Source organism: Benincasa hispida, chromosome 3, assembly GCF_027475165.1.
Source record: "Benincasa hispida cultivar pf3 chromosome 3, pf3_genome.v1.1, whole genome shotgun sequence".
NCBI lineage: Eukaryota > Viridiplantae > Streptophyta > Magnoliopsida > Cucurbitales > Cucurbitaceae > Benincasa > Benincasa hispida.
This window is the reverse complement of record NC_143480.1, coordinates 37767992-37839065: the sequence shown is the minus strand read 5'-3', so window position 1 is coordinate 37839065 and position 71074 is coordinate 37767992. Positions and strand designations below refer to the sequence as shown.

At 34.4% G+C, this 71074-nt stretch overlaps 5 protein-coding genes across 27 annotated transcripts; 3 read left to right on the top strand and 2 right to left on the bottom strand.

Moving 5' to 3' along the window:
• Window positions 1–2115: 2115 nt before the first annotated feature.
• Window positions 2116–11171, top strand: PRR7 (pseudo-response regulator 7). 15 transcript variants are annotated; one of them, XM_090311576.1, is made up of 10 exons: window positions 2116–2535; window positions 2663–2742; window positions 2987–3611; window positions 5327–5488; window positions 5603–5736; window positions 6166–6330; window positions 7856–8042; window positions 8160–8577; window positions 8675–9491; window positions 10773–11171. In XM_090311576.1, the coding sequence occupies exons 3-10, from the start codon at window positions 3269–3271 to the stop codon at window positions 10878–10880; spliced, it is 2334 nt and encodes a 777-aa protein (XP_090167702.1). In that variant the 5' UTR covers window positions 2116–2535; window positions 2663–2742; window positions 2987–3268; the 3' UTR covers window positions 10881–11171. The 15 variants fall into 15 exon arrangements, with proteins under 15 accessions (XP_090167702.1, XP_038881701.2, XP_038881706.2 ...); XM_039025773.2 differs by having other exon boundaries at window positions 8130–8577; XM_090311575.1 differs by having other exon boundaries at window positions 2241–2535; window positions 2924–3611.
• Window positions 11172–14676: 3505 nt separating this feature from the next.
• On the bottom strand, window positions 14677–19913 carry PDE149 (integral membrane TerC family protein). 4 transcript variants are annotated; one of them, XR_005481031.2, is made up of 16 exons: window positions 19676–19913; window positions 19516–19599; window positions 19282–19364; window positions 19115–19191; window positions 18402–18489; window positions 18197–18277; window positions 18070–18126; window positions 17888–17972; window positions 17385–17434; window positions 17136–17192; window positions 16944–17022; window positions 16531–16589; window positions 16177–16234; window positions 15979–16091; window positions 15498–15635; window positions 14677–15016 (listed from the first exon to the last, which is right to left on the bottom strand). XR_005481031.2 is itself a non-coding variant. In XM_039027852.2 (15 exons), exons 1-14 carry the CDS (start codon window positions 19812–19814, stop codon window positions 16000–16002), a joined length of 1089 nt encoding a protein of 362 aa, XP_038883780.1. In that variant the 5' UTR covers window positions 19815–19913; the 3' UTR covers window positions 15332–15635; window positions 15979–15999. The 4 variants fall into 4 exon arrangements, 2 of the variants coding, with proteins under 2 accessions (XP_038883780.1, XP_038883782.1); XR_016528440.1 differs by having other exon boundaries at window positions 19317–19380; window positions 19676–19908; XM_039027852.2 differs by lacking the exon at window positions 14677–15016 and having other exon boundaries at window positions 15332–15635.
• Window positions 19914–29054: 9141 nt separating this feature from the next.
• Window positions 29055–32811, top strand: MOS11 (Protein MODIFIER OF SNC1 11). Of its 3 annotated transcripts, none has more exons than XR_005480823.2 (6): window positions 29055–29527; window positions 30718–30798; window positions 30907–31032; window positions 31180–31240; window positions 31338–31431; window positions 31565–32811. XR_005480823.2 is itself a non-coding variant. In XM_039026711.2 (6 exons), exons 1-5 carry the CDS (start codon window positions 29220–29222, stop codon window positions 31374–31376), a joined length of 615 nt encoding a protein of 204 aa, XP_038882639.1. In that variant the 5' UTR covers window positions 29083–29219; the 3' UTR covers window positions 31377–31397; window positions 31565–32811. The 3 variants fall into 3 exon arrangements, 2 of the variants coding, with proteins under 2 accessions (XP_038882639.1, XP_090167903.1); XM_039026711.2 differs by having other exon boundaries at window positions 29083–29527; window positions 31338–31397; XM_090311777.1 differs by having other exon boundaries at window positions 29083–29527; window positions 31338–31415.
• Window positions 32812–49025: 16214 nt separating this feature from the next.
• On the bottom strand, window positions 49026–50466 carry LOC120072916 (uncharacterized). Of its 3 annotated transcripts, none has more exons than XM_039025448.2 (5): window positions 50313–50466; window positions 50136–50205; window positions 49928–50048; window positions 49413–49801; window positions 49026–49307 (listed from the first exon to the last, which is right to left on the bottom strand). In XM_039025448.2, exons 2-5 carry the CDS (start codon window positions 50165–50167, stop codon window positions 49082–49084), a joined length of 768 nt encoding a protein of 255 aa, XP_038881376.2. In that variant the 5' UTR covers window positions 50168–50205; window positions 50313–50466; the 3' UTR covers window positions 49026–49081. The 3 variants fall into 3 exon arrangements, with proteins under 3 accessions (XP_038881376.2, XP_090167616.1, XP_038881377.2); XM_090311490.1 differs by having other exon boundaries at window positions 50136–50230; window positions 50313–50349; XM_039025449.2 differs by lacking the exon at window positions 50313–50466 and having other exon boundaries at window positions 50136–50275.
• Window positions 49150–56786, top strand: LOC120072552 (dirigent protein 17-like). Of its 2 annotated transcripts, XM_090311491.1 has the most exons (3): window positions 49150–49270; window positions 54416–54480; window positions 55911–56786. In XM_090311491.1, exon 3 carries the CDS (start codon window positions 55952–55954, stop codon window positions 56465–56467), a length of 516 nt encoding a protein of 171 aa, XP_090167617.1. In that variant the 5' UTR covers window positions 49150–49270; window positions 54416–54480; window positions 55911–55951; the 3' UTR covers window positions 56468–56786. The 2 variants fall into 2 exon arrangements, with proteins under 2 accessions (XP_090167617.1, XP_038880869.1); XM_039024941.2 differs by lacking the exon at window positions 49150–49270 and having other exon boundaries at window positions 54306–54480.
• The last annotated feature ends 14288 nt before the right edge of the window (window positions 56787–71074 follow it).

Here is a 71074-nt window from a genome sequence, read left to right as displayed (position 1 = left end):
TTTACCTGATTACGTGCGACTACAAATGATAGACCAATCAAACGAGAGTTTCGATTGCTCTGTACCACAATCTGGCAAATTTAACGCCGTCAACTTTTGAACCATTTTTTTTAATAAAAAAATTAATTAGTGATTTGAACCTATTTTCACCCTTAATTTATTCTATGATTGTTCTAATATTTAAAATATTTTAGGGAAAAAATCAAGATCTCTCTTTTCTTTTTCTTTTTTCTTTTTTTAATTAAAAAAAAACCAAGATATTAGTGTAAGTATACAAGTTCCAAAATCTTGTAGGATTAATCAATTTAAATCACAAAAATCTAAATTAATAGTTTTATGGATTAAAACTCTCAACATGAATATACGAGAGATAATATATATGTAAAAATAAAGTAAGGCAAGCAACGGATTCAACATTATCCATGAATGAAGTATTCAATCTTAAAGAAGAGGTACGACGAGCGAGCAAATTGACTTAAGAATTATCATAACATTGAATATACTTGAAGAATGTTGAAGATCGTGTTGAAGCTTGAACGTCTGAAACAAAGTGGATATTTTCTATAAGATAACTCTGGCTCGTTTATATGATAATTGTCATGTATTCTTTTCGTGAAATTTAAACTTCAAATTTCTATGCTCCACATATTTACTATACACATATAATAAACTCAATGCAAAATATTTTGTCAATATTATCTATATAATCTATGAGATTTCACATACTCATTATTCTTTTAAAAAAATAAAAACGATTATTTGTTTTTATAATGCTAACAAAAGCTATTCAAAAAATATATTTTGATAAATAGTTGAGTTATTTTGAAATAACTCAACCCTTATAAAATTTATCTTCTCAAGTTTTGTATGATGTATGTATACTTCTTGATTTGATGTGAATTCATAACGTGTTTGTTTTAGTAATATGATACAAAATTGTTTAAAAAGATACCAGAAAATGTATTTATTTTTTTATTAGAAGTTGTAGAGTAGGTGATTATCTTTAAGGATGAAAGTCATGCGAATCCCATTAAATGAAACTCACGTTTCAGCAAGAAAATACATTTGTTAAAAATATGTTTTTATTAAAATTACATTTAATTCATAGATATAAAAAAAAAGTTTTGGGACTTTTTTGTTTTGTTTTTAGAGTAATATTACTACCTAGATATGTTGGGAATGTGATATTATATTTAATTTGAATTTAATATTATCATTAACGTGGCCTATGTGTATTATCTACTATTTTTAATTTTTTTAGTCTTGTAACTTTGGCCTCGGTAATTACCTAATGAGAGAGAGTCGATGCCAAAGTCACCCTTTATGCGAGGGAATGCTAGACAGGCCAGGTTCCATCTAAATCAACCAAATAAAAAAAGTCCCAAGACCGGTAATGCAGCATCTATTCGAGAACTTCTTACATTATAAGAAGTACAAAGGGAATGCACTTATAAAGTGTTGTGAAGACTTGTTACCACTAGATGATCCATTACTCCCCAGAACAACTAGTTCACTCATGGAACACATATGTTATTTTATTGGGTTAATCAAGTGAAATATAATTTTCTAATTAAACACAGTGAGGAGAGATATCTATATAAAGATAAAATTTTAGGTCCCGTTTGGTAACCATTTTATTTTTTATTTTTGATTTTTAAAGATTAAGCATATTTTCTTTCAATTTCTTATAATACTATGGTTGAATTTTGAATTAAATTCTAAAAACAACCCGCAATAAAAATTTTAAACCATTGGTATATCATATAAATGCTAAAGTTGATATGATAACGAGCAAATAAATTCATGTCTCCATGCATTTGTGTGGAAAGTTCAAATAACAAACATTGATAGAATTGTTTAAATTTATAAAATGAAAATTTCGCAATTTTTTTTTATTTCACTACGTAAGTGAGAGAAAGTATAATGCGTTTTGTGTGTATTTTTTTTCTTTCTTTTTTTAATGATTATTCAACCGAAATTGATGAAAATTAGCCGAATACTCGACGTCCGTGAAAACGACGTTATCTTTTCGTAAGTCGACTCTAAAATGACGCCACGTGTCCCGACTAAATCTCCCGGATCCATACAATCTCTTCAGCTCCCGGCTTTAGATTTCGTTCCGCTTCTAAAACCCATGGCCCCAAGTTTTCGGCCACGTTGGAAATATCTTCGTCCTACGTGGAACATTTGGACCATCCCACAGCTTCAATTTGTCCACGTCATCCCCCCGCGTACTCTCTGCAATATCTTCTTCCATATTTTTTTCCTTTAATTTTCTCTTCCAATTAGTTCTGAAGAGAAAAAAAAAAAAAAACTGAAAATTCGGCCATTACCCTCCTTCTTCAACCTCTAGCCTCCTTGTTTCTGTGGCTGGTCAAGCAACTTCATCACTGCAACCGTACTCGCAAACAACAGAGGAGGCGAAATTCAGCGATTTCTGGATTGAAGATAAAGTTAAGCTCTGAGATTTTCCGTTTCTTGAGACCCTTTTTTTGCCTCACCTCCAGCCTCCAGATCGATCTGGAAGCTCTGATGGTGATGTTCTTCATACGCGTTTCTGTTTCTAATACTACTGTTGTTTTAATTCGTAGCTAGTCGTTCTTTTGGTGATTCATACTTGTTGTTTTATTTGCTTTTTCTTTCTTTTCTTTTTCTCTTTCAGTAATAATCAATAAAGATTCTACATCAAGTTTGCATATGAGAAGTCTCTGTTTTTATTGATTAGTTCGTTGATCTTTCTAGGTAATTTGTGGATCCGTCTCTTTAGGTTAATGTCAGGAGATTCTCGGTTTTGCTTCAGTTTAGGGTTTGATATATATATATATATATATTTTCCCTTTTTTAAAAAAATTTGCTTAACGTCTATTGCTGCTGCTGGGAATAGGATTAATTGCTGAACGTCTGCAAACGTTTGTTTTTGCAGTTCGTGTTATTCTTGGTTTTCACGTATAATGGTTAGGCTTTTAAGGTGCGGTGGTTTTTCCAGGGAGCAGGCTACCATTGGATTTTGAGGCTTCTTGTTGGATTTAGAATGCGCACTGAATCTCTCTCCAATCCCCCACCATAGACTGTGGACTTCGTGTTTCACTTTGACAATACCTCTGGTCGTTTCCACTTGTTTAAGTTGGAGGGTGCCTTTGGGTTCTTGAAAACCGCATAGAGTTATGTGCTTTTGTTCCTTTGATTGGAGAGGGATTTTAGATACTGGGAAACTGAGTTTCAAGTACTCAATCTTTCTGATTCTGATTGACGACAAGTGTCAACCCTGATGAGTGCTCATGCCGGCAGGCAGAGGGAGTTAAGAGAAACAAGTCATCACGCACAGGATGGTAATGGAAGCGTGAATAATGGTGTATCTGGCAGGGAACAGAGCCCGGTTGAGGAAAACGAGTTGAAGGTCAATGGATTAACTAGAAATACAGAAGATGGTCGAAAATCCACTGTTCATGCCCATGACATTCTGCAAATACAGCAGCAGCAGCAGCCTCAAGGATCTATGGTCTGCTGGGAGAGATTTCTACATCTTAGGTCCCTGAAGGTTTTGCTTGTTGAAAATGATGACTCCACTCGGCATCTAGTCACTGCACTGCTTCGTAATTGCAGTTATGAAGGTCAGTAAATTGGTCTTTCTGGCACCATTTTCTACACGCATATGATTGGTAATTGATGCATGATCATTTCAGATGTGCACGCGCACCCACGTCTATATATACATATATATGTTTTAATTTCAACAATTTATGGTCTCAAGTTTCCGTTAACATCTGAACTTCTCTGATAAGGTGTAATTTCCGTAGTTAGGAAGTACTAATTTCATCACACAAGCAGTTCCTATTATTTCGGAAGTACTAATTTCATCACACAAGCAGTTCCTATTATTTCGGAAGTACTAATTTCATTACACAAGCAGTTCCTATTATTCCGGAAGCACTAATTTCATTACATGAACTACTGTTGTTGAAGTTGCTGGACAGACTTTAGTTAGCAGTACAAACATAAGGAGAGGGGATAAACCTGGAAGATAAATGGTAAAAGAACTACTATGATAGACTTAAAATATCTAAACCTATAAATTTTAAGTACTTCAACTATGGAGAACAGAAGAGGTAACAATGCTGAAAGAATCCCACTTGATACTACTTGCCACACAGACAGGTTTCATTTCGTAGCTTCCATTATCAAAACAGTTTCATTGATATTATGATGTTACTAAAGGGGAGACCCCATGTGATGTTGCTTCCATTTTTTTGAAAAGGAAACAATGTAGCTTCCGTTTTCAAAAGAAGATCTTTAATATCTGTTTCCATCCTTAGCTTCAAGCTGGAGTATCCTTGTTGAGCTCTTTCTAGACCCGGAGTTACCCCATGAGCTCCTTCTAGAGCTTGGAGTTCCTCAAAATTTCTTTTTGTGCATCTCCCCCACCTCGGTCAAATACAACTTGGCAATTCTATTTGTGTACTCTTCTTGCAAATAGCAATGCACTTAAGATCTTCCTGAAACATGTTGGCCTCTTCAAGTTTTATTCAAAATCATAAAAATATTGTCCAATTCATCAAGAAGAGGTTCCCTATGAGACACTATCTGCAATTCTGATTCAATTAAATGCTTTTTCATTCCGTTTGTATTGTATTTCAAACTAGGAAGAGCACTAGCTGGTGTGATTCATATTCCTGCATGTCATTGGATACAAATACTTTTGTGAAGTACCTAATTTCATTAGCTTACTAATGATTAAAAATACTTTTTTGTCACTGGAAGTATTTCCTTTCCCTGACGAGTCTGCATTTGATTATTGCTGTAACTCCCTATCTAATAGCGCACAATTTGATTCCCTGGTCCCTGCATCCTAGTTTTTGTACTAGAAATCTTACTGTGGTAAGGAAAGTTGGCGTGACTGATTCCTTGTTTGCAACTGACATCATTATCGATACTTTAGGTGGCCTTTGGGGGGTGGGGAGAAGGGGTGTTATTATGTCATCTTCTTATGCGTGCAACACACACATACATGGTTAGAAACCGAACTTTCATTTAGCAAAATGAAAGCATAACTTTTATGTTGTTCATTTTTCTGGTTAGCACATATGGAAAACCTATGGTAGTGAATTTAAGGCATCCTTCTTTTATGAGCTATTCTATTCCTCTAACGTATCTTGGTAGACAAATAGTTATCTGGATCCTATGTCTATGGTTGAGCTTTAAATATCCTTTCATCAATGAGTGCATAATTAAAAGAACTTTCCTGCCCATGATCTGACTTTCAATCGGGTTATGTTTTCTTTTGTCCTTTTCTGGTTTACCACCCTTTCTTGTCTGTCGGCGATGTTAGTTATTGCGGCTGCAAATGGACTGCACGCATGGAAGATGCTAGAAGATCTGACAAATCACATAGATCTTGTGCTAACGGAGGTGGTCATGCCTTGCTTATCTGGCATTGGTCTTTTAAGCAAAATTATGAACCATAAAACGAGGAAGAATATACCTGTAATCAGTAAGTTTCTTGAAGTTTCTAGTTTATCAAGCGTATAGCTTTTAAGTAGTTTGATCTTTCTATGCACGCTAATCTATTGATTTATTTTTTTATTTTGATGTTATATTCGTGCAGTGATGTCTTCTCATGATTCAATGGGTTTAGTATTTAAATGTTTGTCAAAGGGGGCTGTCGATTTTTTAGTGAAGCCCATTCGGAAGAATGAGCTTAAAAACCTTTGGCAACATGTTTGGAGAAGATGCCATAGCGTGAGTACTTTCGCTTCCTGTGTCCCTTTTTGATTGCATTATATTGATTAGCTGACATTACGACTTGTTATAGATGGCTAAATACGAAGAGTGAAGTACTTTCTATTGTCCTTGTAGCTAATTATCTATAATGATTGTCACTCTCTTTTTTTCTCATTTTGTTTTCTCGCATTTTCTCTTTCCTCTTGAATGTAATTGTATTGTTGAGCATTAGCCTCTTTTCATTTTATCAATAAAAAGTTATGTTTCTTTTCTTTTTTTTTTCTAAAAAAAAAGGATTGTCACTCTCCTTTCTGAGATCTGCCTGAATTTATGCCAAGTGCATTCTCATAGACTTTTAGCTCACATTTATCTACTATGTGATGGGGCATTGGACACTTGATATTTTCCTATTAATTATGTCCTACTGATATCTAGTTTTTCTCTTAGTCTAGCGGCAGTGGTAGTGAAAGTGGCACACAGACCCAAAAATCTGTGAAGTCAAAAAGTGTTGAAAAATCAGACAACAACACTGGGAGCAACGATGAAGAAGAAGACAATGAGAGCATTGGTTTCAACATTGGTGATGGAAGTGATGATGGTAGTGGCACACAGGTATTACATATTCTTGTCGAGAGACTAACAAGATCTAGGATTGTTTTATATGCACATTAAAGAGTGTCAAACATATCACGTCAAGGATAGTAGATTTCTCTTGAACTAGTTTTGGCTAACAAATGCTCTTTAAAAGAGTGGCATCATGTTTAAATAGTTGAATTATTTGTAGATGGATTTGTTAGATGCTGATTAGATTGTATTGTCTCGTTTCCCTTGGCTATGTCTTAGTTACAATGCTAGTTACTTATTTGATTGTAGATTTAGATTATTGTAGAAGTGGAGTTATATCTAGCAACTTGCATTGACATGCAATTGTGTGTAACTTGCATTATCCCATGCTTGTTTCTTCTGGTTTACTTTTGTTGCCACTCAATTGTTGAGTACAATGAATTTGAATTGATTTGAAACCTTGGTTTGGCTCTCTATCCCCCAATTCCCTTGATGAGCATTATTGTGAGAGAAATTCCTTTTTTTTTCTTCTCTTATTTTTCAATTGGCCGTGTTGCTGACTCGACATGTTGTCAATTTATCAACAAGCAACCTTATGCTAAGATATATAGTTTTTTAATAGGCTAAAATGACATATATGAAGTGGGTATTAGAGTGAACGAGATCACTATATGATAAGACTAATGTATTTACTTCAACCCTAGTACAATAGTATGTGTTCTGATAAAACAAAGTGGTTACTGGAATCTTTTACTGGCTAAAGCAGCCTGGTGATTGAATCAGGAAACATCGCCTTACTACAGGGTAAGAAATACTTCCTTTTCTTGGAATCAATATCCTTCCCAGCATGTAATTTAATCCATAAGTTATCAACTATTTCAACATTGTAAGATTGGTTTAAAAGATGTGACCAAATTTTATTCTTGGGACTGTTAGGACTGTATAATTGTTTTTTATCAATGATGGTTGGTGTCCTAAATTCTGATTTCCCAATCAACAGTAACCTTTTTTTTTTCATTGAGAGAAAAAAGAGAGATAAAAAAGGACTCAAAGGGCATACAATAAACAGTCCAAACTAAGGGGGAGCCGAACGACATGCTATATAAAAAGAAGCTCCAAATGGGCAATTACAAATGTTCTTGGACGCTTATATAGAAACGGTAGACCTAGCCAACGACCAAATTCCCTCCCAAGATCTTTCCAAATTCCTAAAAATTCAGTGTGTTTCCTAGCCAACAGTAACTAGTGTCACTTTCTGTTTCTAGTTCATTGAAGTGTCACCTTCACTGAGAAAATACCATATTTCTGTCGTAAGCTTATGAAAGGACTCCCGACATAGTACCCCTTTTCACTTCAATTAGATCAAATGCATTTTATACTTTTATACTGCTTTTTTCGTTTCCATTTTCCGGGGCAGATTAGTGGGTGGTACTTGTTTTCCAGTGATAAGACTTTCAAGTCTACCCTGTCAACCGGTTAAAGTTGTTTTGTTTGTTTGTTTGTTTTTTTTTTTTTTTTTTTGGGGTGGGGGGGGGGAGCGTCTTCTTGCTAATTTCCAATTCTCTTTCTACAGAGTTCTTGGACCAAGCAAGCTATAGAAGTTGAAAGCCCTAGACCAGTATCTGCATCAGCATGGGATCATAAACGTGAACGTCCTGATAGTACTTGTGCTCAAGTTGTCCACTCAAATGCTGATGCATTTGCCAATAATGCACCAATTATTTTGACAGCAGGGTGCCAGGTGCAGAAAAAGCAACTTGGTATGCCTTTGAATATCCGAGTGTATCTAAGAACTATACAAACTGTTAATAATATGTATAATATTTTTTCATTTCGTTTTTATTCAGAAACTGTTACCTTGGGTAAAGTTGAATTAGGCATGAACAGAAATCTAGATTTACAACTTGAACTCTCTACGGAACACCCAACCGAGCTAGTTAACAGAAAACAGAACATTAGGCTTGAGATTGGGTCCAGTGGATTCAATGAGCAGTTCAACAAAGGACATCTTGACCTCAACTCTGAGAGCCCATCCAGCAAACTTAAGTATGAGGAAACAACTGTTACTGGTCTTGCTACCAATCTTACTGATTCTAAGATGGATGTCACTGTGTTTGAGGCACCGAGCAGCCATCCCAAGACCACAGACATTAAGAATAAAGATGTTACAGATTCAGAAGATTTTCCATCTCTTGAGCTTGGATTAAAAAGGCTTAGAGGAGTTCAAACAACTGTGAAAGCGGTCCAAGATGAGCGGAATGTTTTGAGACGCTCAGATTCTTCAGCTTTTTCTAGGTATGTGGGAAAATGGTCCATCCTTCCAGATATTGTTTCAAAATGTTGATGCAATTCCTTTTTCACCAATAAAACTTCACTGTCCATACAATTACAGGTACAATGCTGGCTCAAACAAGACTCCAACTGGGAATGCCGGGAGTAACTCTCCCCCTAGTAACTCTCCACCTGTTAATGGTTTAGAAGTTACAAATCAAGAGAACATGCAAGATATTCGATCTCATTCAAGTGGTAACCCTCCCAATCAATGCTCAAATGGAGATAGCAATAATATCGACATGGGGTCCACTACCAATAATGCATTTTCCAAGTCTGTAGTTACTAATAACAAGTCAGCAATGGCATCAACAGTCAACTGTTTGTACCCATCGGGAGCTTTCCACCCTGTTAAGAATGACAGTCTATCTGCTCCACAGCAAGCTGATAATGTCAATAATGTCACAACTACAACAATGCAAGCTCAGTCTAATTTTGTGCACAGGGAATCTCAAATGCAGCAACTTTGTCACCCTTATGATCCCACTCATCAGCTTGTCCACAATATTCAACGATTGTCATCTGAGCATAATGATTTTTCATTGAAGAAAATATCTGCAGCTGCCACGCATTGTGGGTCAACCAATGTTTTAAATGGTACTGTAGAAGGCAATGCGGCAAATTATAGTGTCAACGGTAGCGCCTCGGGTAGCAACCATGGAAGCAATGGCCAAAATGGGAGTAGCACTGCAGTAAATGCTGGAGGGCTGAATATGGAAAGTGATAATGGAATAGGTCGAAGTGGGGATGCCAGTGGAAGTGGGAGTGGGAGTGGAAGTGGAAGTGGAAACAAAATGGACCAAAACAAAGTTTCACAAAGGGAAGCTGCCTTGACAAAGTTTCGCCAGAAAAGGAAGGAAAGATGCTTCCGTAAAAAGGTAATGCTACTCGATCTCTCTTTTAGTCCAATGCTCCTTATGTCTATTTTGTGTTCCCTCGTCTTGTAAAGCTTGGTGATTCACATATCTGGGGGATTTTTCTATATCCTATCTGAGCTTTGAGAAGCACCGATATAGAAATGGAGCCACAAACGAATACTGCATGGTTACAAACAGGGCTAGACTTATATGTGTGTATTCTAAGTATGCTTAAAAGCATATGCATCTCTGTACATTTCAACAATTTCACATCAGAAGTTTAATTATTTACGTGTGACTGAAGTGATGAAATATGCGACACTTTAAACAAGCTTGAAAAACTAATTACTTTGTTTCTAATGTTACAATCCCTCACAGTAAATGCCAATGGTTTTAAGAAAATTTTAAATGTGTCGTATGAATAGTTAAAATCAACCATCTCAAGAAAGTAAGTGTTATTTTTCTTTTATATTTCAAGTGTTATTTTTCTTTTATATTTCTGTTTAGATCAAGATTTCAAACAAAAAATAAAAAGTTCAAGTGTCGGGAAAATTTTCAATAAATGTCAGTGTAGGAGAGATTGATATATATTCAACAAGCTTCCGATACTTTTTCTACTTTTACTGGTGTATATAGTACACGTTGGATACTAACATGCTAAGATTGAGTCTATGCTTCACTAAGTATTGCAATATAATTTTATTACTATTATTCTTATTACTTATTTTAGGACTTCAATGGTCTTTGCAAATAGGGGCATTTTATTTCATTGGTCATGCGAGAGTTGATCTGTTTCTTGCTCAGAATAGCCTACATGTTTATATATTATTTTTTTTCCTTTTCTTTTGGGGGGGGCAGATTAGGGATAACACTTCCTTCAAGTTCAAGCACATTGCATCAGTTGTGCCCTCCTGTGGGGCCGGTATATTGCATATTTACTAGATAGACGTGCAATAAAGGGATTTCATTTGGGTTCCATTGTAGTCATGTTAGAGCTATCCTTACCAATGACCTGCATCAGGAGAACTTTTGGAACCTAAATGGTCTCTCGTTGCATTGTGTCGACTCAAATAATTGCACTGTATGGCTTTCTTCTTATGTGTCTGCTGTTTAGATTCTGACTTTTTTTTTTAGGGAAAGGAAAAGATGGCTTATTGACTAGAGTTCTTATGCCTTTCTGTTGAGATGCTGGTTTTCTGAATCATTTTCTTCCATTTTTGTATTCTGTATCAATTTTCTTCAGGAGATGCTGGTTTTCTGCTAAATTGGCTTCTTATTAGTTACGTCTATATTCTTTCACAGGTCCGATACCAAAGCAGAAAGAGATTAGCAGAACAGAGACCCCGTGTCAGGGGACAGTTTGTGAGACAAAACACGAGCGAAAACACAAGCAATGCAGGAGATGGCTAAAGTCATTGCATTGTTTTGGTAAAAAGAAAAAAAAAATGATATGGTTTTCCCTTTAACAAGATATGTGAATGTGCATGTGGGAAAATAGATAAATTAGAGTGTACCATTTTAGACAGAAAAATGATGTTTTTACTTAACAATTCTAAATTAGACAGACAAAGCTGAACTGGACTCTGTTGCCAGTGGCTACTGGACTTCTAATTCAAGAAGGCCTTCTGCCTTTCTGCATCAGAAAACTCTATTTTAGTTTTGTGTTTGGACAAAATGTGAGTGTATTATTCATTGTTATTACCCTACTCTCTTCTTTCTATCCCCTTTGTACAAGAGTACTACTTTTTCATAGATAGCTTACTTCCAGTGGTTTGAATTTTTGAACATAGAGTAACTTTCTTTTTGTGCACTCTTCTTCTGGCAATGGCACAAGAGGTGCAAATGTTGAACGAATGGCAAGTCGACTTGTGCAAGTACGTGACCGATGAGCTTTTACGGCCGAAACTTTATGTAATTTCTGCTCTCCAAACGAATGGCGAGTCACTTGTTCAATTTCTCACATCATCTGACTGCTAATGTTGTGCGAGTTATAGGTTGTATGTGAACTTTCATTTCTATTCTCCGTTCTTTTAGCTTGTTCCTAATTTGTTTAACTTTACACCAGTGCATTGTGTATATTTTTGTTAATTCGAAATCGAGACCAAATTATATTGGATTGGGTTTTATGTAGTTTGGATTTAAAGTTTTTCAAAAATTGATAAACCAGACCACTATTGATAAATGGTTTAGTCCCGTTAATGTATAAAGAAACAAAAACTCAAATCAAAATTAACTTTATTTGATTCGATTTAATCAAGTTTGGTATAGCTTTGCACACTCTAAACTCTACGGTGCATGTGCTGATGGGGCATCTTTCATTTTCTTGATATGTGTGTGTATATATATATATCTATTTGTTTTCCAAAAATATATTTATATTTTTAATGGAAATTGTACCTCCGGCATTTTGCGGCCCGTTGTACATCACTTATTATAGGTTTAAATACTATATCGATCCCTATATTTTTAATTTTGGTTCATTTTGATCTTTGTACTTTTAGAATATTCGTTTTGTTCTTATATTTTCGTCTCTGATTCATTTTAATCATTGTACTTTCAAAATGTTCATTTTAGTTCTTATATTTTATACTTTAGTTATTAAGCATTCAAAAAGTGATCATTTTAATCCCTTAAAACATGAAATATCCAAAATGATCTTCATTTAAAAGTATAAGGATTAAAATGAGTATTCTAAATCTACAATAACCATAATAAACCAAAGTTAAAAGTGTAGGACTAAAATTAACATTTTGAAAGTAAAGAATCAAAATGGACCAAAATTAAAAGTATATTAAAGCTGTATTTAAACCTTTATTATATATGGAAAGGCTGAAGACTATTCCAAGGGTTAGAATTATATGTTTGAATTTTCAGTTTACCCCGAATGTACGAAATTGTTCAAATATATATATGTATAGTTCTATTTGAATTTCTAACATCTCCATTTGGATTCTGAAGAAGTTTATACCTTTATCGGATAAGCTAGGCTAAGATTAATTAAGAAATTATTATTATATCTTTAAATAATTAAGAATGTAAAAGAAAGTAGACAATTTAGTTTTTTTTAAAAAATGTCATCCATAAAATTGTTGTAGTTCAACCTTTGTTGTTAATTCTATATGATCCGAAATGATGACAACCTTTAAAAACTTGGATGTTGAAGAAGAAAGTTTCCAATTTGAAATTTTAATCGGCATTAAAATCAATTACTAATTTATACATTTTTAATATTTAAAGATTTGTAGCAATTTCTTTTATAAGAAAATATGAGTAATTATAATTGAAGAATAGGGAATCGAAACCCTATTGGGTAATCATTTCTTTTTTTATTTTTATTTTTTAAAAAAATTTAGCCAATTTTCTCTACATTTCTTGCACTGATTTGCATCTTTCTTGAGTACAATAGTTGAATTCTTAGCCAAATTTCAAAAACAAAAACAACTATTGAAAAACTACTTTTTTTAATTTTTAAAATTTGGCTTGTTTTTTAAATCATTGGTAAAAATAAGATAACAAAGTAAGAAATTTGGAGGTGGAAGTAATGTCCGTAGACTTAATTTTCAAAAACAAAACCAAAAATCAAAACCAAAAATCAAAATGGTTACAAAATGGGGCCTCCATTTTGATTTTTTTTTTTTAAATTAAGCTTATTTTCTCCCCATTTTTTACAATAATTTACATCTTTCTTAAGTATAATGGTTAAATTCTTGGCCAAATTCTAAAAACAAAAACAAAATTTTTAAAACTAAGTTTCGTTTGGTAACTATTTTGTTTTAGAAAATTAAGCCTAAAAACACTATTTCCACATCCAAAATTTTCATTTGTTATCTATTTTTCACAAGTGGTTTACAAAACAAACCAAATTTTCATAACTAAAAAAAGTAGCTTCCAAAAAGTTGTTTTTGTTTTTGAAATTTGACTAAAAATTCAACTATTGTACAAGAAAATACAAATCATTGTAAGAAATATGGATGTCATAGGCTTGATTTTTCAAAAACAAAAACAAAAAACCAAATAGTTAGCAAACACTACCTACTTTTTTTTAGTTTTCAAATTTTGGTTTGATTTTTTAAACTTAGTAAAAATTAAATAACAAAGGAAGAAATTTGGAGTGGAAGTAGTGTCTATAAACTTAATTTTGAAAAAAAAAATAAAAATCAAATGATTATAAAAGGGAGGATAATTGGTTTTTTTTTTTCCTCCCTCTGAGAAAATCAAGGAATAAGAGCTCATTTTCCAACTTATATTCATTATACTTATTTTAAAAACAATATCCTTTTAAGAGAAATTATTCAGGATTCAGATTTTATGTCATGAAAATTTTCTAACTGTGTTTCCTTATAGAAACTAACATAACAAAAAGTTCTAACGTTTCTAAGATCAAATTTCCTTCACTATTTTAAACGTGTGCTGTCGGAAGTTGAATGGCCGATAATAGATTTCATTGTAAGATAATTTGAATATATACACCTTGTGATCCACAAATTTATTTTCGAAAATAAAGAATCAGTAGAAAACAAAAACAAATTTATCTTTTTTACAATACCTGAAAACATGTTTGATTCCAAATTAAAATTTTAAAATTTAAATTCAAAAATCAAAATTTGAAAATGCAAGAGAAGATTAATTTGTGTTTGATAAAATTCATTATTCTAGATAACTAAAAATAATGATTTAATATAGCCTTTTGTTATTATAATGAAATTTTATTGTTAATAATAGAGATTACATGATGGATAAAAGTTTTTGAATTACCGAAATACTAGCGATAAAATGTGAGACAAAAAAAAATTATTTATGAAAAAATAATTTAAATAGTTTCCATCAAGATAAAGTATAAAAAAAAACGTTGAACCATTTAAATTAGTAGTATATTCATATTTCTTCATATATTTAACGATTAAAAAAATCACTAAAAATCGATAAGAGATACAATTGATAGATAGAAGCAAACTTCTCGACTATGAATAAAAAATTTATAATATTCAATTTGTAATTTGTGTAGTTTAAAGTAAATGTTTTGAGTGTACTTTACATTCGCAATTTTTTAAAATAAAGAAAATGACAATTTTATTCTTGAAAATAGACTATTTTAAGAGAAATACCAAACACATTTTTATTGGTTTCCGGTTTCCTTGTATTTTTTATTTTTGAAAATATAAAAACGAAAATGAATCACGAACCAAATGGGACTAACATTCTAAAATTATCGAAAGATCCAAATTGAATAAAATTATAAGAAACTTAGTGTTTACAAAATAATAACATACTCTAATATAAACTATGGATATTCCAATCACTAACCTATGATCAATTAGTGAACAATAATAACACAATACCCATCAGTATGCAAATGTTACCACCTGTATTGGGCTGCTGTCTCTAGCAGAAAAGTGCTGGAGGTCACGTTTACCTTAGAATAGATGTACCCTAGAATAAATGTAATAAATCAAAGATAGTTTGAAAAATGAACCCCATTTGATTACATTTCGTGTTGTTTACTTGTATTTTGTACCCATATTCACGTTTGGACTCCATTTGCAAATCTGTAATGAAAAAATACAAACTAATTGACGAACAGAGAGTAGTCAATCTAATTGTGTTTGATGATATTGTTACCATTACCATTGTTACTATTACAACATGAAAATTATGAATTTGTTACTTTTACTGTTATCGTTACTGTTTAACCTTATACGTAACGACATGTGACATATTCATAATTCTATGTAAACGTGATTAAAAAAAAATCCAGCTACGTTTGCGACTATGGCCTATTATGATTAATCTACCAATGGAATCCCATTACGATTATACCAATTTTCGTTACGGATTGGTAAACGTGGCCCGGGTAGAAAGACTTTTAACAATAACTCACTTTTGACAGAAAAATGTAATGTCGAAAAAGAAAAACAGAGATCTAGAGCTACTAATCATCTATCTACAACAGAAAGGTTCTGAAATTTGTTTAATTGAGAGAGGGATTTGGCATTAATTGCAAATAAGAGAACAAATTCATCATCTTACCACAACAACCAACGACCGGTTAAAGAATGGTTCTTCTAACCTTGACGATTTGTAGACAGCAGAATGTGCATCTTTTTTCTTTACCGTGTATATCCAAGGCTCCGGTCAATAGTGATGTGACAATTTTAACACACAATTCTGGCAATCATGAAAATAACAATCAGAAAGCAGGAAATTCTAATGCTTAGTATTAGAAAGAGCTTAATTCTAGATGCTTGCTCTAAATTTTATTCTAGTTTCATTTTCCTCCCATCTTTTGATAATAATGGGAGTCCCTAATCTACTAATTTTCATTCAAGAGGATTTTCACTCGCCTCGAGACTAGCTAGAGAGAATGAGAGTTCTGAGTAATTAAGTTTTCGACTTGGAAGCTTGAAACTAGGTCTTAGAGTAGTTAGGTTTTCGATTAGAAGCCTGAATCTACGCTCTCTTTTTGAACAAAATGAAGAAGCAATAACTTGCTACAATTAAAGCTAAATACCCTGTATTTCTGTTTTTATGATCAATCAGCCTTCTTCAGTAGACTCAACAGGACTCCAGTGCTCAGACTTATTGCAACAAATCCAAGAGATGCCTCAGTTGGGACATGGAATCCTGCATGAAGAGAGAAATCAATGAATTCTCAAATTTTAAATCAACAATCAGATTTGAAATTTGGAATTGACTGACGAGTGCTCACCAAAGAAATCCAGGATCATCTTACTCCCAATAAATGCTAAAACAACGCCAATAGAAGGCTGGAAGGAGATTTAAGTAGGGAGAAATTTTCCTTCAGTGGACGTTTATAGTAGGAAGAACTGAGCAATTTATAAGACATGGAAAACACCAAAAAGGCTCGCACAGTAGGGGCATAATATTTGTCCACAATTATACGACCACCAAAAATATTTTCAAACTGAGTTTTCAATTTTAACATTTTATTTGTACGTGCTTTAAGACTTTCAACCTTTCACGAAGGACAATTTTAGAAACCAAAGTTGCTCTTGATAACAGCTTGACTTGCTCTTGATCTGCTTTACGTCTAAAATTTTACCTGTAAGTACTCCAATTCTGACATCCCATCAGCTACAAGAATGAATAGGGACCTTAAACCTGTAAGACACCAAAATGGTGGTTATTATGCATCTCAAGAAACTCTAATTCACAAAGGCATACAAACCAAATTTGCTCTCAACTTCTTAAAAAAAACAAATAAACAATAAATACATCATCCTAACACATCTTCCACGGTATAACTTTTGATTAAAGAACTGCTAGAAAAAATCTTCACCCCATTGGCCAGTACTGCTCCCATGTTTAATATTGAGCAAGTCATTAGATCAAACAAATGTTGGCAAATTATATGATGATTGAAGACATGTAAAGAAAAGAAGAAAAAAATCAATTTCAAAGTTGTTAGAATCCATTTATCCAAGATGTTAATTCATAGGAAGGGCACGGAATTACCTAAAATGGCAAAAAAATTAGACGTAAACACTATGAAAGGGTCCCTTGTAACACCAAAAACAGCAGGTATTGAGTCAACCTAGCACCAAGTTCATGAAAATAAACGTTGAATGAGCATTTCCATAAACTAGAAAAGTGAAGTAAAAAACATCCTGATGCACATATAACATGATCGAGTCATGAATAACGTACGGCAAATGCTATATCACTGAGCTCAATTACAGCTACGGTGAGAAGTAAAGGTGTTGCCTGTCCAAAATGTTCGAGACCTGTTAGAAATCATGTCAAAATTAAGTTTACATAATAGGTCTACAAGCTTCCAATAGAACAATGCGGCATGCTTCTCGATAAGTAAAGGTTTCTTTCTTATTTTATGCTTAACAATAGAAAACATGATCAATAATATTCCTAAAAGCTACAGTAGAGTCCATCATAACTTACTTTCTTCACACCCTCCTGAAGTGTAAAAAAGCGATTCCCATCATAGTTTGCTGCAACAATATAACAGGGAAGTAAGATCTCACCATGAGCATAAAAAGATACAAAAATCCTGTTCGATAGTAAGCCAACCAAACAGACTGGAAAATAACACTTTCATACACTGTTCAGTTTCTCCTCGTATGACAAGAAACAGCTACCTTGGAAAATTTTCTATTCTACTGCATGAAAATTTTCTTTCTCCCCTCTATTTTTAGATAAATCCTCTAAATAGTTTCTTCACGAGCTGCCTAGGCAAATATGGACTGTAGTTAAAGGAAAGTCAATCATCATGATGATGAGGCTCGTGATTTTTCTTGTACCATATATACAAGAGATGCAAAGTAGTATAGACTCTACTTCCGCTCAACAAACAAATGTGTTAAGAAAACAGTACAAATCATCAAGCACTTTTCACGAGTACATGCTCCAACACAAAAGCAAATGTGAATTAAATCTCAAAATACCTGTCACAGGGATTAATTTTTGGCATGTTTTCACTACAAAGTTGTCTGATAGGTCACCGTCATCCTCTTCTTCACTGGCAAACAGCTGCAGAATTCATGATATATTTAAGCTAAAAATTCCTAACAATTGATCATCAGAAAACATATGGAAATTCAGAAGTGAAAAGCTTAGAACAACCAACCTGAAATGATGAGAATAGAAGTATAGCAGCCAGAAGCAGGTTTACTGCCTCAAATCTCTGAAACAATAGATACAATTCTCAGATAGACCATTTGAGTAAAGTGGAATACAACGGGAAGAGGAGTTACCTGGAGAGTGGCTGTTCCCAGAAGTATGATAGTTAGACGAAAGACAATTGCACCAGAAATACCATAAGTAAGCACCCGATTCTATATTTCAAAACCAACAAATCATCAACATGCATAAACATTATATTATTCTGTACAGCAAAATAGTACTAATAGTTTGCATGCTAAGTAGCAATTTAGTCATAGCTTTGCACAAAGTTAGCACCTGATACTCCATTGGCACTTTAAAGTACTTGAAAATCAAAACAAAGACAAAAAGATTGTCAACTGACAAACTTTGCTCCAGAAGATACCTGAAAATTGCCATGCAATCAGACGTTAACAGAGCATAAAGAAGTATAATAAAGTGAAGGTTCTACAAACACGACTTAAGGCATCTTCTAGATCTCCAGATCAAGAATTACAGTTGAACACTTCCCCCCCCCCTTTTGTTGAGAAGAAGTAGAAAAGAGTGAAGTGGATTTAAATCCTGATGTGCAGAAAAATCAATTCTTCCAACAAGGCATGCCACACTCACAAGTCACATCTGCGATCCGACCATAATACAAAGTTCAAATCTAAGCTCGTATCACAGCAGGAAATGTGTAAAGGTACGTGCCCTCTTGTCCTAGTTAATCTGCACAGTTCTCCTTCTACGTTTTCATGTAAGGAATAGTTCAAAAGTTTTGTTATTTAAGAACTAAGCGTAAGCCATGAATCCAAGCACCAAAACAGTATGGGACTCAGCAATTCTGTGTAATGCTTCCCTATACGACAATTTTTAATTTCCCAACTACCAATGAAATTATAAATTCCATTTGATTAGGCCCAATTCCATTTTTCGTCGTACCAACCAATTCGCTAAAGAAAAATGACAGATAACTGAAGAACTCGTGTGTTTAGTGGAGAGACTACTGTAAAATGTAGTACCCAACATACCCAGCAAAAAATTCAGATGCCTTGCCAGGTCCATCTTTCAAACCCACCCCGATACCAAATGCCACTGCAGTAGCAACCTAGAACAGAGAATAAACAATACCAAATCAATTAACGAACAGCCATACTGTTTGATTATATTCACAAATTAACGATCAGCAAGTGCTTACACATAAAGCAACATTTCTTAGGGAAGAAACTTTACTTTCGAGCCCCTCAATCGTTCCTGGGACGGAAGAGGTCCTATTGGCTTCTGCAAATTCGTCTCACTGTTACCATATGATGAACAAGTAACCACAATTGGAAAATGCCTCACTATTATCCACGTCTAATTGAAACAGACATATATGAATATCACCATTAATCTTGAAAAGAAAAAATAAATACACGAAACTCTCACTGACCTGCAGTAGATGGATCGCCTTCCCTCTCGATTCGACTGCCGCATCGAATCAAAGAGCGTGGAGCAGGATGGCAATTGAGGATAACTACGAATACGAATTCATACATACACAATGAGATTACGCCGATCTTCACAATAGAGAGAAAAGGGAAGAGTTGAACCTGGGGAAAATTGAGGAACGTGATTGTGGACAGTCTCAATCCATGTTCGAGGATGAAAATGAAGCTGTGATGAAACCTTGAGCCACGGAGAATCGAGCTTCGAAGAAATTTGAACGCCGTTGTGGATGATTGAAGCCATTTCCACCTCTGAGACTGAGGCCTCACTATGTCTATATCTTATCCATTGTTTTCTTTGGAGTTTCGTTTCCAATTCAACGTGACGCTGAATTATCGTCGAAAAAGATCTATTAAACCGACATGTCGAATAGATTTCATCAATCGTCTCTTGCAGTTTGTGGTAGGTTGTACACCGTATCACTGTATCAGCATGTGCCCTTCTATCTCATCGACACGTCGGCTTGGTTCACAGGTTACGTATTATTCAATAATATATGTATTTTATGAGTTCGATGAGTAAACTACACTAGTGAGCCCAAGTAAGCATAGCTAAACTATATATGTATATATATTTTAAATTGTTTAAATTTGTGAATTTTGATAAAGTTATTTAATGGGTATTTTGTGCATTGATCAAACTCATTTGGTGTAAATTTTATGTTTGTTAAAATTAATGTGCGTTATAAAAATGTGATAGGACCAAAGGAACGGTGTTGTAACCACTCTCCGTCAATCAAATAAGATTTATAATAATTGAACTCCACTCCTATATTATCGAATAGTACAAATAGCAAGTTTGGGTCGATCTACAGGGAAGCGCGGGATGCGTTGTGTTATGTTAATTTACTAGTTATAGTAGTAAATGTGGGTTTGGTGTGAAAATGAGATAATGTGCATGAAAATAAAAGATAAAACAGGTAAATATAATTTAGAATTGGAAATTTTAGTTCTAGAAGCAAGATGGGTTCCAATATAATTTGATCATTGACTTTACTTGATTGAACATATATACAATTTATGTGTGCCCACCAATTTGCTCAACCTAACCAAACTCATTAACGCTCCTAACCAAACTCATTGACGCTACAGGCAGTCAACTTGTTGGATTAAACCAAGTAAGCGCTCTAGTTATCAATTAAAGCACAAGACTCTAATTAAACTGAATGTATTAGTCATATTGGGTTTGAAATTTTTCATCTATAACTAACATATTTGCATTACGATTTTTAATTTCATTGTATGCTTAACTAATTAGGTAGTCCAATTGAATTAACCAATTAATCTTTGAACCTAGGTTTAGCATGCATTCAAGTTCTATAGGAAGCCTATATTCCTAGCATATATGATTCAAGCATTGCTACTTGTGATTTTAGCTAGACAAACAACGTGTAAGCAACAAGTCTTAGCTAAGTTATACATTTATAGGTAGAGAGTCATTCCATACATAAGCATATATCTAAATACAAACAAGATTCAAAGAACATAATCTAAAATGCATTAGATCAGTCGAGAAATCTAAAAAAAATTAACTCATCAATCCATAGTCTATAAAAACTATAAAAATAACTTACCTCATCAATCCATAGATAATATGAGGAGGGTGAGCTCCAATCCTTAATTACAACTCAAAAGGAAAAAAAAAAATCAAGCTAACCTAAAAATTGCTAGAAAGATAAAGGAAGAAAAGAATATCGAGCTCTTCCCTCAATAATCTCCAACCTGAAAACCCCTAAAATTGAAAAGAGATATATAAAAAATCACGATGGCATTGCGATACAAATGGATAGCACATCAACACTTTGCCCTTGACAACCCTACATCCATTCTTGGACATCTTTGTGCTTGCATCCGATGGAAGCGCTGTAGCACTACAATGTTGTTGGGGTTGATGTCCTAAATCTCGTAGGGTCCTATAGTTTGTAAACATTATTGAACAAACTCATTGTGTATTTAATTAAATATATGATATTTTATTCATTTTCTATAAAATATACGATATTTTAGTTACATTAACCACAAACTAATAAACTATCATTCAAGGCTATCTTTGTAACTTAAACATGTATGTAGAGACATACAGTTGGATCAAGTTTAAGTGATAACCTAAATGGTCTGTAGTAGATGGATAAGGCTAGGTACCTTATCCTAGTGACACTATGAGTATGACCCGCTTGGTAGGTGTTACAATTGTTGTAAAGTGCTACAAATAATCTGATCCTGATCATTCATGTATAGACATGCGAGCGAGGATATTCTATACAAAGGAGTTTGTATAAGACCGGACCACAAAATATTTAGTATCATTATATAACAGCGTTCATAATAGAGACTTACATTTCACCAGGATGACTATAGGTAACATGACCTGACCTGAGCGAGTTGTGTACTCCTACCTATGAGGGCGGTCTTTTGATTTGTATGGATGAGAGTAGCCAGATTGACGAATCAACAAGCCTACCATTTTGGGGATTCGTGTAATTGGATAGTTGAGAACACAACTACACAAGATGAAATTCACTTCTTCCTCAAGGCAGGGGTAAGTAGATAAATTGCTCCCTTAAGGGCTGATTCCGGATCTTGAATAATGCGGCGCCCCACCCTCTCCGGGCTCGAGAGGGGTTTAGTCATAGTTGGACTATGATTTATTGTTCATTAGAGGGATCAGCGATACTTAAGAAGTTAAATGTAACTATAGGGGCAAAACGGTAATTTGGCCTAGCTATCCTTACGAGCAATTTATGAATAGTCATCATACCGTTGATTGATTATATCAAATGGACACGAAAATATATATGTAGTGCGAATAGTGCAATTATCGATCTTTTGTGAAGAGCCCAACAGTTAACAGATGGTGAATAATGTAATTAAAGAGTTTAATTAATTATTCATGTGCCGTTGGAGCTTCAAGCTACAGGTCCATGAGATCCCCTTGGTAGCTCAATAGGATCAATTGATATTCAATTTTTTGATTAATTTGAATTGTTCAAATTAATAGAGGGATTTAATTATATATGATATAATTAAGTTGATTCAATTATATGTGATATATTTGTTATAATGTATTTGATACATTATAGCTTAATTAGAGGAAATAAATATTTGAATGTGATTCAAATATAGTTTCTATGAATTGGATTCATAGTTGTTAAGTATAATGTAAATATGATTTATATTAAATGTCATATAAAAGAGAAAAAAAAACTATAGCTTATATTGTATGTGATACAATATTAAAACAACAGATTATATGTTACATAATATAATCATAGAAACTAATATATTTGTTATAATGTATTTGATATAACATATAATCTAATATATACATAATATAATAAGTTAGTTATCATATTTATATTTATATTATTATTATTATTTTAATAATAAAAGAAGAAGTTACAACCCCCTTCCGCTTTTCTTTCCACCCACGTAAGCGGTAGGTGGTTATTTTTAGCAAGTAGAAAAGAAAAAGTTTCTTCTTCTTGGCTAAGCAAGTTGGTTGATTTTGACAGCAAGTAAATAACAAAAGAGTTCTATGTGTTTGAGTTTTTTTTAGAGAATTTTCAATCTTCCTCCTCAACATTAAGTTTTCCCTCAAATCCAAAATAGTCAGAGCCCACCACTCCTAAGTTCTCAACCTGAGAATATCGAGAAAACATTTGTGGTAGTATTTGTTCTTATTCGAGGTTTTTTCTTGGAAAAAAGTCTTCAAGAGATTCGTGAATTGTTTGAGGAAAATCGTGAAGAAAGGTCTTCAAAGGTGAGGTTTCTAAAACCTTTTAATTCGCATGTTGTAATTTAAAATAAATGTATATTTTGTTTATTGCTTTACTGTAAATTTTATATTCAATGAAAGATATTTTTTTGGACGATCCGCTTCTGCTCAAGGTTCTCTTCTCCCAAAATTCCTTCAAGTGCAACATCACAACACTTGCCCAATGTGAGCTCTCTGACTTATGCATGGTCGCCCTTTTCTTGGAGCATTTTTTACTTTTTATGCTCCTTGAAGCTTCAAGTGCTCGAAATGACTACCACTAACTCCAAATTGACCCTGAATGACCTGTAGTACTCCGGAATACATGGTTTACTCAAGTTTCTGTAAAATATAAATATGTAAACACATTAAACATAAAAAACAAACAAGATTAGAGCCATGAAAGTATCTTTTTCTGGGAGCTAAAAATATATATAGTTAAAATTAATGGATGAATTAACTGAAATTTGCTTAAGAGTAAAAAATGTAATACTTATTTAAGTTTAGATTTCAAATCGATGAGATTGAAAGTTTTGGGGGAAATTGTCAGAAATGATACATCTAAGTTTTCATCTTACAAAACTAGCATTATGTTTGAAATTGTGTTCAAATAGCTTTTCTCGGTGGCGAGATCAACCATAAAGATTTAGTTAAAAAAAAATAGCTTTGATTGTTTTGGCCCTTTTGGGGCCGGTACATATTGGAGAGACTACACTGATTCTAGTAATTTTTTAAAAATATTATGTGATTTTCCTAAATCTTATACCAAATCTTATATATTTTCAAATTTTTTCCAATATATTTATCAAATATTATATCAAAATCTTACGTAATTTTTTTAAAGCATATTTAGTCAAATTTTTAATTTCTAAGTCAATTATCCAATTATCCAAATGATTTTTTAGATGTATCTCAGGTAATTGATTTTGATTTTTAAATTTTTGGAAATATTAAAATTTTCAAAAAAAAAAAAAAAAGAAAAATATGAAAAATATATAAAATCTTGGTATGAATCCCAGGCAGATTAACATTGAGATCGGTGAATTATTTGGTATATTAATACCAAAATTTTATATATTTTCCATATCTTACTTTTGTTTTTTTGTTTGCAAAATTTAATCTTTCCAAGATTTTAAAAATCAAGATGCAATTATCCATCTAAAAAAAAATATAATTGATAAATTCATTTGAAAATTTATAAATTCGTATAAACATAGAAACATAAATTGACCTAAAATTAATTGAATATAATATTTGGTAAATGGAAAGGTGCTATTTCTTAGAATTAGACAGAATTAAAATCTATATCTATCTATACTATACCATATATAAAAGGGATTATAAGGATAAACTTTTTCTCCCAATTTTGCCTATCTTCATTTTTAAATAATTCTCATTATTGCATTATTGTGATAATTTTATCAATTCTAAATTATAGGAAAAAAAACTCAAGAAAACTTAAAAGTCATATGTTTTTTAGAATAGATGATATTATTATACAATAACAAGGGGATCTCACAATCCGGGATCAAGACATCAAAGCAACAAATTACAAGCAAAGATAGAACAACAATATGCAAAGAAAGCCAACCAGATAAGACCAGAACATAACTAAATATAAACGCAAAAAACCCCAAACCACCAAGGAGAAAGCCAAAGAAAAAAAAAAACTAAAACCTCACAACTAGGGACAACAGCAAAACAAAGAGCAACAACAAGTTCAAAAAGAAGAAAAGTATCCGTAAACACACTAGATAAGACCAAGAAAATCAACCTGTCAGGAAGCAGCTCGAGCACGAACCGTAGAGACCATAAGGTGAAACAAAGCAGACATCGACCTCGATTGACCTCCATGCAACCACCGATTACGCTCCTGCCAGATGTAGTAGATGGAAGCACACTAGAATACACGGAACAACTTACTAAGCACCCCCTTACAGACCCCACTCGGCACAACCAACTCAATTCGACATCCCAACCTACCATCCGATGCAACGAACCCAACTGACGCAACAAGACCACACCTCTCTCCCATACCCACACTCGAAAAATAAATAATCCCGCGACTCCACACCTCCCCACATAAGACACTCCCTCTGACAACACACTCCAGCTCCTCAACCAATCCCGCATATCCAACCTGTACCTCACAACTAACCACGCATAGAAGGAGTGACGCGGAATACCACCCCTCGCCCACAAAATACTAGCCCAAGACACCCTAAGACGATGAGGACGCAAACTCTCCCATGTACTATGCACCCAATAATCCTCTCCCTTACCCTAGGCCGCACTGCTTCAATAAGACCCCAGATCTTAAGCAACTCCCAAGACACTGTAGATCACCTTCAACCTTCCATCATAAACCACCATAGACTCATATGAATCCAAAATTGCACCCCCGACAGCCAAGGATCCCACCAAACAAAACAAGACCGTCCATCGCCAACCATCAAACGAACCAGATGCTTGAATCTATCTCTACCGACGAAACCCTCAAACACCAAGACCTACCAACCTCATTCCGAATAGCCCGCAAAGACCGTCCATGCAAAACATACTTAAAAGTCAGATGTTATGTGTTAATAAAAGACTGCATTCATCATTACATTTAAGGCGGAACTTAAATGTTAGGTTCCACAAACCCGGCACCATTTTTTCTTCAATTCTTCAACATCTCATTTTTCTTTCCCCCTGTATCAATGTATATTTTCTTCTTGTCCAACAGATTAAAGATTGTATCTATAATGGATTATATTGATTACATGTTTGGTTGGAGTCGAGAGATACCATAAAAGATTTGAAGTGATCATATGATCGTTGTCGAAACATCAATGGTAGAGGGAATCTCTTCGAGACACACATATAACTCCCATTCTCCAGATCAAAGCTTTTTAATACTGATCTTTGACCTTGATACAATGAGGATAGCAATGATGATGCAACTGTGGTGGTGATGGAAGAGAATGAAATGTCAAAATATTGAATTCTGAAAAGCTCGCTCGGAGGGCTATATGTGTGCCTGCAATTGAATCCGTAGGCGGCTTGGGTAAAAATATGGAGGACGTGGAAAAACAAGTATTAGACTGTTGATGCGTGTAATTGAGGGGAAAAAAGATGCGGAAGAAATAAGAAAGAAGTGAATGCATTACAGTTTAAGTTTATTCTCTATTTTTTAATTTTTTTTTAAATTAGTTTTTCTCTTTCCTTTGATGTATAATACATATGTATGAAAAAAGAGAACGGGAAGTTAGGCTTCTTTATTTTTTTATTTTTATTTATTTTCCTGATTTTTTTTAAATAATGTTTTTAATATTTATTGATAAAAATAAAGTTGGTTTGAAATTATTTAAAAAATAGGGTTGTAAAATCATAGACGGAGTTCGCGAGTGTCGACCTAGATAAATCGTGTACCCGGTCCACGATTTTCCAGCCACATATCAAGTAAAATTTAAGACTAAATCATGAATGAGGTTTTACCATTTTGGAAAAGAAATTAATGTTTGACCATTTTGGAAGAGACATTAATGTTTGGCTGTTTAAAAGAATAAAAAAAAATGGTAGATGCATTAATGTTTGACAATTTTTTATTGACAAAAATATAGTTGGTTTTAGTATTTATGGATTTTGAAAGCAAATCTTTTCATTGTCTTTTTTTTTAGAATCTGAATACAATGTTACATTAACAAATTTGTTGGATAAAATAAATTTTAATTTACCGATTTGAACAAAAATTGAATATATTCCATTTCACCTCAAGATTTTTTCATTCAAAAAATATATCTATATACCTTTCATTAAAATTTCATTTAATGCATAAATTAATATAATAGCGACGTGTAATTAATTAAAAAAAATTTCAAATTTTTTTTATATGGCAACTTATTAATATGAGAAATTGTGAGAACAATTAAAAAAATAAAAATATGGAAATGGTGGATCTTGTTCACGAGTTTTGTCTCAATTTTTTTTATATGAAAACTTATCAATATGAGAAATTGTGAAAACAATTAAAAAAATAAAAAAATAGAGATCGTGGACCCCGTCCACGAGTTGGTCTTTATTGGCCACAAAACTATACCGTATACACTATTTTGCTACCCTATTTTTATCAATACTTTTTTCTTCCATCTTAATTTTGTAATTTCTTTCCTGTATACATTATTTTTGTCATTACTTAAAAAAATTACATTATTATTCAACTTAGTCCTATTTTCTTTATATAATGAAAGTAAAGTTTATATATATAGGGAGGGTAGAGTTTGTCATTTAGTACGTAAACAGGTAAAAACTAGTAAAAATTATTATAAGTCCTAACAGCAATGAGATTATCATTTGTATAATATAATAATTTTAGTAATGGGATTATCATTTATTTATATAATCTTTCTGTGAAGTATACGTATATATGATTATTAATGGTTAATCTTAAATTAGAATAGAATTAAACTTTAACTAATGAAATCAAAATTTCGAAATAGTTCTACAAAAGTTTAAAGGCACATAAATTTTTGAGATGCCAAAAAAAGAATAAAGAATATGTATAATTAGAATAAAAGAAAAATGTGGAAATAAAAGCTACTATAGATGAATTACAATTTCCAAATAATATGTTAAAAGATAGGAGTATATACAGTTAATTCCACTATACAATTGTGGAATCAGATTCTTTGATTTTTTAATCTCTATCCGATCTCTATACAATTGAGATCGGATAGAGATTAAAAAAGGTAGAGATGCTACAACTCTCTATGTTTATATTTAATAAGCGAGTTAGTACTTATTCAACTATATTGACAATAAGAAATGCATATGAAAAGTTTCGTGCACATCCATATTTGGATAATGAACATCCATCGTGATAACATTTATTATTGTAATAAGAAAGTATTTTGTACACATTGTAAAGTTAGTATTGCTTGAAGAAAACACATATTACTCTGTAAATAATTTATATTATTGTAAGTATAACCAATTTAATAGTTTATGTTAAAATAAAATATAAATATTATTAATCTAATAAAATAAAATTGTAACGTCTAGGTGCAAGACACGTGTTAAAAATTAGTAATAAAAAATTGGTTAAGTAAAAAATTTTGTTGCTATAATTAGGATGAAATTAATTTCATCATTATAGTTTGATAAAACTTCATAAATAATCTTAGGGCTTGAGAGTTTTATAAAAATATAAAAACTAAATTATAATTATCAATGCTCTGTTTAATAATTATTTTATTTTTTGTTATTTACTTTTTACTAATGGTTTAAAAAATCAAACCAAATTTTGAGAACTAAAAAATAGTTTTTAAAATATTGTTTTTATTTTTAGAATTTGGCTAGTAGGATACAAATCATTATAAAAAAAGATAGATGAGATGAGTCTAATTTTAAATAAAGACAAAAAAAAAACCAAATAATTAGGCCTAATAGGGATTAAATTTTAATTTTTTATTATTATTTTTTTTTTGAAATGAGAGAATTGAATCAAATGTACAATTGAACCTAAAATTTTCCATCATTTACCTAAAACCTTTTCTTTTCTCTTCAACTTTTTTTTTTTTTTTTTTTTTTTTAATTTTTTTTTATTTTTTAAAGGAAACATTATTTACCTAAAAGGCTAAAACTAGATAGGAAAAATTCAATTTTTAAAGGACAATAATGGACGAATGAAAAGCCAGCACGTATACATATGAAGGGGAAATATCCCTCGTTCTCATTCGGATACAAATTACATTATTGTCCCTGCCCTTCTCATCCACGATGTGAAATATCTGACCAGACCCAAAAATCGAATAGAAAAGCTGTGCCCTCTCTTTCACGCGGCAATTCCCTTTGCAGCTTTCGTGGTTCGCAAGCAGCTCCGATTAGGTTTCCGGTCTCGAATCTGTTCCTCCAATGGCGACGGTAGCATCTGCAGGACTCAATGATATTAGTAATAGCAAGAGTCCGCTTGGAGAAAACCCTAGTCAAACCCTAGACCCGACGATTTCTTCCTCTGCCCAGCCTCCTGCCTCCGTTCCGTCTTCGTCAACTGATGGCGGGTCATCCAAGGACAGGGACGAGTCCAAGGGCTCCGGTAAGGCGTCGGTTGAAGGTGATGGTGCACCGGTTTCTGACGTCCAGAGGAAAATGCGCCGTGCCGAGCGTTTTGGGATCTCAGTGCAATTGTCTGAAGAAGAAAAGCGTAATTCTCGAGCGGAACGGTGAGTCTATTTATTTGTTATCGGTCTTCGCTGCATGCCTTTGCTCGTCCTTGTGTTGTTGCGTTTTCTCTTGGAGATCATGGGCTTTTGCATAGTTAGTTTCCTATGGTTGCTTTGAATCTATATGTTTCTCTCATTTTACGGACAAATGTAGTGATAATTCACTGGTATAAATATGACGTTTCTATCTCGTAAACTGCCTGAGTAGGGATTTTAACAAGCCCAAAAATTCATGTATCTCCCGTCATATGTTAGACCGACGATTTGCTTGTGCAGTTACGAGGTGATTTGGAATTCGTCAGTAATAATTTTCTGGAGCATATCAACCCTGTATCGTTATTTAGTCCGACGTTTTGGTTTAAGTGCCCAATCTAATTGTCATATTCAGGCAATGACGTGAAAATCTAATTGGAATGGTACATATATATTTGAAATCCAAAATGATTGCAGTGTCTTATTTTTATGTCAAATATCAATAATTCTCTGTTATATCTGAGTTAGACCGATGATTTGCTTCTGCAGTTATGAGGTGATTTGGAACTGGTAGGTTATGATTTTCTGGAGCGTATCAACCCTGTATTGTTATTGAGTCCGATGTTTTGGTTTAAGTGCCCAATCTAATCATTCATATTCGGGCAATGACTTGAATTTCTAATTGTAATGGTACATATATATTTGAAACCCGAAATGATTGCAGTGGCTTATTTTTAGATGTCAAATATCATTAATTCACTGTTATATCTTCTTCTTCTTCTTCTTCTTCTTTAAAAAATGAAGAGAAAAGTTGCAGTCCTTTCTCTTTCCTATCCCTTCTCAAGTGAAATCTGGAATGATTTGTTATGCTCTTTCAGTCTTTCTCGAGGCTTCCAGAATTGTGCCTCTCACACAAACTAGCTAAGCCGTCGTCCTTTCATAATTATGAGAGCTTTGTGGTTTTGTCTTGTCTGTAGTGTCTTATGGAGGTTTGGTTGGAAAGTGCTGCTAGTATCTTCGAAGATTAGTTAAAAAATTGAGACGTTGTGTGGGAATTAATTCTTTTTTTGGGCACATATTGTTGTTCTCTGTCTTCTCGTTTCTATGATTAAAATATTCACCATTTGCTTTCTTTTTCCAAGCTATGTTGAGAGCCATGTGTTGCTTTTATTTTTCTGTCAAATATCTTTAATGTTGATTGTTGGCGATAATTGCAGGTTTGGTATGGGTACCGCAACTAATGGATTGGGAGCATCTAATAAGACAGAGGAGGTGAAGAGAAAGGCAAGAGCTGAGAGGTATTTCCATTTATTTATGTATTGATAGCTCACTCTGTCAAAGAAATTGTATATTGTCTTTTACTTAACTTTTTTTTCAAACTTTTTCCCCTTCTTTTGGTTGTTAAGATTTGGGCTTTCTGCATCTGTGACTACTGATGATGAGGCAAAGAAGAAAGCTCGTCTTGCTAGGTTTTCATCAACATCAAAGCCAGACCCCCAGGAAGAAGAGAAGAGGAAAGCAAGGGCAATCAGGTAGTGGGCTTGGTTTTTTGTTCCCTGGTTGTAGCTAAATGACATGCTTCCAGTTCTACATCTGTGCTTCATGGAGATCTTGCAGGGAGTCTACAGTAGAATGCATCTAACATATTGTTTGTTTTTCCCTTTACTTTCTGGGTGAAGGTTTTCTAATCCAACATCAAACTCTCCCACACAAATGGATGGGAAAGGAAACGTTGAGACGGTAACGTTATCCTTTTAAGTTTATTTTGCTATCTTTTAGTGTGTACCAGTTTCCAATGCTCTTGTTCCCATTGATGATTCCTATTGTTTGTAATCAGATTGCAGATGTTGCAGGCAAGGCTGGAGGTGGTGCCTGAAAAGAACATTCCCTTTTGATGGCAAGATAGCTTTTGCTTGTAAATTTTTTTTGTGGTTCGTGTTCTTTTTTCTTTATAAAGTCTGATGGCATTCCACCTTCAGAAATTTGCGTCTCATCCAAATCTATATTGTTTCTTGTTGTACCTGTGTTATTGAATGAATCTGATGATCGATTTCTTTCTGACAGGTCTAGTATCCTGGTTATGATTCCCTGTAATGGCTTCCGTACCCATATGCATTCCTACATAATATTATCTAGTTCAAAAGTCTTCCATTCTGAGGGCAGATTCCATACTGCAAGGTGCTATACTACGTGTTGATGTGAGATGAGGTTCCCTACATTCGGTTGTGTCAGGATATTAATTCTCTGGTTAGGTGTTATATTGTAGCAAATACCTCCCTAGGTCAAACCTATCTTACAAGTTTATTAAAGAATGTCAGAAATTTCTGAAGTTTTTAGCCCTCCAATGTTTTGATTATCATCTTCAGTTTATATCTCCTTTGTGATGAGAAGTTGGATATTCATGATATCATTTGAACGGCAGTGTTAAGTTTCCATGTGCATTGGTACCATCTGATACTGACCAGTTGAAATTTTACTAATTTGTCAAATTGACCTTCAGGATTAGAAAGTTAACGTATCTTGCTTTCCTTTGAGTTACTATCATTAGGTTTTTAGTTTTCTAACTGTAATTTAGCTTGAATTTTTAGGTTGTTCCTTTTTCAATGATAGGTTTTTACTTTGCTGACGGTAATAGTTTAAGACTAATGGCAAACTCTCAATGTTAAACGTGCATGTATATCTTTTGCCTTTATTATCCAATCACTTATGTTTGAAGTTTGGTCACTTTGTATGATGCCGGCACGTCTCATCTCATGGCATCACTTATATTACTCATCATGGGAATGACTACTACGCTGCACTCTTTGAACACCTAGTTTTACTATAACCTGCAGAACACTTCGATTAGAATGGACATGTGTTGATTGTTATTTAGAACTGCCGTTCAAAATGTCATCATGAGATGCTAGCTCCAACTTGTTTAAGAATAAACTGAAGATAAGTCTTGGAAGGGGAAGAAATTATCAGTTCTGTTGGTAAGTGGTCGTGTGGGAGAGGCTGAATTCTCTCTTCTAACTTAGAAGTTTCTGATATTCTTGTTTGGTGTAATATAGGATAGGCCGCATCTTTGGAGGTATTTGTTGGCTCTCTTAGAAGTCTGCATGTATTGAGGTCTGTAACTGAGAATGGATCGTACTCTAAAAATAGGTTTCTCTTCAAGTTTTTATTGTTTCTTTCTTCTTTTCCTTTTATCTTTATTTGCTTAGCTACTTAGCAGCTACATGTAGTTAGTTTCTTTTGGATTTTTGGTTGGATGTAATGGTATGGAAGGACAACAATATTAATTGAGGGAATCGATATTTTGATCAAAATTTTATTTGTGATATATATATATATATATATATATGTACATCTCTCTTGCTCCTTGCTTAATGTGCCAGTGCAAACGATTACCAGAACAAAGTAAAGATTGCAATACCTTAGAGAGAAAGACGTATGGCTCTTGTTCTTGGATAATTCTATTTGCTGCATTTTTAAGAATCTCATCCTGTAGTTGGTCATGTTCTTGGGCATGCTGCTATAGCTTTGTGGAAGAGGACTTCAATCTGGTACGTTTGTGTTTTTAGCCTCTATTTTATTATTATTTTTTACGGCTATACGATTTCATATCTATTTGATCCTTGGAATACAATCCAAGTATATATCTAATTATGAACGGATAGTTTAGGGTTCATTAGGAATACAATTCTAGTTTATATATAATTATATCAATTATTTTCTTGAAGTTTATTGACCTCACTTTTGAAAGTTCGAGGATCAAGTGGACACAATCCTCAAAGTTATGAGACCAAACATGTAATTTAACCTATTCTCATTCATTTATTTATTCGTGGTGAAGTATCATATCAGTATTTTCTTGCCTCTGGTTGTGGGTTCTGAGTTTTGATTGTTAATAGACAGGCAGGTTTAAAAAAAATGTTTTGCCATTGTACTTTTTACTTGATCCTAGCTCTTTGCCATTGTGGCCCATTAACTTTTAAAAGATAAATTTTAGTTATTTTTGAATTACATTATACGTTTAATATCCGTCTGCTATCATAGCAGGGGCAGGTCGTTATCATGGTAAAGCTTGTATGGACAATGAATATTCGTATACTGAATCATTTTTTTCAGTATTGTAGAATTCTCTTTTATGGGTAGGTGAAAGATAAATTGTGGTGTTTGATCAAAGTGGGATTTTCAAGGTTGAGGATAAATAAGTATATAGCACTAACACCATTATTTTTAACTGGGTAATGATTAAGTGTTTTTTTTTTTAAAAAAATAAAAATTGTGCCACATTGTACAATCTCATTGGGCGCTGATTGGATTACACAAAGCAGTCTGACTGCATCTACGTTTTTTCTGTTTAAATTTTTTAGTATAAAAAATTATACGTTTCTTTTTATTAAGTTTTCACCATAACAAATTGATCTTGCTCTCTCTCCCTATCTTCTCTGCACTCCTTCCCTCCTTGCTTAGTGGTATAATTAATACCAACAATTACTATCGATCAATATTTTGATTGTTTGTTTATTTTACCCCTTCCCTGAGCTCTCTTTCCCCTTCACGATTCCACAATCTCCTTTCCTCTTCAAAAGTTTCTTCTCGCTTCAATGCTTTACAATCTTTAAACCCACAAAACAAAAACAAAAATGAAAATAAACGGTGCAAATTGGGAAATTATTGAAAATGTCATGCCTAAGTTATAAAATTAGCATGTTTTATGAAAACTCGTTTGAATAGTTTTTCTCGATCTATCTTACCTGAAATTGGCCACTTAGATTTTCGTTAAAAAACAACTTTTTCTTGCTTTTGATGGTTTTGAGGCTTTTTGGTACTTCTCGTTAGAATTACATATCAAGATTTGATAAGTAAATAATTGGCAATGATTAGGAGTTAGAGTATTAAAAGATTTGCTTCCTAGTTAAGCTTCCAAATATGAAATGTTGCAACCCTTCAAGAATCAAAGTCACAAAAGTCATAATGAATTTGAAAATTTAGATTGATTCATATATTTAATATTTAATGTATCAATTTATAATAATGTATTTACATTTATGGAGGTTCATGTATGTAGTTGAGAGTTTTTCTTGAACCTAGTCAATTAGGTGAAAGGTTATGTCCTTTCAAGTTGTCTTTTCAATTAGTATAAATATAAACAAGATTTTGAATTTGAATGAAATTTCATTAGAGTTTTTGTCTCCAAGCTTTATGCTTTTTATTTGTATTCTTGTGTTTAAAATGCACATCTTAGAACTTTCAATCTAGTTTGATCCATTAGATTGTGGAGAGTTTGAAATTTTTAAGTTAGGAACACATTCTCTTTTCTTCTTGATCATCGATGTTTAGCTTTCTTTGCTTACTAAATAGTTAATTGGTGTTATTCTTATTATCGTTGTGGGGTTCACCTAGAATAAGGGGTTCTCATACGTGATTGAGGTAGTTCCTATCAAGATTTGTTAATTTTTTCAAATGTTATAATCTTTTCCAAAATTTTTCAAAATTAAAAAAACACACGACTAAAGATTATACAATTTGGAAAAATTTGAAAAGATAACTCATAAATTATTTAGATAATCAATAAATCAATTTAGAAATTTGTGTAATTATGTAGATTTCGATTGAATTTTGGGTCTATATATTTGGATTTTCTCGGTGAAATCTGAACATAATTAACACCGAAATTTGATATATTTGAGCTTTTTCCGTGGGAGAATTAACACCGAGATTCAATATATATTCAAAAATCTTATCCAAATTTTCACAAAATTAGATCTTCCTAAAATTGATTTCACAATTGTAGTCAATTTAGAAAATCTATTTTGATAATTGAAAAACTCATTCGAAATTTTTGAAATTTATACGATCGTGAAAACATATATTATGCTAAATATTTAAAAAATTACCCACAAAATTAGGAAATCTCAAGATAGATCTTTTATAACGTAAAAGGTTAAAAACGTTATTTCTGACCATTTTCGCTGTGAATTTCGTATGAGATCTCCAAAAATGTTTCTAGGTTTGCGGTGTTGGTTTCGGAAGAAAGTTGAGGATGAGACTGATATTGAGAAGATTGTTAAGCTGACGGAAAAATGACAGGAACTCTCGCTCTTGCTTGTGCTTTCAAGCTCAGTCTTGCTCTCGCTTGTGCTTCTGTTCTTAGTTTCATCCTGTCTCTCTAAATTTCATCTCATCTCCTCTCTTTCCATTTTGTTTCACTAGGATTTTAATTTTAATTTCATTTGTTCTTGCCTAGGAAAAAATTGCTCTTTCACAACATTTGAAATCGTTAGATTGCTTCATCTAATCTCCTCTCTTTCCATTTTGTTTCACTTGAACAATTTGGTTTGTTATTTTAGGGTTCTAAATTTAGTTTCAAACTTTTCTCTTGGTTTTTGAAAAGTTTTAACGCCCAGTTTGTTTGATAATCATTTAATTTTTTATTTTTGTTTTTGAAAGTTAAGCATATTTCATCCACATTTTTATCAGGTACAATGGTTGATTTCTTAATCAAATTAAAAAACAAAACAAAATTTTGAAAACTATTTTTTTTAATTCTCAAACTTTGGCTTGGTTTTAGAATATTGTATTTTAATTTCTCAGTTTCATTAGACAAAACTACCCTCCCTCTAGATTTTAGTTTTTAAAATAACATCTAACCAACTAACTCAATCCTAATACTAAATAAACCATAATTGAATACAAAATAATAATCGTGTAAACGAATATAATAATAAAATTCAAAAATATAAAATTTCTAACCATCACAAAATCCACAATCTTAGAGTCATGTAAATAAATAAAGATGTGAACAAACCTACTAATGTCATAAATGTCGGCGTTTCAGTGTGTATATAACAACTCTAATTAACATAAAATGCGACTTACATGTGGGAAAATACTTAATGACTCAAAATAACAATAAGTTGAATGAAAAAAAAAAAAAACTTGAACTACCTAGTATATTGTTATAAGAACGTAAAACCCTTAGCTATTAGTTATTGGATAGTATTTAAACCTATTATATATATAAACTCCTTGTGCAATGTTAGTCTCATGAGTAAAAATATTGTAAACATAATCTTCTGTGTGATATAAAATTGGAAATAAGTGTACAAGGTTATTCGTATGAGTTCCTATAACTAGGTAGATCGCTAAAGATACGATATAATGTACGTGTAATCTTCTGCTTCCATGGAAGGTTATATACCCTTATATCTAATACCCCTAAAAATTATTCAAAGCTCATAAATAGATGCTAAAAGTATGACAAATAATTCTTCTTTGCATTTAGTCGATCTTCTTTGGGAAAAATACTAAAGATTAAATTGTGTTGCTAATATAAAGCAACAACCAGAGTGTCTTGCATGTCAAAACTAAGCAAAAGCTTAATTATGTTTTTGCGTTTAAGTATGTCCAACTAACACTTGGCCTTGACAGCCACTAAGAAAATTGTGGACATAGAGATTTTGGTCTTCATCCGAGCTACACTAATCATTCTTACTATCATAGAGAAGTATATTAGGTTTTGGCTTATATTTTTGCACAAATATTTTGTGCATTTTTTGTTTTCATATATATGTATTATAATTTACTAACTTTACGTGGATTAAATTAACTCATTTTCAATTGATTTATTTTCATTATTTTAGATTCTATATTTTTCTTTATTTACTAAATATTTGAATTTTTGGATTAGATTCTATATTCAAATATTGTGTATTTCTCTTGATGGTCAAGAAGGATATATCTATCCGCATATTATATAGTGTATTTTTTTTAAAGTAATAACAAAAATAAGGTATATAAGAAAGAAATTACAAAAGTAAGGTGGATGGAAAAAATATTGACAAAAATAGGGTAGCAAAATCGTGTACCCGGTACACGATTTTTATGTCATCTAACAAACTTGTGGACGGGGTCCACGAGTTCCATATTTTTATTATTTTTTTTATTGCTTTTTGATTTAAGTGGATACAAAGGGAACAAATCTATTTGAATTTTACCATAAAATAAATTTATGTGAAAAAAATCTACAGTTAAATAAATCTATGTGAAAAAAATAGATTTAGCCTAGAAATTTAAATTTGAATTTTACAATAAAAATTTTCCAAAAATACTAAAAAAAATAAAAGAAGACAAAAGTTGGGAAAAATGTGAAAAAAAATAGATTTAACTTTAATTCGTGACTGAAATTTGATTCAATTTTTATTTTGCCGTAGGCCTTTAAGAATTTGAATTTCACAGTAAAAAATTCTCTAACAATGCAAAAAAACACTAAAAAATAAAAGAAGACGAAGAAAGTTGGGGAAAATGTGAAAAAAAAAATAGATTTAGTCTTAATTCGTGACTAAAATTTGATTCAATTTTTATTTTACCGTAGGCCTTTCAGAGTTTGAATTAAAAGATTTTCCGAAAATGAAATAAAAAACACTGGAAAAATAAAAGAAGAAGATAGAAGTTGGGGAAAATGTAGAAAAAAAATTAGAATTAATTCGTGACTAGAAATTTGATTCAATTTTTATTTTACTGTAGACCTTTAAAAATTTAAATTTCATAGTAAAAAAAATTCTCCGAAAATACAAAAAAACACTAAAAAAAAATAAAAGAAGAAGACAGAAGTTGGGGGAAAATGTGAAAAAAAAAATTAACTTTAATTCGTTGCAAGAAATTTGATTCAATTTTTATTTTACTATAGACCTTTGAAAATTTGAATTTCACAATTAAAAGGTTCTTCAAAGATGCAAAACGCTATAAAAATATAAGAAGACAAAAGTTGGGAGAAAATGTGAATACAAAAAATTTAGCTTAGCACGGGGTACACGATTTATGTGCTGACTCAATAATCGTGGACCCGCCCACGATTTTACAACCCTATTTTTATCAATAGTTTCAAACCAATCCTATTTTTGTCAATAAATATTAAAATAACATTATTTTATAGAATTTGGGTTTAGCATTTTTCAAAGTTATCTTTTAAACTCAAACATTTGTTTAGTTGCCCATTTTCCTATTATTTCCTTTTTAATTTGGATATTTGTAATAGATAGTAAAATAAGGAAAAAATTTAAAAATATATCACCCCTTTAAAACATTTGCAAATACGGGAGTGTTGACCAGTCAACTTTTGATTTTTTTAACTTCCAATTTTGACCTCCCTTATCTTGTCTTAATACACATCTTCTTTTTTTCTTCCCTTTCTCTGGTTTTTTTTTGTTTTTTAATTTTTATTTGTATTTCTTTCCTTTCTTTTGCTTCTTTCCTATCTTCTTTATTTTTTTATTTTATTTTGATTTTGTTTCTTCCCCATTTTTGTTAAATTTTCTTTCAATTCTCCAATTCTTTCCATTCTTTTTTTCTTATTATCTTTCTTTTATCCGATTTTTGCTTCTTCATTTTTTCTTATTTTCTTTTCTTTCCTTCTTCTTCCTCGCCTTTCATTTTCTTTTTATTTTTTTTTCATTTCTCCAGTTTTTATTTCGTCCTTTTTTTATATTTTAATCTTTTTTTTTTTTAAATTTTAATCATTTTTTTTCTATTTTTCTTTTCTTTTTTGCATCTTCCCTTTCTTTTTCTTTCTTTTTATTTTTTACTTATATCGAACTTAGGTAGACATCAGCGGTAGAAGTCTATTAGTGATAAAAGTTTACAATTGATAATCATGATAAAAGTTTCTCAATAATAACCACGGATAGACTTGAGTGTTAATCTTTTAAAATTGATAGTCACTAATGTAAGTCTATTAGTGATAGCCACTTGGTATTTTCTATCATTGATAGCTTAATCTTTGATGATTTTTTTTTCACAGTCACTTATAGAAGTTTATCATCGATAACCAACTTAATGAATTTAATTAATAAAGTTGAACTTCGAACTAAAGTGTAAGTGGAATGCCTCAAAGTTATCACAATGATAGCATGTTATTTGATGGTAAACAGGAATGACACAAGTTATCTTTGATAGCATGTTATCAATGATAGAAGCCATCACCGATAACTATGATATAAGTGATATCAGTGATATTGGAAATAGGGGAAAATCTAAAAATATATCACATCTTTAAAATATTTGCAAATACAGGAGTGTTGACCAATCAACTTTTGATTTTTTTTTTAATTTCCAATTTTGACCTCCCTTATCTTGTCTTGGTACACATCATTTTTTTTCTACGGTTTCTGCTTATTCCCTTTCTTTTTATTTTGATATCCGTATATTAGTGATATGACTTAGGTGTATGTCAATTAAATGAATGGTTTAGTGGTATTGGTGTATGACTTAGGTAAATATTGGATAGTCACTTATAGTCTTCTCATCGATAGACTTCTATCACTCATAGCTTTAAATGTTAATCTTTGAAAGATGATAGTTTTCTTTCAAATATTAATATTTCAAGTTTGATTCCAATCGATCAACGTGTGTTAATGATAACCATTGAAAATTGATAGCAAATTGAAAGATGTGTTACTATTTCAATGTTGTATTAATATTTCTCAAATTAAAAGCTATAATTGATAGCATCTATCAATGATAACAACAACATCAACTATATGGCTCACTGATAGCTGCTATCACTGATAGATACTATTAGTGATAACTTTCAATTTAGGAAAACTAGAAGAAGAAGCGTAAAATAGTGGGCTGCGTGTGGACTTTTTAATCATTTACTCATATAGCTATTACTGATATCTCGCATTAATTTTCTTCCTTATCTTTAATATATTTATTCTTGTTCTACATCCTTTATTTTTTTTGGGCCTGATTGTTATTTGTGCAACCAACCCATTTAAGTTCTAGAAAAATACCTTCTATCAGGTGGTAAGAACAAATTTCAAGATTTTGATTAGACTATAGTAAATAAAACTAGTACATTGACTAAATATAGTCAATTATATCGAAATTTATTTCAATGCATGAACAATCAAAATATTATTATAAAAAGCAGAGATGTTCATATATTCAATCATTTGTTCGTGTAAATTGCTTATAAATTCTAAATATGATTTTGAAAAATCAAGTGTTGATTTTCCCCCCCCTTAAAGTGTTGAAATATGTTATCATATACAAAATTTTAAAGAAATTCATTAACATATATACACATACAACTAGTACCTTTGATGCTTTGTGTCACAATCGCTCTTTTGGAAGTTTCTCTTAGCGATTGTGCGGCACTTGTTCCCGCTCACGAACAAGTCAACCAACTCGAATACGGACTGCCGGTGGCACACCGAGTGCCTCTCGCAACCTCCACCCCCGTTTTAGGGAAAATGGTTTTAGAAAATGGGTTTGGAGAAAAGGTTTTCGTAAGAAGTTTTTGTGAGTGTGAATAAAGAAAGAAAGATTATAGTAGGCTAGAAAGCAATAAGCAACAACAACAGCTTTATAGAGTACTACTCCGGGTATGGGGAAGTGATGATTAGTCTTATCCTCATATAGTGCATTTTGAACAAAAAGCCAACTGGCACCCTTGCATATGCAAAAGGGCGAGTGGTCACTTACAATGAAAATGTAAAGAAAGCAAGCTAACTAAGCTAATACAACACATGATATAAAAGTATGCTAGAAGGGGGTTAGATCGGGCATGCGGCCATGGGCAACAGGCCCTGGACAAGCATGACCGTGACATTCTCCCCCACTTAATTGGTTGACGTCCCCGTCAACCGACCTTGTTCAAAATCTGTGATGGCTGGAGCTGCTTCTTCAAATATTCAGCCCGCTCCCAACTGATCTCTTCGTCGGAGAGATCCTTCCATTTCACTAAGAACTCTGTCAGTTCTCGTCTGGATCTTCCAATACGATTCGTACGTTTATTCAGGATTTGTGTAACTTCTTTCTCAGCGGAATTCTTCATCGTGACCGGTGGGCGCCTTAGCATGTTTCGTTGTTCATCCTCGGGATCGGGATGATAGGGCTTCAGGATACTCACATGAATGACATGATGAATCTTCATCTATGAGGGTAACTGAACCTTATATGAGGTTCTCCCGACCTTCTCAATTACCTCCACTGGATCTTCATATTTCCTTACTAGCCGTTGGTCTCTCTGGCCTCAGAAACAAAACTGTTCCGGTCGTAGCTTGATCAGGACCTTGTCCCCAGCTTGAAACTCGAGGGCCCTCCGCTTTTTATCAGCCCACTTCTTCATCCTTCTTGATGCTCTTTCTAGGTAGACGCGAGCTATCTCAGTGGTTTTTCTCCACTCTTTAGTGAAGTTATGTGCCTGAGAACTTTTGCCTGCATAAGGGTGGTCCACCAAGTGTGGCATGAGTGGCTGTCTACCGCACACCACTTCGAAGGGCATTTTTCCGGTCGCGGAACTCTGCTGGCTATTGAAGCTGAACTGAGCCACATCTAACAACTAGACCCAGTTCTTCTGCCTAGCGTCGATAAAGTGATGTAGATATTCCTCGAGCATACTGTTGAAGCGTTCCGTCTGGCCGTCAGTTTAGGGATGATAGCTAGAGGAGATGTTCAGTGTTGACCCCAATATTTTGAACAATTCTGTCCAAAATGTCCCAGTGAATCTTCCATCCCGATCGCTAACAATGCTCGCGAGGACGCCTCATAATTTCACGATGTGTTTGAAGAACAGCTGGGCAGTCATCACGGCTGTGCACATTTTCGGCATTGGGATGAAAGTGGCATATTTTTAGAACCGGTCGATGATAACAAGGATCGATTCGAACTCTCCCACCTTGGGCAAATGGGTGATGAAGTCGAGAGACACGCTCTCCCATGGTCTAGAGGGCATAGGTAGGGGTTCCAGCAGACCTGCTAATTTCGCCCTTTCGACCTTGTCTTGTTGGCAGACAAGGCAAGTCTTGGTAAATTGCATGACATCGTCTCAAAAGCTTGGCCAGTAGTAGCCTTGTTTCAGGAGGGCGTAAGTCCTCTGCCAACCATTATGTCCTGCCCACGGTGTGTCGTGACACTTCTTCATCAACGACCTTCGTAACTCCCCGGATTTGGGGATGTAGAGGCGATTGCCCTTGATGTATAGTAGATCGTCTTCCACCCAAAACTGGCGTGTCTTCCCCTCTTTGGCCAACTGTATGATGGCCTGCGCCGCTGTGTCGTTTGTCAAGTGAGTTTTGACAGTTTCTCGTACTGTTGCACTCAACGTACTTGCTTGTAGGCGGGCCATGCACAGGGCCACATGTTCGCTCTTTCGGCTAAGAGCATCGGCCGCTTGGTTACTTTTCCCCGGTCTATGTTCGAATTGGAAGTCGAACTCCGCTAGACACTCCTGCCACCGTGCCTGTTTCGACGACAACTTCAGTTGGTTGAAGAAGTGGCAAATGGAGTTGTTGTCGGTCTTGGCCACGAACTTGACCCCCAAGAGATACTGTCTCCAGGCCCTCAAGCAGTGAACTACTGCTAACATCTCTTTCTCGGAGGCGGCATACCTCCATTCGGCATCATTTAGTTTCTTACTCTCATACGCGATGGGGTGTCCGTCTTGGAGGAGGACACCACCCAACGTGAAGTCAGAAGCATCAGTCTCTACTTCAAATGGCTTGTTCACGTTGGCAATTCCGAGGACCGGCCCTTCCATCATCACTTTCTTCAAGCCCTCAAAAGCGGCTTGACATTCAGGAGTCCAGCTCCATTGGCTATCTTTCTTCAGCAGTTCGGTTAATGGCCCTGTTCTTCTTGAGAATCCTTCTACAACCGTCTATAGTAGTTGACTAGTCCGAGGAAGGATCATAGTTCGGTCACGGATGATGGTACCCTCCAGTCTCTGATCGTGGCCACCTTGCCCTCTTCCATACCAATCCGACCACACTCAATCACATGGCTGAGGAAATTTATGCGCTCTTGGGCAAAGGAGCACTTCACTCTCTTTACATACAACTGATTTTTCCTAAACTTTTCAAAGACTAGTTGCAGGTGATGTCGATGGTCCTCCAGCGAGGCACTATAGATGACAATGTCATCGAGATACACTACGACGAATTTGTCGAGGTATTCGTGAAACACTTGGTTCATTAAGGTATAGAAAGTTGCTGGAGCATTGGTGAGGCCAAAGGGCATCACGAGGAATTCGAAGGCTCCATATCTCGTGACACAGGTCGTCTTAGGTTCGTCTCCTTCAGCAATTCGGACCTGATAATATCCCGACCGTAGGTCCAGCTTCGAGAAATATTTAGCACTGTGAAGCCGATCAAATAAATCAGTAATGATAGGGAGGGGATATTTGTTGCTGACTGTGAGCTTATTCAAGGATCGATAGTCGATGCACAACCAGAGGCTCCCATCTTTCTTCTTCTGAAACAGTACTTGGGCTCCGTATGGGGCCTTTGTCGGTCTGATAAATCCTGCATCTAACAATTCGTCTAACTGTTTTCGGAGTTCGGTCAATTCTGGCGGGGCCATCCGATATGCATTCTTGGCGGGAGACTTTGCCCCTGGTAACAACTCAATCTCACGGTCAATCCCCCTTCGTGGGGGTAAGGACTTGGGCAAGCTTTTAGGCATGACATCTCGATACTTTTCCAAGACAAATAGAACGTCTTGGGGGATCTCCTCTTCGGTGGTTTCAACTGATTCTATCGGGATGACCATGAACGTGGGTTCGTCATGGGCCAGGCCTCTCTTCAATTGGAGGGCTGATATCATTCTCACCCCATTTGGCTGCTTGATACTGGCTTGAACTACGGTGGGTGTAGATCCGGTAATGACTAGACATTTGGCGAGGGGCATTGGTATAACTTTATGTTCAAGTAGGAACTCCATCCCCAATACCACGTCGAAATCATCCATCTTGACAATCACGAAGTCAACGAGGCCCTTCCAGTCTCCTAACTTCACCGGAGTTCTCTTCGTTATCCCCGTGATCGGTAGGGCTACAGAATTCACTGCTTTCATCTTCCCTGCATCTCTTTCCTAGGTCAAGTTCAGGCGGCGGGCTTCCATTTCAGTCATGAAGTTATGGGTGGCCCTAGAGTCGACCATAGTGCTCTTGACCGATCTTTGGTTGACCCAAGCGTCCACATACATGAGTCCTTTCTATAGTGGCTCCGTCGCCTTTCCCATTTTCTTCTGAAGCGTAGATAAGAATTTCAATGCCCCCATCCTGGGATTCTCAATTTCTGCAGCTGGCTTGATTACTGTCTCCTCTAGTTCAGCCTTGTCTTCGGAGCTAGAGGCTAATGTGGCTTGAAAAGCATTGAACGCGGTCCGATTTGGGCATTCGCCCGCCCTGTGTGGCCCTTTACATATGAAACAAAACAGGGGGCGATTGTAATTGTTATGTTGTTGCGGCAGCCCTCGCCAGTTGTTTCCTGATCTCGGTTGGGATGGTTTACGGTCCCCCCCTGTGTTCTTGTCTCCTCCCCCAGGTCTGGGAGGACTGGAACGATTGTTTCTGTTTCCCCCATTTGAGGAAGTTGACTGCTTCCTCACATCTTGCGAGTCAGTGCTAAGGTCGTATAGCCGTTCAGCTACCGCATAGGCAGAGGGGAGATCCTGTACTCTCTGTTCATATAACTTTGATTTCGCCCACAGTTTCAGCCCTTCAACAAAGCAAAAGACCTTGTCTTTCTCGTACATATCTCGTATGTCCAACATGAGTCCTGCAAACTGTTTTATGTAGTCCCTGATGTTACCTATTTGCTTCAGCTCTCGGATTTTTCGTCAAGCCAAGATCTCGACATTTTCAGGGAAGAACTGCGAGCGAAGTTCTTGTTTCAATCTATCCCAAGTATCAATAGTGCATCGTCCTTCTTGTATGTCTGTAAATCGTGATCTCCACCATAGTTTTGCATCTTCAGCCAGATGCATCGTTGCTAGTGTGACTTTTGACTCTTCAATCACTGTGTTCGTCGCCTTGAAGTATTGCTCAAGGTCGAAGATAAAGTTTTCCAGGGCTTTTGCTTCCCGCACCCCACAGAAGGGTTTCGGTTTTGGGATTTTTATTCTGCTTACTGCCATTGCTCCCCCAGATGGGGCTTGGTTCCCTACCGCTCGGATGGTGAGATTCACCTTTGCACTCACATCCTCTATCTCGGCTCTGACGACGTCAAGGGCCGACCAAAAGTCTTCACACAAATCGGTTACCATATGAAGTATTGCTTTTTGGGAGCCGTCCAGCTCTTCGACGTGCTCCTCTATGTGGGCAACAGAGCTCGATGAGCTATCGCCACATTTAAAGCTGCCGGACCGTGCTGTTTTGGTCTCGAGGGTTTCTACCCTCATCATCAATTCTCTGACGGGTAATCCGTCTAGGCGGCCCACTACCGCATCAATTCCATCGGCTTTCTCAGCAACTTCTTGTAGCCGAGTCTCTAGGAAACAGATATTATCCGGGATCTCTCTCAGGTAGAGCATTTGCTCTTCCATCTCTACCAACCTATCCACATGGGACTTGTTCAGGTTCTTCGTCGCCGACATGATCACTGATCTTTCCCTCTGTGAGCCGACTTGGCTCTGATACCAACTGTCACAATCGTTCTTTCGGAAGTTTCTCTTAACGATTGTGCGACACTTGTTCCCGCTCACGAACAAGTCAACCAACTCGAATACGGACTACCGGTGGCACACCGAGTGCCTCTCGCAACCTCCACCCCCGTTTTAGGGAAAATGGTTTTAGAAAACGGGTTTGGAGAAAAGGTTTTCGTAAGAAGATTTTGTGAGTGTGAATAAAGAAAGAAAGATTGTAGTGGGCTAGAAAGCAATAAGCAACAACAACAGCTTTATAGAGTACTACTCCGGGTATGGGGAAGTGATGATTAGTCTTATCTCCATATAGTGCATTCTGAATAAAAAGCCAAATGGCACCCTTGCATATGCAAAAGGACGAGTGTCACTTACAATGAAAATGTAAAGAAAGCAAGCTAACTAAGCTAATACAACACATGATATGAAAGTATGCTAGAAGGGGGTTGGATCGGGCATGCGGCCATGGTCAACAGGCCCTGGACAAGCATGACCGTGACACTTTGCATCCTAGGCACCAAGAGATATCCACAGGACGAAGACGGGATGACCATCCCCTTTCCACCCCTTATTTCTGCATAAAATTCGTAGGAATTAAGTTTTCTGTGAAAATTTCTTGAAAAGCTGGCTTATAAATTGAATGTAATTCTTTCTTTAGGTTTGTTCTTGTTCTTTTTGTTGTATATATATGAAAAATATTTAGGTGTATTTTGGGTTATACCTATCTTTGTACATCATACTAAATTGTTCAATAATTATTTGACATGTGGAAAATTAATTTTATTTTTTTTAAATATTTTAATTCTTTTTGTTAGAAAGCGGTGAGAAATAAAAAGAATAAAAATAGATGTATCTTGAAATACTACAGATTATATATATATATATATATATTCCTGTGGTTGCCCTTCCTCAAGGAAAAAGAAAGCAAACAAAAGCTCCGTGATTGTCACGGATTTACATATACTGCCGATATAATGACACATGGGGTTAATGAATTCACGAGCCATTTTTTCCGTACCTTCATGGGAGGATTTCTAGTTGTTTTGTACATCTCATTTCTGATTCCACTCCCATATTCTTTAGAAAAACTCAACTAAACTTACTTCTTTGTTCATACCTTTTGCTTATAGTTCTTATTTTGTTACCGTCTTATTTTGAGATTTGAGTTTTTTTTAATAATTTTCAAAAGAAAACTCAAATAACGAAAATAAAATTATAATATTTTAAAATATAAGTACTAAATTGATAAAAATGAAAATTTATGATAAGGGTTTATTTTTTAAATCTTTGTGATGAAATTTCACACCCGTAAACCTAACTTATAATAACGAATAAATATAAATAGAAAAGCAACCTTTTAACAAAATAAAAATGTTAAAAAATACTTTTGGTCTTAAAATTTTTAATTCATACTTTGAGATTTAAGGTTTATAATTTTGAAACTTAAAAGATCTACTTGAAAGAAAACTCAAATCATGAAAGTAAAATTATAACATTTTTAAACCTAAGAACTAAATGGATGAAAATGAAAATTTATGATAGAGTTTATTTTTGAAACCTTTATGATGAAATTTGGTACCATCAAGTTTAGTAAAGTGTAAAGCAACTAATAATAATGAATAAATAAAATACAAAATCAACATTTTCAAAAAAAAAAAAAAATAATAAATAAATAAAAACACTTTTGGTCTTTAAACTTTCATGAAAGTAACAATTTAGTTTTTAAACTTTGGTTTGTAATGGTTTAGTCTTTGTAATCTCAATTTTGTAACAAATTAGTTCTTGAACTTTAATATGTAATAATTTGGCCCTTATACTTTTAAGTTTGTACCAATTTAAGGCATGTTAATCTGAAAACAAAATTTTGAAACAAGGATTCAAAGAAAACAGAGTTGTATTTCATATTTTCATATATGCATTTGGTAGTAAATTCAGAAATTAAATTCCAACTTAAATAATTTTTCAAAATGTGTTTGAAAATATATTTAGTTACTCATTATATATTAGGTTGAATATAAACCATTACTAATTAATTTATAAACTTCTTTTATGTCAAATTTTTTGTATAATTATTATTTTATAATATCATATAATTTACAATAGTTAATATATTACATATTTTAATTTAACAAAAATAATTGAGTTTATAACACGAAATAATACATTTGTTATTGTTTTTATCATTTTTAATATAATTCTGCATTGTAAAATCTTGAATTCAAAATTCGGATACACAAAATCTAAAAAGATTGTTTTTAGAATTTAAACTACTGAGATACAAAATCTGGAAACAATTTCCTAAAACAAAATTTAGATTGCCAACCAAATACATACTACCAACCAAACCCTTAGTCACTACGATAAACAAAAGTATCAAAATAAGATGCCAATTGTTATTATTTTATGGTGTAAACTTTGTATTTTATAAAAATATTGTTTCTAATTAGTTTATTGATTTATTTATGCGAGAAATTTCAATAAATTCTAATACTATAAGGACTAAATAATTACAAATTTTAAAGTATAAAGACAAAATTATTACATAGTAAATTTTAGGGACTAAATTATTATAAAAATCGAAAATACATGAACTAAATCGTTACGAACTTAAGTTTAGAGACTAAATTATTCGTCTATAAAAGTTTTGGGACTACGAGTGATTCTTAACCTAAATGAAAAATCATATACAAAAGCAATTTGAATCTTTAACCTTACCTTAAAGACCTTTTTGTCCCATTCTTGAGGCTTCCTTTTAATAAAAGGAAGAAAACCAAAAAAGAATTCCAAAAGCCAGATTGAATCACTTTTCATAAACATTCAAACTATTATATATAATAGTATTATTAAATTTCTTTCGATGTATCGATATTTTCACATTTTTATAGGTTCGATATCGACGTGAATCAATATTTCTATTTTATTCCAGAAAAATCTATGAAATTTAAAAATAAACAACAAAATATCACTAATATAAAAGTAGCATATATAATAAATATCTTAGCTTGTTTAAAATTCATAAAATGTTTATTTACTGTCTTAAAAATATTTTTTAAATTTATAATTTTTTAGAAATATGTATTAAAATCGATATTTTATCATTGAGTCTGCCTACAGCAATATTAATCTCTTTATTATTTTTTTTGAAAAAAATTAAAATAGAATAATTTACACACTCATTATGGCTTTCATGTGATTTCTTCTTATCTCAAATGAGCTCTGGACATTTCCTCTAATGTGCTTCAGAGCATCATGAACTTCTGTTGCCCTCTCATGGATTTCCTTCATCTTCATCGCTCTGGTCTCTGAATTCGCTGCCGGCGCTGCTCCGGGGACTGATGCTACCACATTATCTATGTAATGCTCTCTCTCCTTTACTTCTTCTACTGAAAAACTTGAAACAATTAACGAAACAATGGTAATCGCAGTTAGGCCCGAGATTAGGTTAATTCATGTGTAATGTGTAAAGTTATGCGAGTTTGGGAGGGAATTTTAGTACCTTTCATCTTTTCTTTGAGGGATTTGAGAGGATCGGTGGGGATCGGCGTAGGAATTGTTGTGAGACTCGGAGTTATGGCTTGAATTGAGTCGATCTGGAGCATTCCGATTAGGTTTTTTCTCATCGCGCTGTTTAGATGTGGTGATATCGAGAACTTTCTCGCATTGAGTTTCCGGGATTGTTGAAACGAGATTCTCTGATCTTGATTCTTGGCTTTCTGTTTCCTTTGAGGAATTTGTGGAAATTTCTGATAAAGTTGAAATTTCTGAGGTTACTGATGTTGAGGCAATGTTGAGGGATTCAAGCTTTTTTATCAAGAGTTTAAGCCTCTTCTCAGCTTTGTTCCTTAGCTCTGTTTCCTTTCTAATCTGATTCTCCAACTTTAACAACTTCACAACAACAGAAAAACTTTGTGAAAATTACACATTGGGAAAAGGTAGAAGCAAAGAGAAGTGTAGAATGTGAACTGTGATGAAGAAACTAAAATGTCCATGTCCATGAGATTGAGACATTACCTTTTCTCCCATAACCTCTGCCTCTTCTTTGGCTGATCTTGAAGCTTGTCTTTCTGCAAGCAATCTTCCTCTTAAGCACTCTAAAGTTTTCAAACCCTTTCCAACTTCCATTTTATTTCCACTGCAAGTAAAATTCATTTCACTGTCAATACTTGTATCCATCTAAAGCTTCTGAACCCACAAAAAGAGAGGGAGAAAGAGAACCCACCTCCATTGTCTGTCTTCTTTGCAATTAGCCATCGTTTTCTTTGCCTTTCAGTGCAGAAAACTTCAGCAATCTGCCATATTTACCATTAGAACAGTCTGTGAGCTTAATGAGTGAAATTGCAGTTAGAAATGAAATAGAAATAGTGGGGAGAGAAGGGATTTAGGAAATTTGAATTACTTGTCTCGTTCTTGGAGTGGAGATTCGGCGTTGGTTGAGAAACAAAGATGCTGTAATCAGTGTCAGAAAACCCAAAGCCTTTGCCTCTTTCTTATAATAAACCAAACCCACTGCCTTTGTGACAGTTGTTCATCCTTTCTAATTCCTAGAATTTAACCCCTTTATTTATTATTGTGCACTTTAAAGCTCATGCAATTCCTGTCCAGACCCTTAAAAAAAAAAAACTGTGTCCAGATCCATAAATTTACTAAACATGACATTGAAATTTGCTTGCTTTTTCAAAAGCAAAGCTTTGGTGGTTGAAGTAAAATAGAATTTCTAAAACAAAGAAAACCTTTTTTTTTTACTGTTTGCACAAACTTTTTGGGAATCTCGTGAAGCTAAAACTTCACATAAACATTAACTATGATTATTTAATCAAACCCATGTTTGATATGATGAAGTTTGTCAAGTTTGGAGGTGATATTTCCCTTTTTCATAATTAGTCTTATCAATATCTAGTTTGATTAAATAAACACCAAAAAAGAAGTTTGAACTAGTTAGATCCCTTCATATCGATCTAATTGTCATTAGGGTGAGTCATTAGAGTTGATTGTTGGAGATAGTTGATGTAGTTGATCGTTGGAGCTGACCATCAGGAGTGGTTGTTGCCAAGGGAGTCGTCGGAGTTGTTTGCCATAGTTGGTCTCTCGTGGTAGTTGCAAAGTTGGTCGTTGGAGTTGATCATCGCAGTTGGTTGTCGAAACCGGAGGTTGTTGTAGGAGTTAGCTGGTGGTGATGGTCGCAGAAGATGGTTGTCCTACAGAGATTGTTGCTCATAAGTTTTGTAGGAGGAGATTGTTGTTGGTGGTCGTTGAGTGGTAGAAGATTAGTTAGAGTATTTTGGTAATTTTTTTTGTATTATACAAATTATATAGAAAAATTAATCATTAAAATACTCCATTTATTTTATTTTATTTTTTTATTTTAAGTGTTTCTTTCGAATCAACTGATTTCAATTTTTTTTTTCAAAAGTTATTTTGAGCGTCGTTAAATATTCTATTTTTTTTTAAATGATCTTTTTTCTTCCTACAGACAAACATTTGAAAAGCTAAAAAAAAATAGCCTATGCACAAAATAGATGAACGCATGGTTTGAAATTTGAACACTCAACAATTTTGAAAAATGGGTAAAATATCTAATATCAATTGGGACAATTTTCAAACTATATATCTGTTTTTTTTAAAAGAAAAAAGAAAAATAAATCACCAAGTGAATCATATCTTAAAAATAAGCTCTCTTAATGGTTCCAATATGAGCATAGTTTAAGTTAAATTGGAATAAAACTTATATTATTAACCTCGAAATGAGAAGTATTGATTCTCTCAGATAAAAATGAAAAAAAAGAAAAAAAAAAAACTTTGTCTGGCGGTTTATGTCACGTGAGGTCTTTGAATTTGTATCCTTCCCTTACCTCACATTTATTCCCACGTCTATGAAATGTCATACAAAATTCAAATTTCAAATTTAGGGGATGTTTGCACTTTGGACGTTGTTTTTTTAAATTTCTTTATTTTCCCTTTTTTTCTTTTTCTAGAAAAACTGTTCTGTCTTTCAAAACTTGTTTCCTCTTATTCTTCCTTCCTTCGCTATCACCTCCTTAACCAACCCTCCTCCCCCCCCCCCAAAAAAAAAAAAAAAATTTTTTTTTATTATCTTTACAAAATAATCAATTTCTGAAAAGCTACATATAAATTTATCATTTAATCATTTATCATTTTTTAATAAAAAAAACTAATAGGCTGATCATAATTTTAAGTATTAGATGATAATTAATGTCTTGCTATGCTTAAATAGAAAAAAAATTAATAAACTTTCAAAATTTACTGATTAAAAATAAACTTTGTGAATAAAAGGGCTTAGGATTCTATGGCCTTAAATTTAAGGAACATGACCTTTTTTTAGATGTGGTTTATACTTGCTATAATAGATTATCTATGATAGTAATGAATAAAAGGGCTTGTAACGTGTGTATATATATATATATTCAATTTAAACTATATTATTTTTAAAAATGAACACAAAAAATAACTATATTAAAGGAAAAAAAAGTGGGAGTGGCATGCTTTGGAACTTTGAAGGCATGCCTTTGGTAGGGCATTGTAGCAATTATCATCCTCAATTATGTGAACTTCAAAAAGAAAAATGCAAGAATTGAACATTATTGATTATATGGTCATTATCATTTTTACTTTCACAAAATGCCTTGCATTGCACTCGACGACTCCACTTTCAAAGTCCTTTCCTTTAAGAAATGGGCTCATATACATGATTCTATTAACTAACAAATTAAAATAGTGTTTAATTCTGTTTTAGGTTTCTTTTTTAAAATTTTTTTTTTCATATATATATTTATTCTTTCTATCGAAATGTTTCATTTTGGTCTTTAAATATACTTTTGGACAAACTACCTTTTTAGTCCTCAAATTTTGAAGAATAAATGTGTTTAGTCCATGAATTTTCAAAACGTACCTTTTTAGTTCATGACTTTTTAGAATATGTGCATTTAGTCATTGAATTTTCAAAATATATCTTTTTAGTCCTAAGTTTTCAAGAATAAGTCTAAAAGGTTCCTGTGAACTATTTTTTAAATTTTGAATTATAAAAATATGATTAAAAATAATTTTAAAGAGAAGGAGTATTCTTAAAAAAAATATAATTTTACTTTAAAATAATAAAAAAAAACTAATGTAGGGATTTTTCAAACCTAATTTTAAAAATTTAGGGACTAAAAAGAAAAAATTTGAAAACTTTGGAGCCAAATGAACCCATTCTAAAAAACTCGGGGACTAAAAAGGTACGTCTTGAAAATTTAGGGACCAAACACATATTCTTCAAAACACAGAGACTAAAAATGTAATTTTTCTTATATATATATATATATATAAATCTTATTTCTAATATTTAATTATTTAAGAAAAACAGGGAGGTTTCTCTAAAGGATTTAGGAATATGTTGCCTTGAACGATAAATTTAGTTTAAGAAACTTTGCTTCACATCCCAATTGAAAATTCAATGCAAGTTCCTTTACCAAAAAATAGATCTATGCGAGTTGAGAATAGAAAAGATATATATCCCTCCAAACGATTAAAAACCCTTGCCCAAGTGGTCCTAATACTAATTGCAATGGTGTAGATTTGCCTTTTAAAATTGCTATACAATCAAAATGGAAAAAATTCTTTATCATTCAAATTGACAATAACTTTGCAACTCGTACTTGTGAGGTTGAAACGTCATTCAAAATTAACTTAAAATGAAACCTAGCGAAAATAACACAAAAACATACTAAATCAATTTTGACCCCTAAAATTTATCAAATTCGTATCAATTTTATGTTCAACTCTAATTTCATCTAATTAAACATCAAATTTAGATAATTATTGGAAGCTTAACTTTAAATTTTTAAAAAATATTGTAATTTTAACCATTTAGTCAATCCTCACCGCAAATATCGTTTAAAAAAGTTATTTTATATGTTCAATTGTGAAATAAAAATTCGATATAAAATTGATATATATATTTTAAAAAAAGCCATCAAAGGGATTTTTTTTTAATTGAAGTTTATAAATTTTGGCAAGATTGTGTAATGGTTAAACTTATTTCTATGAAATTTTTTTTATACTTAATTTGTGCATGGATGAAACTTATGTTTTACAAATATTTTTATACTACTTATTAATTAATTAAAATGAGTGGATACGAATTAGTAAAAATTGAATAAATGGGAAAACACTAATTTAATTAAAAATGAGTCGATGCGAATTAATAAAAATTGAATAAATGGTACTAATGAAAATACTAATTTAAGTAGTATAATTCATGAAATACTATTTTGGTTAACCATGGATGTAGGGTCCATATACTTCATCTTTAAAAACAAAGACAAAAAAATCGGTGAAAAAGTTTGGGATTGAAAACGATATTTAGCACAATTTTAATTCTTTTTCCCATTATTTTTAAATATGTTGATAAGCCGCTATGAAATAGGGATAATACATTATTTTCGTAATGTCCTTATAAAATACAAAAATTGGTGGAATTTATTTATCGTTCTTTCTGTGCAGAAAACAATGACGAGAAGAAGAGTTCGAGCAACTGATGACCGTCAATGAACCAATAATTTTCACAGGTGTGTTCTAGCGAATTCATCTTACGAATTGAACTAATAACCTAATTCATACTTGTCTCAATTTTGACAGAGGAATAATTTCATCTGAAATCCGAAATGATGGGTACTTTTTTGTATAATTAATCGAGGGTTTTGACCTAGAAAATCCTGGTTTGGGAAAAAGAAATCTCTCGTTCAATCAGCAACATAAATGGAGTTTTAGTTTGAGTTTCCACTGTTAGGAAGGGTGTTCTTTGCGTCGTATTTCTTGCAACAGGTTCTTAGAAGCATTTAATGATGGTTTGGATCTTGGATTGTTTCATTGGAGTTGAAAATTGTTTGGAAGACGGAAATGAATGGGAAATTTAAGGCTCAGGTGTCGATTGCTAAGCCTTTTGTTTGTTTGTTTGTTTGTTTCTAGTTTCAAATGTCACAAACTTTTGAAAATCGAAATCTGATTCTGCTTTTGAAACTTGATGAATGTCCCACGGGGTACTTTTTTTGGGCTGAGGTAGCCGGCTGATATTGGTCCATTTTTGAACCTACTAGATTGACTGGCTATGTATCTTTCTATTGAATTTATTGCACAATTCTTTGTCCACCTTATTTGATTAATAATATATGTTAGGTTTGTTTTACATTTGGGCAGAGAATCTAATTTGCTTAGTTCAGTGTTATTTCCATCGTCGAACAGCTATAACATATTGTATATAATAAAGAAACAGAATTTTTTTATGTAATCCTGACATGTGTTGTATTTGTGTGTATTTAAGTTACACATGTATTCCATGTGTAACTCAGAAGTTGAAAATGAAAGCTTGGCCATGAAGGTGATCAAGTGAATTTTGATTACCTCTGGTTTCTGTTTATTGTTTCTTGTGGAGTACACAATTTCTTTAACTTCTCTTACAGAAAAGTTGGGTAGAAGCTCAGGCTGGATCTATGGATTTGGAATGTTATTTTTGGATTAGATGCATGAATTCATGACAACTAAATTGAGATTCACCTATTTATTATTGAATATAGTACTATCAGCAGATGTTCTTAACTAAACAAAACTAACAAAGCATTAAAAACCGAGATTTGTTGACGTGAACACACACTTTCTTGGAACTAATTGATAGGCACTTAGTGTTAGAACTATATATAAAAAGAAAATAGCAAGCGTGCGATATGCAACATTATCTTGGTGATCTTAATATATTTCTCGGTTTTTTTTTTTTTTGGGGGGGGGGGGGGGGGGGGTGGGGGGCGTAGAGATAAGAGAGACTCTTTAATCAGCAGATGGTCTTAAATAAATAAACTAATAAAACATTTCACTTGAGTCATTTTTTTTTTCCTGCCCCATTTATGTTGGTGGTTTAATTCAATTTCGCGCTTAGCTGGTGGTGTACCAATTTTGGTTTGTATACCCTTTTTAGTACCCTGAAACTGTTTTGACTTTATCATAGGACTGTGTGTTTGCTGCAAGCTCAAGGTTAAGGCTGTTTAAATGGAGATACCCAGAAAAGAACAGGATTCTGAACCATCATTTTCCAATGTTTATGAACTACCAGGAGAGCCCGCTATAGTAATTAATGGGGTGCCTGATATACCTGCTTGTGACAATGCCATTGCCCTTTGTAATTCTCTGAATGATGAGAAATTACTTGGAAGTACAGGTTTTAATGAGTGGTTAGAAGGGAGAGTTGTAAACAAAATGTTTGGTGATCGGTATTACTATGGCGTCATAATCAAGTTCGACAAAGTTACGGGATGGTATAGAGTGGAGTATGAAGATGGAGATTTCGAAGATCTCGATTGGCATGCGCTCGAAGAAGTGCTTTTGCCCATGGACATTACAGTTCCATTAAAAGCCTTAGCATTGAAGACTCTGAAGAGAAGCAGGAAGACCCGGAGAAACAGGAAAAACAAGACCGGAAATAGACGGAGCGATTCCAAAGAAATAGATGGCAGGAGGAAGAAGAGGGAAAATAAAGTTGTATTACCAACAGAACCTACAGCCTGAGTTCTTTTGTTTCTTTTAAGCTTATGGCTCAGCAAAAGTAGCTGCTGCCTTTGATTGGGAGTGGGGTTTATGAAGAAATTTAGTGCTATATTCCATGGGAAAAGGGTGGAAACTGTGTGTTTTGGCACTCATTTTTGTTCATGCTTTGCTTTATCCACATCTCAGCAGGTAGTTCTAATGAGAAATTTTGTTCGAATTGTTTCTCGAGATTTAATAATCAGATTTAGGAGATGGACAAAAAATCAAGTGCTTTCTTGCACAAATGTTCTCATAAATTCATCCACCAATTTATTACCAATTCACTACTACAATTTTGAGAGATGCAAAAGTTTTCTTTTTTACTATTCATTAGGGTGGCTTTTTATATACATATAAAATAGTACATCGCAAAGGTAGGGAGAGATTCAAATTTTAATTCATTGTTCTGTAATTGATTACAGTCTAAATTTATAAAAGTATTCCTGAAGTTTGCCCTTTATTTAAAAATTAGGGTATCTCTAAATTTTGGATATTGTATTAATTTAAATTCTAAACTAATAATTATATCAATTTAAGTTATAAATTTTGGGGATTGTATCAATTCAAACTCAAAATAATAATTGGTTCAATTTAAATCTTGAATTTTTATAAGCGTAACAATTCAAACCTTGAACTTTTGTAATAATATCAACTTAAGTCCTCGATTATGTTTTATTTAGATAAACTTATGAATGTCTAGGGTTTGAATTGATATATTTATGAAAGTTTAGGGTTTGGGGTTTGAATTAATACAAATCTCAAAGTTTAGGGTTTAAATTGATGCAAATTCTAAAGTTTAAGGTTTAAATCGATACAATCCCCAAAATTTAGACATATAAATTGATATTCCCAAAAAGTTATTTGCATTCTTATAAAAGTTGTAATATTGCCATATCTTCAATATTACCTTTTTTATTTTATTTTTTTAAAATCAAAATAGAATTTTTATTAACACCTAATATTGAGAGGAAACATCCTTATCAGAAGGACAGGGAAATTTTCTACCCAAACACCAATAAACAATAAATCCCTAGCAGCTTTAGCTAAAGAATATGCATCCCTATTGCATTTTCTGTTGACATGAAAAAAAAAAAAAAAAACAAATGTTGTTGAAGGACGTGGCGGACGATTTTATTGCTTCAATCCAGCAATCAATTTCATTTAGAGCAGAGACAATATCCTTCATTAGAGCAATAATTTGAAGACAATTAGAGTGAACCTGTATGTGGGAAATTTGCAATGAAACAACCAATTTCAAGCCTTCAAGGACGGCTAAGGTCCTAGCAAATGGGGATCCATAATGAACATTAAGATGGATAGAAGACAGCGCTATAATATCACCATTCGAATTACGAAGAATAGACGAGAGACTCGTTGAGGCAATAGGAGAAATCCAAACTGCATCTCTGTTGAGCGCAATAACACTAGGAGGAGGAGGTGACCAATGCCTCCTACATGTTCGGGGTTAATTTGTGTTAAAAACCACCCATGATTTCCTTAGGATAGTTGAGGACCATTTACTTTTATATAAGGTGGGACAATCCTTTTGTTATTGATGAAAGAATTTTGGTTATTTCAAAGAGACCAGCACAAAATGGCTATTAATTTCGACTTTTCCAATGAGCAAGCATAAACCAGGACATACCACTATCAATAAAGTTGTTATTGAAGGCATAAAAAATATGAGAAAAATTCAATGATCGAAGCCAAATCTCCTTAGCTCTTGAACAAGTGAAGAGAATGTGATCAGTAGTTTCCGTAGAGGATGTATAAATCGAGCAAATAGGTATCATATTTAATCCTTTTTTTTTAATAAATTTGTTCTAGTGGGGATAATATTTTTTAGGGTCCTCCATATAACATGCTTGATTTTAAAAGGAATTCGAAGCTCCCACACCTTCTTCCATACACTTTCCATTTTGTTATGACTTTTGAAACCAGTTATACCCTGACTTTATCGTGTAAAAGCCATATTTGTCATAGTACCATATCAATCTGTCATTGAGATTTAAGTTTATTAGAATTCTATTGATTAGTGTTGAAATTAGTTTTTTCTTTTTTTTTTTATTCTAGGGGCATTTTTGTCTTTATACTTGTACCCTAGGGTTTCCCTTTTTTCTATTTAAACTGGCAGTCACTGTGTATTCTGTGTATCAGTCATATAATAACATTCCTTCTAACCATGGTTTTTTCTCCTTGATTAGGGTTTTCCACGTAAATCTAGTGTGTGTTATTTTTCATTCTCTACTATGTATTTTTCATCATGGTATCAGAGCATAGAGACGAAACCTTGGTCACAATTGAGGAAAACCCAACAGGAGAATCTCAAATCAATGGTATAGAAATAGCCACTATTATCTAAAATTCCATTGACCATTATTTCCAAGATCTTCTTCCCTACTTTTAAAGATTCGACCAGCCAACAAATAGATCCGACTATCCAGTCCGTCCAATACCGCGATTTTCTGCCGAACTCTAGATTAAAGCTCCGCATATCCAGTCGATAGCTTTCGCATTGTGCCGCACTCCAGATTTGTTTGTCGATGCGCTTCAGAGGACGCAGCTGACTGCCGCCAAACCGCACGGGATGAAGACGACCCTGCCTTTCTAGTCGACCCGCGATCTTTTACCAAACTTCCAGCCAAGTAACGCTGTTCTTCCGATCGAGCCTGGCGTTTTCTCTTCCGTTCGAGTCGACCCATCAAGTTCGGCAGGTAGGTTTCAGCCGATCCCTCGAGCAGGAACAGACAGAGATCTCCAGCCGGATACGAATAGTAGTTTGAGGCAGCCATCACCTATCATTGGTGGATTTGGAGGAGGAGATTCATCGTCCCATCATCAGGATCAAGAGACTATAATCCAAGAGCACTTTACTTAGTTGTAACTACAGATTAAGAGGCAGAATGAGATGTTCCAACAACAGATGTGTCACACCCTGCCTCAGACCATCCTCTTAGCCTAGGCAAGGGTGTGACTGATAGCAGTTATCAATTCTTTCGTTGACTCTTACTGCCTAATAACTCTTGCGAAATAACTCTGATACCAAAATATAACTCATATACAGTGGAATGTCTTTAGGCCAAACATTTATTAATTCAAAAGCATAACATGTTTAGAGTCATTACAATACTAGATTCACAAGTCCCAAAGCCTAAAACTCTAGTCCCTATATGAACAACAGTAATATGTGTATAATATAACAGTAACCACCTAATAGACGGGTTACAATATCTTTATCCTTTAGTGGCAAAGTAGATACAGAGCTTATCTTCTGAGGATTTGATCGCTACCTGTGGGGGACATTTGAAAACGGGGTGAACTTGCTAGCCCGGTGAGTGACTTAAGAAAAGTAATTGATTCTCATGCAAAATTTCAATAAAGAGTTTAACTGAAATATAAATTTTCTACAGTACCTTGTACCGCAGTATAAACATTTTCCAAGCATAAAGCATATAAAGCTGTTTTAATCATAAAACAGTAAAACTGTTTCTCAGTTAAGAATAACCCCACTGTGGGTAAAAACAATCCCAACACCAACTGTTAGTCAAGAGAGAACCCTTTTGCTCAATCTCTGACTCTAACTACCTACGTGCATGCGGCCATACTTAAGTACCGTCATACCTTAGGTACTTCTACTCAGATACCTTCTTAAATGTCCTTCAGTATCGAGCTACTAGGATACCTTCTCAAATGTCTTTCAGTATCCGGTTGGTTTAGTATCTTTTCAAACGTCCTTCAGTACCAATAGATACCTTCTCAAATGTCCTTCAGTATCTAGTTAGGCAGATACCTTCTCAAATGTCCTTCGGTATCGCGTTTTAAGAAAACTAGTCATAAATGACTTTTTTTAAAGCATGTAAAGTATAACGCATATAAAAACATAGCTTTAAAGATACTAATGCATGTTGGGCATATTTAACACATATAAATAGCTTTTCAACAAACTTCCCACACATGCGTGCATTTAAAATATAACTCATAGTTTGCTTGGAAATCACTTCGTAAAACTAGCTGGCATGAGAATAATCTTCTTTAAAACATACTTTCTATTGTAAGTCAAACATTTTAGTCGAAATGTTTTAGTCACTCACCTCGATCGCTTAGGAACTTTTCACTCTAGTAGTTCCTTTTCTACCTCGGGCTCTCTTTTTCACCCCTAGAATCTAGATTCAAGTTTCAGCTCAGATTACTCATAGTTTTAGATTTTATTTTGAGATACTTTCTTCTACAAACATATACTAAAATGTCTCAGGAAGCTTACCCTAAAATTTGAGCTCAGAACGCCTCGTGGTTTGGCCAGAATCTCAAACTTTTCAAGACTGGCCCAAGCTTATCTGACAGCCTGACCCTTTTGACTTCTTCTCAGTTTCCAGCCCGATTCCTTCGAGATTTTTCTCTGGAAGACCTATCCTGAAAACTAGACTTCCAGAGCTTTTAGATGGCTTTAAAATCACTTTAAACGCACAAGTAAATTGGGAGAACTCCTCGTCTCAATTTGATGCTGCTTTCCAGACTTCACTGTCCAATGCGTCCTCTTTGAAATTCTATGACCAACGCATGGATTTTGGTTTCAACGCAAGGTTGCTCAACTCTCCCACTCTTTTTACTGTATTTTGAATTATGATATGAAAATGAAGTCTTCTGGCCCTATTTATAGGCGTCCAAACCTTCTCCAATGTCGACACCATCTACTTGACTGCATGTCCAAGTGTTTCTCCCTCATACTACCAACACATCTTTTTGATAAGCGAAATCTAAGTGTCTTTCTCCCATATAGCCAACGCATGAGCTTCTAATATGATGCAACCACCTCAAATTCTTAAGGCTTAAGAATTCCTCCCAATAAGACACATGGTTTGATGACGTTTTCTAGGTGATCTCATTCTTTATATGCGTCCAACTCTTGGATGTTTCAACGCATAGTCCATACTCAATGCATAGCCTATAATCAACACAAAGCAAGCGAACTTACTACCATCGCAACCCAACTTAGCCATCGCAAGAGCCAACCATCACCAACGCATAGGATGGCCTTCATCCTCGATGCATTGCTCACTAGGTATGCACGCTTGGCACGGGCGCATGGTGTTTGGCATAGGCACTAGCCGATTGACGCATGGGCGTGCTGCTCGATGCATGGGTATGCTGCATAGGCTGGCTGCTCGACGAATGTGCGTGCTGCATAGGCTGGCCATCGCTCGCTTGCTCGACCGCATGGGTGTGCTCGGTGCATTGATGCTCAGCAGGGTGCTTCGACGCATGGGCATGGCCGTTCGATAGGGCGCCCACTACATAGACATGGCCGCTCGACACATAGCAGGGGTGCTTGGCTGACCGCTGGATGCATTGGGTAAGGGCGCTGTGCATCTACCGCTCGACGCATGGGCTTCCTTCCAACGCATGCCTTGCCTACCCTTGTGCCTTCCAACGCATCACCTCCATCTTTCTTCCTTCAGCCGCATGCCATCACCAACAACCCTTCCAACGCATCAACACAACCTTCCAACGCATCAACACACAATTTTTATACTTAGCAAAATTTTCCAAGCTTTTCCCAAAAGTCAAGTTTTCAAATTTCATCTTTTCTTCTAATTTCCACCATTTTCTCTACCATTTCACACTAGTTTCCACATTAACCTACTCACCTCACTGGTCTCAGTAGGGAACATACTCAAGTAGAGAAATTAGGATTTGGGGTTCACATTTACCTACCCTTTATGAAAATTTCGTCCTAGAAATTTCGCTATAAGTCCATCAATTAAATAATTGCGGATACTTATTTTTGATTTGCTCTTTGGCTTCCCACGTTGCTTCTTCCGTGCTATGGTTTCGCCATAGTACCTTTACCAATGGGATTGTCTTATTCCTTAAGACCTGTTCCTTTCTATCAAGAATCTCCACTGGCTCTTCCTCATAAGACAAATTTTCTCTCAACTGTACTGGTTGCTCAGGCAACACATGGGTAAGATCTGGCACATACTTTCTAAGTATTGCCACATGAAATACATTATGAATACGAGATAACTCTGGAGGTAAATCCAATCGATATGCCATCGGGCCAACTCTTTCTATTATCTCGTAGGGTCCAATATATCTCGGGCTTAATTTCCCTTTCCTACCAAACTTGAGTATTCCTTTCCACGGAGATAACTTAAGAAATACTTTATCACCAACTTCGAACTCCAATTCTCTTCTACGCTTATCGGCATAACTCTTTTGCCTATCTCGAACTGTCTTAAGATTATCTCTTATAATGTTAACGCTGTCTGATGTTTGTTGCACGAGTTCTAGACCTAGTAATTTCCTCTCACCAACTTCATCCCAACATATCGGAGTTCTACATGGCCTTCCATATAGTGCCTCATATAGTGCCATCCCGATACTCGAATGGCAACTGTTGTTATACGCAAATTCGATTAACGATAGATGCATATCTCAACTGCCCTTAAATTGCAATATACATGCTCTCAGTATGTCCTCTAATGTCTGAATTGTCTGCTCCACTTGACCATCCGTCTGTGGATGAAAAGTGGTACTAAAATATAACTTGGTTCCCATAGCTTTCTGCAAACTAGGCCAAAACTTCGATGTAAATCTGGCGTCTCGATCTGATACAATTGAAACTGGAGCTCCAAACTGACCCACGACTCGATCAACATACAGGTTAGCTAATTAGTCTAGGGTAAAAGTAACTTTAACAGGTAAAAACTTAGCTGTTTTTGTCAATCTATCCACAATTACACATATACCATCATAGCTCGCTGGTGTCTTAGGTAATACAAACAGGAAATCCATCGTAATATGCTCCCACTTCCATTTTGGTACTAGGAGTGGATTAAGCAATCCTGCTGGCCTCTGTCTGTCTGGTTTAACTTGTTGACATATTAAACACCTGTCAACATACTCCGCTATTTCTCTTTTCATATCAGGCCACCAGTACGATCTCTTTAATGTTATGTACATCTTCGTACTCCCCGGATGCATAGCATAGGCCGAACTATGTGCCTATTCTAGAATAGCTTGTTTAAGTGCTAAGTTATTAGGTACGCATACCCTTCCTTTTTTTAGTAGCACTTTGTCGGCTCTTAATTGATAGTCTGTCCTCAATCCTTTACTTACTTCTTCAGCTAACTTTTGAAGATCATAATTCTTTAATAGTTCACGTAGAATATATTCTACGAGAATAGGACGCACTTGAAATGAAGCTAGTAAACCTCCTGTTTGACTGATTGATAATGTTGCCCTAACATTATACAACTCATGAATTAGTGTACCATTAACTGAATTGATACTAGCTCTAGCTGATTTGGTTTTTCGACTTAGAGCGTCAGCTACCACATTTGCTTTACCTGGGTGATAGTCAATTGTACAGTCATAAACTTTGATTAACTCGAGCTATCTTCTCTGTCTCAAGTTCAGTTCCTTCTGATCAAAGATATACTTCAGACTCTTATGGTCCGTGAATATATGACAACGCTCACTAAACAGGTAATGTCTCCACAACTTTAGAGCTAACACAACTATTGCTAACTCCAAATCGTGCGTAGGGTAGTTACATTCATGCTTCTTTAACTATCGAGATGCATAAGCTATTACCTTTCCCTCATGCATCAACACACATCCTAACCCTTGTCGGGATGCATCACAATAGACTTTAAACTCCTTACCTGGTATAGGTAGAGTTAATACTGGTGCTAACACTAACCTCATTTTCAATACCTGAAAACTGTGCTCGCATTCTAGCGACCACTCAAACTTCGCATCTTTTCTAGTCAGGTTTGTCAATGGTAGAGTTATCTTAGAAAAGTCCTCCATGAATCTCCTATAATAACCTGCTAAACCCAGAAAACTGCGTAGTTCGGTTACATTCAGGGTCGTTCCCAATTGATTATTGCTTCTATCTTTTGGGAATCAACGCTAACTTTGTCAGCTGAAACTATATGCCCAAGGAATACGACTTGGTTTAACCAAAAATCACACTTACTAAATTTGGCATATAACTTCTTTTCCCTTAGCATCTGCAACACCATCCTCAGATGTCCTTTGTGCTTTTCTGCATTATTAGAATACACTAGTATATTGTCTATGAAAACTATCACAAACTGATCCAGATAAAGATGAAATATCCTATTCATCAAGTCCATAAATACCGCAGGAGCATTTTTCAATCCAAACGAAATTACTAGGAACTCATAATGTCCATACCTAGTTCTGAATGCAGTCTTTAGAACATTTGTGTCTTTTACCTTCAACTGGTGATAACTTGATCTCAAATCTATCTTAGAGAACACTCTGGCTCCCTTAACTGATCAAAGAGATCATCTATACGAGGTAATGGGTACTTATTCTTAATGGTCACCTTTTCAACTGTCTATAGTCTATGCATAATCTAAAAATACTGTATTTCTTTTTAACAAACAAGACTGGAGCACCCCAAGGCGACACACATGGTTTAATGTACCCCTTATCCACAAGTTCCTGTAACTGAACTTTTAATTCCTTTAATTTCGTTGGTGCCATCCTATATGGTGCCTGGATATAGATGCTGTACCCAGAACTAACTCAATAGTAAACTTTATTTCCTTGTCAGGTGGTAAGCCTGGTAACTCTTCAGGGAACACCTATAAGAATTCTTGTACCACAGGTACATCCTCAAGTATTAGTTTCTTATTTTGTGAAACTGCTACATAGGCTAAATAGGCTTCACATCCCTTACTCAACAGTTTCCTAGCCTTCACTGCTGATATTAAACTTCCTGGAAGTATGCTTTTACTTCTTATCAAGGTTATCTCTTTTTCACCTGGTTTCCTAAACACCATTTCTCTCCTAAAACAATCTATAGTGGAATAGTGTTTACTTAGGAAGTCCATACCTAAGATAACGTCAAACTCTAGTAATTCTAATGGAATCAATTCAACCCATAAACACTGATTTCCAGAATTACTTCACAATTCCTGTAATATTCATGTACCACTAGAGTATCTCCTATAGGCGTAGAGATAAAAAAATCCTCATTCATACGCTCAGGCACTCTATCTATATATAATGCACACATGCTAGATACGAATGAGTGCGTAGAACCAGGATCAAATATTTCATAAGCAGATTGATTACATAAAGTTATCATACCAGTTACGACATCTGGAGCCTCTTTCGCTTCCTGGTGTGTCATAGCGTATACTCTACCCTGCTGTTGTTGCTGTTGGGGTCTTCCAGCTACCCCTTTTTGCTTAGCTACACCGGATCCTTCACCTCTAGTTTCGGTCCCTCTGGGTTGATCTACAACCTGGGTAACCCCTCTTTGCTCACTCTGTGCTCCATGACCTAGTTGAGGATAATCTCTCTTGAAATGCCCCACTTATCCGCACTGGAAGCATTCCTATTGACATAACATACTTATGTATGAGGCCTACCACAGTTTACACAAAGTGGTCTCCTTCTTGTACTAGCTACTAACTCGCTAGCATGACCCGATACTGATCTACCACTCGGTCCAGCTGCAGGTCTTGACTTCTTTCGACTCGAACCTTATTGGCTTGTGCCTCCAAAACTCTTCATACCCAACTATCTAGAGAACGGGGGTCTATCTTCCCTGGCTGGAGTATATCTTCCCTCGCTACACTCTGCTCTACTTGGATAGCGATCTCAACTAACTGAGTGAAATTCACCCAATTGGATGTAGAGGTAATGGGTGTATGTATCTTTCTTCTCAGGCCATTCTAAAATCTTCTACACCTTTTTTTCTCTTTTGCGATGATCGGAAGGGCATACTGAGATAACTCAGTAAATCTTTGCTCATACTCAGCAACCGTCATCACTCCCTGAGTTAGCCTAAGGAATTCCTCCCTCTTCGTTTCTTTAAAAGCACTAGGGTAGTATTTACCCTCAAATATCTGTCTAAACTCAGACCAAATCATAGTTTCCTAATTACTTCTTCTAGCTTCTATCACTTTCTACCACTTCTCAGCCCCTTTCTGCAGCAAGAATGCCGCTAACTTAACCTTACCGTCCTCAGGGCACCTCATAACCTTAAAACATTTCTCAGTCAAGTCCAACCAGACCTCAGCATCTACTGGATCTGTAGCTCCATCGAATGTCGTGGCTCTTAAAGCTTTCAGCCTCTCGATGTCGAATTTCTTTTTTGGATCGGTCTGAATCAATCCTACAATCACCGCCAATCTCTAAGTGATTCTATCAAACACTCGATCCTTCATCTGAGGATCTACATCTACCCGTGGGGTACTCGACTCATTTGCAGAAGTCGCTTCCTACTCTACTGAGTTTCTAACTCTTTTCCCCTTTGGATCTGGGTCCCGTCTAGCTTCAGAACCCCCGCTGGTAAGGTCAACATTCCTCTCCTCAGTCTGCCTACTCAGCCTGCCACTTCTTCTTAGCATCTTTGCCTAATTATTAAGTACACATGTTAGGGACTTACTTATGGGACTTAATCTAATGCATGAACTCTCTCTTTCACCTAAAACCTTATGCTCTAATACTAAGCTAGCATAAACCCAAACTAGCTGGTATCAATCCAACTTTATACTCAACCTTCTCCCAGGTTTTACGTATACCTTTGCTCTGATACCAAGTTGTCACACCCTGCCCTAGACCACCCTCTTAGCCTAGGAAAGGGCGTAACTGACAGCAGTTATCAACCCTTTTGTTGACACTTACTGCCTAATAACTCTTGCGGAATAACTCTGATACCAAAATATAACTCATATACAGCAGAATGTCTTTAGGCCAAACATTTATTAATTCAGAAGCATAACATGTTTAGAGTCATTACAACACTAGATTCACATCCGAAAGCCCGAAACCCTAGTCCCTATATGAACAACAGTAACATGTGTATAATATAACAGTAACCACCTAACAGATGAGTTACAATATCTTTATCCTTTAGTGGCAGAGCTGATGCAGAGCTTATTTTATGAGGATTTGACCGCTACCTGTTGAAAGGGGGGGAGGGGGGGAGGGGGAAGGAAAACATTTGAAAACAGGGTGAGCTTGCTAGCCCAGTGAGTGACTTAAGAAAGGTAGTTGATTCTCATGCAAAATTCCAAAAAAGAGTTTAACTGAAATATAAACTTTCAACAGTACCTTGTACCACAGTATAAACATTTTCCAAGCATAAAGTATATAAAGTTGTTTTAATCATGAAACAGTAAAACTGTTTCTCAGTTGAGAATAACCCCACTGTGGGTACAATCCTAACACCAACTGCTAGTCAAGAGAGAAATTTTCTTGCTCAATCTCTGACTCTAACTACCTACGTGCACATGGCCATAATTAAGTACCGTCATACCTTAGGTACTTCTGCTCAAATACCTTCTCAAATGTCCTTCAGTATTGAGCTACTAGGATACCTTCTCAAATGTCCTTCAGTATCCGATTGGTTTGGTACCTTCTAAAACGTCCTTCAGTATCAATAGATACCTTCTCAAATGTACTTTAGTATCTAGTTGAGTAGATACATTCTTAAATGTCCTTCAGTATCATGTTTTAAGAAAACTAGTCATAAATGACTTTCTTTAAAGCATGTAAAGTATAACACATATAAAAACATATCTTTAAAGATACTAATGCATGCTGGGTATATTTAACACATATAAATAAATTTTCAACAAACTTCCCACACATGCATGCATTTAAAATATAACTCATGGTTTGCTCGGAAATCACTTTGTAAAACTAGTTGGCATGAGAATAATCTTCTTTAAAACATGCTTTCTATAAAACACTGTAATTCAAACATTTTAGTTGAAATGTTTTAGTCACTCACCTCGATCTCTTAGGAACTTTTCACTTTAGTAGTTCCTTTTCTATCTCGGGCTCCCTTTTTCACCCCTAGAATCCATATTCAATTTACAACTCAGATTACTCATAGTTTTAAACCTTATTTTTAGATACTTCCTTCTACAAACATATTCTAAAATTTCTTAGGAAGCTTATCCTAAAATTGGAGCTCAGAAATCTTCGTGGTTTGGCCGAAATCTCAAAATCTTCAAGACTGCCCAAGCTTATCCGACAGCCTGACCCTTTTGTATTCTTCTCAGTTTTCAGCCTGATACCTTCGAGATTTTTCTTTGGAAGTCCTACCCTGAAAACTAGACTTTCAGAGCTTTCATATGGCTTTAGAATCACTCCAAACGAACTTGTAAATTGGGAGAACTTCTCGTCCAAAATTGATGCTTCTTTCCAAACTTCACTGTCCAATGCGTCCTCTTTGAAATTCTATGACCAACATATGGATTTTGGTTTCAACGTAAGGTTTGCTCAACTCTCCTACTCTTTTTACTTTATTTTGAATTGTGATATGAAAATGAAGTCTTCTGGCCCTATTTATAGGCGTCTAAACCTTCTCCAAAGTCGATACCACCTACTTGGCTGCATGTCCAAGTGTTTCTCTCTCACACTACCAACACATCTTTTTGATAAGTGCAATCTAAGTGTCTTTCTCCCATGTAGCCAATGCATGAGCTTCCAATCTGATGCAACCACCTCAAATTCTTAAGGCTTAAGGCTTCCTCTCAAGAAGACACATGGTTTGATGACGTTTTCTAGGTGATCTCATCCTTTATATGCATCTAACTCTTGGATGTTTCAATGCATAGTCCATACTCAATGCATAGTCTATAATCAACACAAAGCAAGCTAACTTACTGCCATCGAAACCCAACTTAGCCATCGTAAGAGCCAGCCATCACCAACGCATAGGATGGCCGCTCATCCTCGACCCATGGCTCACTAGGTAGGCGCACTTGGCACGGGCGCATGTTGTTTGGCATAGGCACTGGCCGATCGACGCATGGGCGTGCTGAATAGGCTGGCTGCTCGATGCATGGGCGTGCTGCATAGGCTGGCCATCGCTCGCTTGCTCGACTGCATGGACGTGCTCTACGCCTTGATGCTCAGCAGGTGCTTTGACGCATGGGTATGGACGTTCGACAGGGTGCTCGTTGCATAGGCATGGCTGCTCGACGCATAGCAGAGGCGCTTGGTTGACCGTTGGACGCATTGGGCAAAGGTGCTGTGCATCGACCGCTCGACGCATGGGTTGCCTTCCAACGCATGTCTTGCCTACCCTTTTGCCTTCCAACGCATCACTTCCATCTTTCTTCCTTCAGCCGCATGCCATCACCAACAACCCTTCCAATGCATCAACACAACCTTCTAACGCATCAACACACAATTTTTATACTTAGCCAAAATTTTCAAGTTTTTCCCAAAAGTCAAGTTTTCAAATTTCCTCTTTTCTTCTAATTTCCACCCTTTTCTCTACCATTCCATACTAGTTTCCTCACTAGTCTCAATAGGAAACATACTCAAGTAGAGAAATTAGGATTCGGGATTCACAAGATGGCTGCAATTGGAGAAGCACTGGGATCGACATCCAATGTCCAAGCAGATTTGAATCAAAATCAAAGAGAGAGATTCAATTTTCTCATTTTTATTTTTCAAATCATTCAATTCAATTTTCACTTCACAAGATAAAAATTTGAGTTGATTATTCTCTTTTTTTAAGAAATGTAATTCTTTCATTCAAAGCACATTTCTCGTAATCACAAAATTTACCTACATGGAAAACGTCATTAGTAGCTCTCTTTTTCAAACAATCATTTCATTTATCAAAAATTTATTTTCATTAGATAATGCCTTAAATTTCTTTGATAGTTTTAGATATTTAGAGCTAACTTTTTCTAAATCACGTTGCATACTTTCAAATGCACCATATAGCTCATCATAAGATAGAGATTTGTGACTGACCTCATGTTTATTGGTTTTATCATTGGTGTCGTTTTTCGAATGAGCCATCAAGCACAAAGAGGATTTACCACATTTTTCTTTCTCTTACCTTATGAATTTTTCCTTGATTTTGAGAATTATAATTCTCCTTCACATCAAATAAATCATTAGTAGTACAACAAGAAATTTCTACATTATACATATTATCAAGAAAATTTCAAATGTCATATGCATAATCAAAATGTAAAATTGTATCACATATTTTTCTATCCAATGTACAATATATGATATTTATAGCTTTGGCATTAAAAGTAAGCAACTCGTTATTCAATTCCAATTTAGCCAAATCATTCTCACATACATACAAAATGTTAAAATTCATAACAAGCCTAAATGTTTTCATTTTGTTTTTCTATACATCACAATTTCTATTTTCATCAAAGTATGGGAGTTTATCAATAGAATCACTATTTAAAGTTGCTATAGCTCTAGCAATTAAGCTTTTCAAAATATTAATAATGTTTTTAAAAATAATTTACGTGGAAGAGCTCCTTGCTCGGATACCAATTATAGAAGTGAGAAACTCAAACAATGGGTATCAATAAAAAATAATTTATAAAGATATTTATCCAAACAAGTGAGCATCCAACTCTGGTACTAATTATAGGATGAGTATGGCAACCTATGAAGCACAGATATTGTTGGATCGGTAACAGCACACAGCGAAAGGGAACTGGATCCATAAACACTCTAATTCATTAATTTTGGTAGAAACATGCTTAAACAGAGTATAATGGGTTTCAAGAACATACCTTTGAAAAACCGTTGAAATCTCTATTT

Excerpts from the sequence above, each read along its gene's own strand:
- PRR7 (XM_039025773.2), top strand. The coding sequence starts at position 3,269 with ATGAGTGCTCATGCCGGCAGGCAGAGGGAGTTAAGAGAAACAAGTCAT. Across the intron at positions 5,737-6,165 it reads TTTGGAGAAGATGCCATAGC|TCTAGCGGCAGTGGTAGTGA; the intron begins GTGAGTACTTTC and ends TTTTTCTCTTAG. Across the intron at positions 9,492-10,772 it reads AAAGATGCTTCCGTAAAAAG|GTCCGATACCAAAGCAGAAA; the intron begins GTAATGCTACTC and ends ATTCTTTCACAG.
- PDE149 (XM_039027852.2), bottom strand. The coding sequence starts at position 19,814 with ATGGCTTCAATCATCCACAACGGCGTTCAAATTTCTTCGAAGCTCGAT. Across the intron at positions 17,435-17,887 it reads AAAATTAATCCCTGTGACAG|CAAACTATGATGGGAATCGC; the intron begins GTATTTTGAGAT and ends ATATTGTTGCAG. Across the intron at positions 16,235-16,530 it reads CAGAATTGGAGTACTTACAG|CCTTCTATTGGCGTTGTTTT; the intron begins GTAAAATTTTAG and ends ATCTCCTTCCAG.
- MOS11 (XM_039026711.2), top strand. The coding sequence starts at position 29,220 with ATGGCGACGGTAGCATCTGCAGGACTCAATGATATTAGTAATAGCAAG. Across the intron at positions 29,528-30,717 it reads CGTAATTCTCGAGCGGAACG|GTTTGGTATGGGTACCGCAA; the intron begins GTGAGTCTATTT and ends CGATAATTGCAG. Across the intron at positions 31,033-31,179 it reads AGGAAAGCAAGGGCAATCAG|GTTTTCTAATCCAACATCAA; the intron begins GTAGTGGGCTTG and ends TTCTGGGTGAAG.
- LOC120072916 (XM_039025448.2), bottom strand. The coding sequence starts at position 50,167 with ATGGCTAATTGCAAAGAAGACAGACAATGGAG. Across the intron at positions 50,049-50,135 it reads AAAGAAGACAGACAATGGAG|TGGAAATAAAATGGAAGTTG; the intron begins GTGGGTTCTCTT and ends TTTTACTTGCAG. Across the intron at positions 49,802-49,927 it reads CAGAGGTTATGGGAGAAAAG|TTGTTAAAGTTGGAGAATCA; the intron begins GTAATGTCTCAA and ends GTTGTTGTGAAG.
- LOC120072552 (XM_090311491.1), top strand. The coding sequence starts at position 55,952 with ATGGAGATACCCAGAAAAGAACAGGATTCTGAACCATCATTTTCCAAT.